This window comes from Populus nigra, chromosome 8 (genome assembly GCF_951802175.1).
Source record: "Populus nigra chromosome 8, ddPopNigr1.1, whole genome shotgun sequence".
NCBI classification, from domain to species: domain Eukaryota; kingdom Viridiplantae; phylum Streptophyta; class Magnoliopsida; order Malpighiales; family Salicaceae; genus Populus; species Populus nigra.
This window is the reverse complement of record NC_084859.1, coordinates 2,257,196-2,329,284: the sequence shown is the minus strand read 5'-3', so window position 1 is coordinate 2,329,284 and position 72,089 is coordinate 2,257,196. Positions and strand designations below refer to the sequence as shown.

General features: G+C 32.4%; 4 protein-coding genes across 5 annotated transcripts; 3 read left to right on the top strand and 1 right to left on the bottom strand.

The window, feature by feature from the left end:
• The first annotated feature begins 7,372 nt into the window (after window positions 1-7,372).
• On the top strand, window positions 7,373-9,025 carry LOC133701511 (putative UPF0481 protein At3g02645). The gene has a single exon (XM_062125447.1). The coding sequence runs from the start codon at window positions 7,373-7,375 to the stop codon at window positions 9,023-9,025; it is 1,653 nt and encodes a 550-aa protein (XP_061981431.1).
• Window positions 9,026-15,615: 6,590 nt separating this feature from the next.
• On the top strand, window positions 15,616-17,268 carry LOC133701510 (putative UPF0481 protein At3g02645). The gene has a single exon (XM_062125446.1). It carries the CDS (start codon window positions 15,616-15,618, stop codon window positions 17,266-17,268), a length of 1,653 nt encoding a protein of 550 aa, XP_061981430.1.
• An 11,237-nt stretch (window positions 17,269-28,505) lies between these two features.
• Window positions 28,506-54,923, top strand: LOC133701803 (copper-transporting ATPase PAA1, chloroplastic-like). 2 transcript variants are annotated; one of them, XM_062125901.1, is made up of 17 exons: window positions 28,506-28,980; window positions 29,109-29,162; window positions 29,389-29,542; window positions 33,356-33,430; window positions 33,543-33,820; window positions 43,003-43,236; window positions 43,540-43,638; window positions 43,817-43,966; window positions 44,403-44,549; window positions 45,306-45,356; window positions 45,454-45,626; window positions 46,658-46,790; window positions 48,150-48,247; window positions 48,897-49,137; window positions 50,006-50,209; window positions 53,238-53,318; window positions 54,257-54,923. In XM_062125901.1, the coding sequence occupies exons 1-17, from the start codon at window positions 28,558-28,560 to the stop codon at window positions 54,509-54,511; spliced, it is 2,850 nt and encodes a 949-aa protein (XP_061981885.1). In that variant the 5' UTR covers window positions 28,506-28,557; the 3' UTR covers window positions 54,512-54,923. The 2 variants fall into 2 exon arrangements, with proteins under 2 accessions (XP_061981885.1, XP_061981884.1); XM_062125900.1 differs by having other exon boundaries at window positions 48,147-48,247.
• Window positions 54,924-56,396: 1,473 nt separating this feature from the next.
• LOC133700562 (potassium transporter 7-like) lies at window positions 56,397-65,740 on the bottom strand. Its single transcript, XM_062124128.1, has 10 exons — window positions 65,216-65,740; window positions 64,892-65,120; window positions 64,548-64,796; window positions 64,320-64,370; window positions 63,035-63,295; window positions 60,643-60,695; window positions 60,371-60,491; window positions 59,893-60,147; window positions 57,536-58,058; window positions 56,397-57,311 (listed from the first exon to the last, which is right to left on the bottom strand). The coding sequence occupies exons 1-10, from the start codon at window positions 65,528-65,530 to the stop codon at window positions 56,777-56,779; spliced, it is 2,592 nt and encodes an 863-aa protein (XP_061980112.1). The 5' UTR covers window positions 65,531-65,740; the 3' UTR covers window positions 56,397-56,776.
• Window positions 65,741-72,089: the final 6,349 nt, after the last annotated feature.

Below are 72,089 nucleotides of genomic sequence, written 5' to 3'. Positions count from 1 at the left end.
ATTATAGGTCAAACCAAAACCAGGAAACTTCTGCTTACCTTATTGGAGACCAAACACAATGTCACCGTACTCTGATACAACATCATGCAATTCTTCACCAAAAAGACGCGGGGGTGCAACATCATTTTCAACTCTACCAACAAAGAAATCTTTTATGTTCTTTATGTACCTGTGATTATGTGGCAAGAAACGACGGTGACAATAAAAAAAAGAAGCTTTACCTCCATTTGTTAGCGTGAATGCCTTGTTATTTTTCATGCAGTATAGACATGCTAGTTTCCCATGCATGCTCCAACCAGAAAGCATTCCATAAGCTGGAAAATCATTGATAGTCCACATCAAAGCCGCCCTCATAAGGAAATTTTGTTTCCTCGATATATCATAAGTCAAAGCTCTAAAAGACCACAACTGCGACAACTCATCAATCAACAGTTGAAGACAAACATCTACATTCTGGACCGGGCTGCTCGGACCTAGTATGATCATAGATAAAAACATGAACTCCGGCCTCATACACATCCCCGGTGGAAAGTTATAAACCATTAGTATGACCGGCCAACAAGAATAAGTAGCAATAAATGGCCCGAATGGGTTGAATCTATCTGTACACAACCCAAGACGCACGTTCCTTGATTCAGCTGAAAAGTGAGGATGCACACTGTTCAAGTGTTTCCACGTTTCATCGTCAGAAAGATGCACCATCACTCTATCAACCGCATCATGTGATTGGTGTCATGTCATGTGCTCAACAATCCTTGGTGACATGAATAACCTCTGCAGTCTAGATGTGATTGGGAAGTATCTAAGTTTTTTATATGCCACTAGAGTCTTTCCTCTACCAGTTCTGGGTTTGTAACGGGAATGCCCGCATGTCATGCACTCAGTCATCTCAGCATTTTCAAGGTAATATAACATGCAAAAGTTAGGGCACATGTCAATTTTTTAGTATCCTAAACTGAGGGGTTTCGTCATGGACTTCACAGCATAGAAGTTCTCTTTCAGCATGTTCCCTTCAGGTAAAATGCTTCTCGCTCATTCAATAATCTTGTCATACCCGACCTCACTCAACCCGTGATCTGACTTGATGGTGAACACTTGTGCTATGGCCAATAATTTACTGTGATTCGTGCAACCATCCCATAATGGTTCATCAGAATCTTTCAACAAATCAAAAAACGTTGTTGCATCTACATTAGGTTCTTCTTTTACAATTGGACATTGACTGACATTACCTTGATTCATTCTCATTGCATCCATAACCATATTCCTGTAAGAATTAGTGTTATCATTTGCCGCTTCATGCACATTGCTAGCACTAGAAGTTGACCCAACCACCGTTTCTCCCATTCTCCTCTTACTAACAAATACTTCTCCGTATACATACCAACACTGGTAATTCTCCATAAACCCTTTTGTAGAGAGATGCATCGTTACAACATCTGGATGCATATACTTTTTATTTTGACACTTCCTGTATGGACACCTAATACCGCCTCCAGTAAAATTTCTAGGAATAGATATTGCAAAATTAATAAAACCCTGAACCCCGTTACAATAATCTATCATTCGCAATCCTTAGGGTGAATCTCGATACATCCATGAACGATCATCCATGACTTATATCGAACCTCTATAAAATTATGATGACAACATGTATTAATTAACTATGTTAGGTTAATAAATTTGCAAAAATATTAGTTTACCTCGAGATTATCCAATAAACCAATTACAACTTCTTATAAATATTAAATATTCATTATCAATTATCAACGTCCATACAAATTAATACATATATATCAATTTACAAAAATTACAACTCCGCAATACCATTGATGATAAAAATTAAAACGGACTCATTAAACAAGCTATTAATTATTTCAAAACAACACATGTAATTCGGTAATTCAATAAAGTTTCAACAATTTACAAGCAAATACAATCTTACAAAATCTAAAACAAACCATAACAAGTATAAAATTATACATTCATATACTACAAGTTTGATTGAGAAATAACAATAAAACATGAACATCTACTAACAAAATATATATACTAAAAAAATAATAAAATTCACATTTAAATATTAAAATTTAAAAAGATAGAATTACTTATAAAAACTGATAAAAATCCGTTTGTAAATCAGAACACGGATGTTATGACGAGAAGACTTCAAGAAATATAATTTGTTGTGCTGAGAAGAGGGAGATTTTTTTTTTTTTTGAGGCTGATTGTTTGCAGTTAGGGAGAGTTGAGATGGGGAAGAAGAAGAAGAAGTAGGGGAGGAGAGGGTCGGTAGAGAGGGGATATATTAACTTTTACTGACGGCTTCACCGACGAACATATTCCGTCTGTGATTCCATCGGCTCGTCAGACGAAAAACAGGGCACGTCACCATACGGAGCTGCCGTTTTGAATCCCTCGGTGATTTTGTCGGTAAAAAATACCCGCAATAACCTCCACGTCAGCAAACCGCCTTTTGTTTTTATATTCTCAACATTCCATCCGTAATTCTGTTAGTAGATACCAACGAACTTACCGACAGAGTAAATTCGGTCGGTAATGGCAACCTCAAATTGCCCATAGAATAATTCCGTTGGTATTAAGCGAATTTCTGGTAGTGAAACAAGAGATGCTTTAGATCTCATTAGCCTTAATAACATTGACCTAACTTTATATTTAAAATATTTGTGTTAAAATATTTTACTTTCATAATATTTTGATATTTTGTTTAAGTTCAATTACTTTAAGTTAAAGATTTATTTAATCTTGATTATTTAGAAATATTTTAAATTTTAAAATTATATTTGTTTGGCATTCTGTTTGTATTGTATAATTTATAATTAATTTATCTTGAATTTGAATTATGTTTGTTGAATATATATATATATATATATATATATATATATATATGAATAGTACAACCCCGAAACGGCGCGCCAAAACACTCCAAAACTGAAACATTCCATTCCAATTAAAAAAAAAATACCTACCAAAACGGAATTGATAACCTTGTTTTAGGTGTTATTTTTTTATTATTATTGTTTACCATTATTCATAATTTAAATATTAATTATTGCTAAAGCTTATTTCAAATCTAGGAGCGCCCCCCTTTCTTGATCTCTGCTGTTGAATCCGATGCGCTCTCTCTTTCTAGTGAATAAATTTTTCACAGAGACATTTCGTCAATTTATCAAAGGCTAAAAAAGTTACAGAGCTATTACTCAAAAGTATTATTTAAAAATGTTTTACTATATATCCACTTTGATAGAAAGTAAAACTGTTGATATTTTTGTAATAATAGTTAGTTTATTTACTTTTTAAATAGCTTAATTTAGGATAATATAATTTTACTATTGTTATTGTAAATTATTGTTTTACATTTAATGAAGCAAGATTATTTTTGAAAATATAGTTGTGGTTGTTTTTTAAAGTATTTTTCATTTTAAAATGTATTAAAATAATATTTTTTTATTTTTAAAAAATTATTTTTGATATTAATGCATCAAAATGATTTTAAAACACCAAAAAAAATATTAATTTTAAACAAAAAAAAAACAAATAGAATCTAAGAAAGAAACCAGCGACAGTTTTTAATTGTTGCTAAGATAAAAGCTTATGTTATATTATATATAAAGATAGAGGATAGGTTATAAAAATAACTTAAGAAAACCTTGATACATGTATTTTTTTTCCACGTCAACTGAGTGTTATATTTTATTATCTTAAATAAGAAGAGACAAATAGTTAGAATAGAGGGAGTTTATATTTTTTTTATTTTAAAAATATAAAAATTTACTTTAAAATTTTTCAAGAAATAGATTTATTTTTATATTTTTCTCCCTCCAATTAAACATATTCTTGTTCACTAGAATGCTATCCAAATACAATTTAAATATTCTTTTTAAATAATTTTAAAAGCACATCCTCTGTATATATATACATTAAAAGAAATTTAAAAAAAATCTATATTATATTATAGAAATTAATATATAATTAAAATTATGAATATTATCAAGACTTTCCTTAATACATCTGCATCATACCATATATTTATCTAAAAAACTCTCATCATATCACAAAATCAAAACTATATTCATATCTTACTCTCAAAATTTCAATTTGTTCCAATTCTATTTTTTTTATTTGAATAGTATAAAAACTCTGATATCATTCTATATATCATAATAAAAAAAAACTTATAAATTAAGTAGCATTAATAATATAATTAAAAAGAATAAAGACCATAAAATAATCTAGTATATTCATATACGGCAGGTTATTGACTTGCTTAAATCTTTGTTATTTTAATCTTGATTTTTATTTTTTTTTATAAGTACGCCAATCTATAAATAATATAAAATAACCTTTCTAAATCTCATAATCCATGTAGTACCCTACTAAAACTTTATTTCACTATCAACACTCTAATAACACTTCAAAAACAAGTCAATAAAAATTAATAAAATAAAAATATAAAAAATATAATTACATTATAATTTATCAAAATATTAAATTGCATCTTCCATTTTGTTTTTTTATATGAGAATTTTAATCATTGTATCATTGGGGTTCTAGTTTAAATATATAAAAAATAAAACTAAAAAATATTAGAATATTTTTATATAAGAATCTCCAATTAATTTCTTTTCTTTTCTTTTCTTGGATGTGCAAGATTTTTTTCTATGATTTTTCTTGAATTTTTATTTTATAAAAGATGATCCCTTTTTATTTTTTTTTCTCATTTATCTGATCTTTCATTAGATTACTTGATCCTTTATTATATTGGTCCTTTTTTTTCTTACCTATCATTTCGCACCTAAAATTTTTTTTCTCTTTATGTTTTTATTTTATTATAAAAACTTGCACAAAATAAATAAAAGTGTCAAAAAAACATGAAATTACTGTAAATTAACAAAAATCATTTGAAAAAGATATTTTTTTAAAAAAATAAAAATACATAAAAAGAAAGGTTAAAAATAAGTTAACAAAATTTTTGTTAGTTTGACATATAAATAAAAAGAACTCTTCCAAATTTTTAAAAAAAAAACATCACATAACATAATGCTTTTGCTTTTTTTCCTTTCTCTTTTCTAATTTAAAACTTAGCGTCTAAAACAATTTATTTTGATTGAAACATAAGTTTGTTTAATACCTTTGGATGCATTAGACTAGTGTAGATGGTACATTATTAAGATCATATGGAAAGAAGAGGGAACTTGATTTTAGTTGATAAATAAGCTAGTATGAGAATATTACTGAAACCTATTTTTCAATTTATTTTGACCCGAACCATTTAGAAAAGACTCTAAACATCTTGATAAACTCATAAGTATCCATAAAAAACCGTAAAAAAAAAAACTTGAAATCAACTCAAAACAAAAACTCAACCCATGATCTGACTTCATGGTGAACACTTGTGCTATGGCCGATAATTTACTGTGATTCGTGCAACCATCCCATAATGGTTCATCAGAATCTTTCAACAAATCAAAAAACCTTGTTGCATCTACATTAGGTTCTTCTTTTATAATTGGACATTGACTGACATTACCTTGATTCATTCTCATTGCATCCATAACCATATTCCTGTAAGAATTAGTGTTATCATTTGCCGCTTCATGCACGTTGCTAGCACTAGAAGTTGACCCAACCACCGTTTCTCCCATTCTCCTCTTACTAACAAATACTTCTCCGTATACATACCAACACTGGTAATTCTCCATAAACCCTTTTGTAGAGATGCATCGTTACAACATTTGGTATTGAATGGAAGGTTGAGGAGAAAATAGTCAGTACAAGTTTTGGTGGAGCTGCAGGCCATTAGGAGCAGGCACCTAGCACTGGCGCTGCCCACGCAAGGACAGTTACACCTTAGGCTGCTCAGTTGGCTATGGCAGCCGAAACACCATGTGGCACTAGAACAAACCCAAGCGCCACATGGTGCATAGGCAGCACTGCCCTTGCATAGGCTAGACCCGAACGCCACCTAGCGCTTAGGTCCTAGTAAAAGACTTGATATCTTTGCAGAGCCGAAGTTGTGCCTGGAGGCGTCCACGCCCATCCCTAGGTGGGGCTGGCCCTAGCCACGCCCAAATCCAAATTGGATCTGGACGCGTCCATGCCCAACCCCAAAATGGGCTTGGACACGTTCACACCCAACTTGGGGCATCCAGCCACACCCACACCCAAGTTGGGGCTGAAAGCGTCCACGCCTAACCCCAAGCTGGGTCTGAATACGTGCTCGCCCAAACCTGAGCGCCCATGCCCAACCCCAAGATGGGCGAGGAGGCGTCCACGCCTAGCCTCAAGTTGGGGCTGAACGCGTTCGTGCCCAACCACATATATTAATATAATAATGTGTTTTATAAGTATTATTTTTTCTCTTATAATTCAAAGTGTTCAGATCAAAAATAATATTATTTATGTTATTATTTTTATTATAATTAATAGTGTGAATGTTAAAAATATTATCATTTGTGTTATTGTTGTTGTTGTTGTTGTTCAATTTGGAAAAACAATTATTATTAATATTAAAAAAATTATTTTTGTTATAATTATTTTTATTTTTATTATGATTAAATGTATTAATATTAAAAATAATATTATTTTTTTATTTTCTTATGATTAAGAGTATTAATATTATAAAGAGTATTATTTGTGTTATAATTTTTTTTATTATGATTAAAAGTATTAATATTAAAAATAGTATCATTTTTTATTTTATTTTTTTTATTATGATTAAAAATATTAATATTAAAAATAGTATTATTTGTGTTATAATTATTTTTATTTTTATTATAATTAAAAGTTTAGACACCTCCATGCCCAACCTGAAATTAAGTCTGAACGCGTCCACGCCCAAACCCAAATTGGATCTGGACGCTTCCACACCCAATCCCAAGTTCACTTTAGATATTTTATTGATGTTAAGTTCATCCCTTTACTCTTGTTTTCTTAGCAGTGAAGTCCCTGCGTCACTAATTAAGATTATATTATTTTCCCTTGATTATTCAATTCGTGTATTTTCATTTAGGGTTTTTCCTGCCAGGGCACCAGCCTTATCATACAAAAGGAGTTTAATTTTAATTAATATAAAATCATTAAGAGAAGACGAATGGAATATATCTGTGTACCACAGATAAACCCATTGCGTGCTGCCGTCGTGGTTGCTTGCCAATAGAAATTGAGGCCATCTTGACTTTCAAAGCCAATGTGGACGTGAGAATTTCCCTTTGACACTCATCTTGTATGAAAATTCAAGGGAACTTGCATAGGCATTGTGATAAGCACAAAATCTGTGGAAGCGGTGCTCATAAACCGTATAAAAACCTAGGCGGTCGTACGTTTCCTGTACATCACAACATCAACAGACATGTCTTCCCAACAACCCACCATGCCATGCACTCGTTCGAATTCGGATTTCGACGAGTATCAATGGGTCATTAACATCGGACGAGCACTCGAGAAAGAGCTTGAAGAGGATGGTGATGAAAGCCCGGTGTGCATTTTTACTGTCCCCAAGACCTTAATGTCTTCCGATCCCGACTCTTATACTCCACAACAACTTTCACTAGGCCCGTACCATTATCGGCGTGCTGGTCTTCATGAGATGGAGAGGTATAAGCTGTCAGCAGCCAAGAAACTGCAGAATCAACTTCAAAGCCACAGATTTGAAAATCTTGTCGAGCAGTTGATAAAGCTTGAACCACAGATTAGGGCATGCTACCACAAGTACTTGGATTTTAAAGCTGAAACGCTAGCGTGGATGATGGCTTTGGATGTTTCGTTCTTGCTTGAGTTTCTTCAAATTTATTCTGTCAGAGAAACTAAGATGTTATCGAGGGCCCCGTCAGGAATGTCTCATTTGCTTGATTATTCGAAGAGGAAATCGGCTCATCATGTTATTCTCAGAGATATGGTGATGCTCGAGAATCAAGTTCCACAATTTATATTGAGAAAGGTGCTAAAGTTTCAATACATGTCGGCTGAATTAGCTGATGAAATGCTGCTGTCCATGGTTATAGGATTAGCTAAAGAGCTCTCCCCTTTCAAGATGATCGAGTTGCCAAAGACTACGGAAGTCTTGGAGCATTCCCACTTGCTAGACTTCTTGTATGACATTATCGTGCCCAAAGTGGAAGGACCGATCGAGATAGTACTTGAAGAAGTTGCAGATCAGATCGAAAGCGATAATCAGCAAGAAGAAGAACGATCTGGGGTAGATTCAAGTTACGTGAAACAACTCCTCACCGTGACTTGGAATATGGTTTCACAACTAAAGATAACCCCAGTACGTTTGCTCAAGAACATTTCATCATCTATGGCGATCAAGTTGAAATTGTCTAGGACAATCCTATCTAAACTCAAAAATCCTGATGACCATGAAAATGAGGACTCCAGTAGAAGCACGAAGAACAAGCCACCACTGGTAGAAGAGATCACAATTCCTTCAGTCACCCAGCTCTCAAAATATGGTGTTTCCTTCATCCCTACAAAGGGTAACATCTCAACCGTTGCTTTCGACAAAGAGAAGGCTGCATTTCACCTGCCCACAATTAGTTTAGATTCAAACAGTGAGGTGATGTTCAGAAACTTGGTAGCATATGAAATATCAAGTGCATCAGGGCCCTTGCTTTTTACTCGATACATAGAACTGATGAATGGGATCGTCGACACGGAGGAGGATGCAAGATTGCTTAGAGAAAGCGGCATTATTTTGAACCGTTTGAAGAGTGATGAAGAAGTGGCCAATATGCTGAATGGGATGAGCAACTGCAAGTGCATTAGATTGACGAAAGTTCCATTCTTAGATAAGGTGATTGAAGACGTGAACAAGTACTATGATAGCCTATGGATGGTGAGGATGAAAAGATTCATGAAGCGGTCTGTGTTCTCTTCATGGCAATATCTCACCATGTTGGCCGCCATTTTGCTCTTTCTCTTAATGGCCATGGAAGTGTTCTGCTCATTTTATCAATGCGCTCGCATCTTTCACATTGATATTTTTAACACTAGCTCATCATGATGATGATGCTCTAGATCTCCCTTTCTGCATATCTTATGTACATTATTTTTGTTTCCATGTTGTTAACTAATTATTTCATTTGTATATTCATTTATTTATTTTGTATTATTGCAACGTCAAATCAATTTAATGTTGATAATTGTAATTAATTGAATTCTTCCCTTTTTAGGTGTTTTTTTTCTTATTGTTTATCATTATTCATAATTTAAATATTAATTATTGCTAAAGCTTATTTCAAATTTATAAGCCTATTTTTTTAATATATTGTTTATTTTTGGATTTTAAAAATATTTTTAAATAAATTTAAATTTTTTTATTTTTTCTTCATTTCAAATTAATATATTTTTTGTGTTTTTAGATTATTTTAATGCGTTAATATTAAAAATAATTTTTTAAAAATAAAAAATATATTATTTTAACATATTTTTAAATAAAAATTATTTTAAAAAACAATCACAACCACACTTTCAAATAACACTAAATCCAATTCACTCTCTCTTTCCAGTGAATAAAGTTTTCATAGACATTTCGTCAATTTATCAAAGGCTAAAAAAGTTACAGAGCTATTACTCAAAAGTATTATTTAAGAATGTTTTACTATATATCCACTTTGATAGAAAGTAAAACTGTTGATATTTTTGTAATAATAGTTGGTTTATTTACTTTTTAAATAGCTCAATTTAGGATAATATAATTTTATTGTTGTTGTTGTAAATTATTGTTTTACATTTGATGAAAAAGTTTATTTTTGAAAATATAGTTGTGATTATTTTTTAAAATATTTTTTACTTTAAAATATATTAAAATAATATTTTTTTTTATTTTTTAAAAATCATTTTTGAGATCAGCATATCAATTTAAAAATATTAAAAATATATTAATTTTAAACAAAAAATCAATAAATAGAACCTCAAAAAAAAACCAGCGACAGTTTTTAATTGTTGCTAAGATAAAGCTTATGTTATTTTCTATATAAAGATAGAGGATAGGTTATAAAAATAACTTATGAAAACCTTGATACATGTATTTTTTTTTCCACGTCAACTTAGTGTTGTATTTTATTATCTTAAATAAGAAGAGACAAATAGTTGGAATAGAGGGAATTTATATTTTTTTTATTTCAAAAATATAAAAATTTACTTCAAAATCTTTTAAGAAATAGATTTATTTTTATATTTTTCTCCCTCCAATTAAACATATTCTTGTTCACTAGAACGCTATCCAAATACAATTTAAATATTCTTTTTAAATAATTTTAAAAGCACATCCTCTGTATATACATTAAAAGAAATTAAAAAAAATCTATATTATATTATAGAAATTAATATATAATTAAAATTATGAATATTATCAAGACTTTCCTTACTACATCTGCATCATACCATATATTTATCTAAAAAAACTCTCATCATATCACAAAATCAAAACTATATTCATATCTTACTCTCAAAATTTCAATTTGTTCCAATTCTATTTTTTTTATTTGAATAGTATAAAAACTCTGATATCATTCTATATATCATAATAAAAAAAAACTTATAAATTAAGCAGCATTAATAATAACTTATAAATTAAGCAGCATTAATAATATAATTAAAAAGAATAAAGACCATAAAATAATCTAGTATATTCATATACGGCAGGTTATTGACTTGCTTAAATCTGAAACCATTTAATTGACTAGCCCATCATACCTTAATATAAGGCTAACCTTATAACAATATCCCAATGCTAATATATATAAATCCCATCTCACCTATACTTAATAAATAAAAAATACCAACATTAATGAAATTATTTAAATTCTTCGTTATTTTAATCTTGATTTTTATTCTTTTTTATAAGTATGTAAATCTATAAATAATATAAAATAACCTTTCTAAATCTCATAACCCATGTAGTACCCTACTAAAACTTTATTTCACTATCAACACTCTAATAACACTTCAAAAACAAGTCAATAAAAATTAATAAAATGAAAATATAAAAAATATAATTACATTATAATTTATCAAAATATTAAATTGCATCTTCCATTTTGTTTTTTTATATGAGAATTTTAATCATTGTGCTGCATTACTTTTCAACTCCTTTGAATCAAACGATTTGTCAGAAACACATTATTTATTTTGACAAACTTTACTAATACTTAAAAAAATATATAAGAAAAAGGATTAAGAAAATTTTAGTTCATTATTGTTATTCATCTTTGTTGCAGGGGATATTCTGGTGAAGTGATTAGGATTGGTGGGGTAAAATTAGAAAATGAGCACTATCTAGTTTTTTAAAGGTTCTAGATAAAGGTATGATTATGTTAAAAAAAATAAAAATCATCCTAAAATACCCTTTTTAAGGTGATGCCAACACGATAAATATAAAAATTCAAAAACCCACAAGTAATTAAGATCGACACAATCCTGAAAAACCAAAAATCAAATTTGAAATGGAACCTTAACCTAGAGATAATCTTATATCTAATAACCAAAGGTATTGGAAAAGAATTTGGACTCGTTGTTTATAGCAAAACAAAAACTCAAAGTATACGAAGACATCAGTCACAATGTCAGTTATATCTTAATAAGTCAGTTGGTGATCTTTGTTCCAACAAAAAACATGATTTGTACCAAGTAAAACCTGAATGATTCAATAATAAGATGCTGTCAAAATTTGACAACTATGGATCGAGTCCTCCTAAATAATCATTATGGACCTATATTTGGTTACAAATCAATGGGCCTAGGCTAATAATTAGCTAACACAAGTTTAATATCTAAAACAGTTTTAAAACATTGATTTTAAACCAAAACAAACCCAAACTAAAACACAAGATTTAAACCGAATGTATTTATCTAAATAATAAAATTAAACAACAAATAAAATCTTTAAATAATTCAGATTAATACAAAGAAATAATTCAGCCTAAAAATCATCGATTTTTCCTAGAAGTTCTTTGTAGCCAAAATCTAAATTTAGGGTTGTCTTAGTCGTCCCTTAAATTCCTTTCTCTACACGGAAGATTTTGAATTAATTAGTTGATATTATTTTTTTGTTTACAGCCCCTGAGCCTCTGAAATTTAAGAAAAAATAAGGCTGGCTTGATCTCTTTAAATAGCTTTTCATAAGAATCCTTCTAGATTAGAAAATCCATGCAAAATAAGAAAAAATAATGACAAGGAATTCATCCCTCTTGTAGTCGTCTCTTACTTTCCAAGTTATACTTGGAGTCTTTACAAATATTGGAAACATAACAATTCCCTATCAATTCAATTTTTGTTGCCACAAACAGAATCTCTTTTAAGCATTATCGAAGTTATTTAATATTTTTAAATTGAATATGTTATAATATTGTCTGGAAAATGTTTGTAAATAAATTGAAAAGGGATGTATTCACACAAAAGTATAAAAAGAAATTGTATACCAGTATATTTCTTAATGAAATTATTAAATGTTCAATTAAGGTAGTTCTTGAGGTCGGTTGTGTAAAAAACAATACCCCTAATTTTCACGTGAAGAGCAATTAGAAAGATGAAAATTGCACTTAAATTATAGGGTGATACATATAGGTTGTGTTTGTTTCTCGAAAACTGGTTTTGGAAAATCACTTTTAAAACTTTCATGTGTTTGTTTGCTATTAGAAAAGTTGGTCAACGAAAAACACTTTTCGATCAAAGAAAAATTTGGCTTAGTTTCCAAAAAAGTGTTTTCCTTTGAATGGAAAACACTTTCTGGAAGTTGTGAAAAAATTACAAATGTTATATTATTTGTTCATTATATCAAATTTGATCCTTAAACTTTTGATTGCTATGTATATTTTGTTTTGAATATTTATTTTTCAATTTCATCCATTAGAATTTAATTTTTATATTAATTTTGGTCCTTATTTTTATAATTGTTATTTGCTTTTTCTTTATCATTTTTTAATTAAAATTTTTTATCTGTCAAATTTGGTCCTCATTCTTTTGATTGTTATTTATTTTATTTGAAATAATTTATGAAATGTTAATTATTATTATTATTTTAATTTCTTCACCTTTTAATTTTTTTTATTTTTTAGATTTGATCTCTATTATTTTGATTATTATTTATTTTATTTGAGATAATTTATGAAATTATATTTTTTTTCAATTTCAATCTCATTCAACTTTTTAATTTGTAAGATTTGTTCCTCATTATTTTAATAAACTTAAAAAAATAAAACATTAATAAGTTATTTTCCGTGACATAACCAAATACTGGAAAATATTTTCCAACTTATTTTCTATTACACTACCAAACATCGAAAAATAATTCACTTTTTCAGAATTCATTTTCCAAAAAAAAAACTGCATTCTAGCAAACAAACAAGGCCATAATCCTTGTATCATTGGGGTTCTTGTTTAAATAGATAAAAAATAAAACTAAAAAAATATTAGAATATTTTTATATAAGAATCTCCAATTGATTTCTTTTGTTTTCTTTTCTTTTCTTTTCTTGGATGTGCAAGATTTTTTTCTATGATTTTTCTTGAATTTTTATTTTATAAAAGATGATCCCTTTTTATTTTTTTTTTCTCATTTATCTGATCTTTCATTAGATTACTTGATCATTTATTATATTGGTCCTTTTTTTTTCTTACCTATCATTTCGCACCTTAAATTTGGAACCATCTAGAAAAAACTCTAAACATCTTGATAAACTCATAAGTATTCATAAAAAACCGTAAAAAAAAAAACTTGAAATCAACACGAAACAAAAACTCTTCCTGAGTTTATATCTGGTTTTGTTAGGCTCTTAAAAACACTTAAATGGAACTCCTCTACCCGAATGCAAAACATTAAGTAATATACTAAAAGAGCTCAATGCCCCTGTTACTATTTACATAGACACAAAGCACTGTGTATTGGAGCAGTGTAATGACAGTCAAGCTTTTGACATAAAGAGTTGCAAGGGCAGCAGGTGAGGGATGAAGTTGTCTTTTCGCTAGGGTGCATTTGGCATTAAATGGAAGGTTGAGGAGAAAATGATCAGCACAAGTTTTGGTAGAGCTGCAGGTCATTGGGAGCGGGCACCTAGCGCTGGCGCTGCCCACACAAGGACAGTTAGCGCTTAGGCTGCTCAGTTGGCTATGGCAGCCCAAACACCATGTGGCACTAGAGCAAACCCAAGTGCCACATGGGGCATAGGCAGCCCTGCCCTTGCATAGGCTAAACCTGAATGTCACTTGGCGCTTGGGTCCTGGCAAAAGACTTGATTGTCTTTGCAGAGCCGAAGTTGTGCCTGGAGGCGTCCACGCCTATCCCCAGGTGGGTCTGGCCCTAGCCACGCCCAAATCCAAATTGAGTCTGGACACGTCCATGCCCAACCCCAAAGTGGGCTTCGACACGTCCACACCCAACTTGGGGCATCCAGCCACGCCCACACCCAAGTTGGGGCTAGATGCATCCACGCTCAACCCCAAGCTGGGTCTGGATACGTGCTCGCCCAAACCCGAGCACCCATGCCCAACCCCAAGGTGGGCGAGGAGGCGTCCACACATCACCTCAAGTTGGGTCTGAACACGTTCGTGCCCAACCACATGTATTAATATAATAATGTGTTTTATAAGTATTATTTTTTCTCTTATAATTCAAAGTGTTCAGTCAAAAATAGTATTATTTATGTTATTATTTTTATTATAATTAATAGTGTGAATATTAAAAATATTATCATTTGTGTTGTTGTTGTTGTTAAATTTGAAAAAAATTATTATTATTAATATTAAAAAATTTTATTTTTGTTATAATTATTTTTATTTTTATAATGATTAAATGTATTAATATTAAAAATAATATTTTTATTTTTATTTTTCTTATGATTAAGAGTATTAATATTATAAAGAGTATTATTTGTGTTATAATTTTTTTTTATTATGATTAAAAGTATTAATATTAAAAATAGTATCATTTTTTCATTTTATTTTATTTTATTTTTATTATGATTAAAAGTATTAATATTAAAAATAGTATTATTTGTGCTATAATTATTTTTATTTTTATTTTAATTAAAAGTTTAGGCACCTTCATGGCCAATCTAAAATTGAATCTAGACGCGTTCTCGTCCAAACCCAAGTTGGGTCTAGACGCTTCCACACCCAACCCCAAGTTCACTCTAGATATTTTATTGATGTTAAGTTCATCCCTTTACTCTTGTTTTCTTAGCAGTGAAGTCCCTGCGTCACTAATTAAGATTATATTATTTTCCCTTGATTATTCAATTCGTGTATTTTCATTTAGGGTTTTTCCTGCCAGGGCACCTGCAGCCTTATCATACAAAAGGGGTTTGATTTTAATTAATATAAAATCATTAAGAGGAGAGGAATGGAATATATCTGTGTACCACAGATAAACCCATTGCGTGCTGCCGTCGTGGTTGCTTGCCAATAGAAATTGAGGCCATCTTGACTTTCAAAGCCAATGTGGACTTGAGAATTTCCTTTTGACACTCATCTTGTATGAAACTTCGAAGGAACTTGCATGGGCATCGTGATAAGAACAAAATCAGTGGCGGTGGTGCTCATAAAACCGTATAAAAACCTAGGCAATCGTTCCCTCTATATCACAACATCAACAGACATGGCTTCCCACCAGTCCACCATGCCATACAGTACTCGTTCGAATTCGGATTTCGACGAGTATCAATGGGTCATTAACATTGGACGAGCACTCGAAAAAGAGCTTGAAGAGGATGATGATGAAAGCCCGGTGTGCATTTTTACTGTCCCCAAGACCTTAATGTCTTCCGATCCCGACTCTTATACTCCACAACAACTTTCACTAGGCCCTTACCATTATCGGCGTGCTGGTCTTCACGAGATGGAGAGGTATAAGCTGTCAGCAGCCAAGAAACTGCAGAACCAACTTCAAAGCCACAGATTTGAAAATCTTGTCGAGCAGTTGATAAAGCTTGAACCACAGATTAGGGCATGCTACCACAAGTACTTGGATTTTAATGCTGAAACGCTAGCGTGGATGATGGCTTTGGATGTTTCGTTCTTGCTTGAGTTTCTTCAAATTTATTCTGTCAGAGAAACTAAGATGTTATCGAGGGCCCCGTCAGGAATGTCTCATTTGCTTGATTATTCGAAGAGGAAATCGGCTCATCATGTTATTCTCAGAGATATGGTGATGCTCGAGAATCAAGTTCCACAATTTATATTGAGAAAGGTGCTAGAGTTTCAATACATGTCGGCTGAATTAGCTGATGAAATGCTGCTGTCCATGGTTATAGGATTAGCTAAAGAGCTCTCCCCTTTCAAGATGATCGAGTTGCCAAAGACTACGGAAGTCTTGGAGCATTCCCACTTGCTAGACTTCTTGTATGACATTATCGTGCCCAAAGTGGAAGGACCGATCGAGATAGTACTTGAAGAAGTTGCAGATCAGATCGAAAGCGATAATCAGCAAGAAGAAGAACGATCTGGGGTAGATTCAAGTTACGTGAAACAACTCCTCAACGTGACTTGGAATATGGTTTCACAACTAAAGATAGCCCCAGTACGTTTGCTCAAGAACATTTCATCATCTATGGCGATCAAGTTGAAATTGTCTAGGACAATCCTATCTAAACTCAAAAATCCTGATGACCGTGAAAATGAGGACTCCAGTACAAGCACGAACAAGCCACCACTGGTAGAAGAGATCACAATTCCTTCGGTCACCCAGCTCTCAAAATATGGTGTTTCCTTCATCCCTACAAAGGGTAACATCTCAACCATTGCTTTCGACAAAGAGAAGGCTGCATTTCACCTGCCCACGATTAGTTTAGATTTAAACAGTGAGGTGATGTTCAGAAACTTGGTAGCATATGAAATATCAAGTGCATCAGGGCCCTTGCTTTTTACTCGATACATAGAACTGATGAATGGGATCGTCGACACGGAGGAGGATGCAAGATTGCTTAGAGAAAGCGGCATTATTTTGAACCGTTTGAAGAGTGATGAAGAAGTGGCCAATATGCTGAATGGGATGAGCAACTGCAAGTGCATTAGATTGACGAAAGCTCCATTCTTAGATAAGGTGATTGAAGACGTGAACAAGTATTATGATAGCCTATGGATGGTGAAGATGAAAAGATTCATGAAGCGGTTTGTGTTCTCTTCATGGCAATATCTCACCATGTTGGCCGCCATTTTGCTCTTTCTCTTAATGGCCATGGAAGTGTTCTGCTCATTTTATCAATGCGCCCGCATCTTTCACGTTGATATTTTCAACACTACCTCATCATGATGATGATGATCCAGTTGCTCTAGATCTCCCTTTCTGCATATCTTATGTACATTATATATTTTTGTTTCCATGTTGTTATTAATTAATTGTTTCATTTGTATATTCATTTATTTAATTTGTATTATTGCAACATCAAATCAATTTAATGTTGATAATTGTAATTATTTGAACTCTCCCCTCTATTAGGTGTTATTTTTTATTATTATTATTTACCATTATTCATAATTTAAATATTAATTGTTGCTAAAGCTTATTTCAAATTTACGAGCCCCCCTTTCTTGATCTCTGCTGTTGAATCCGATGCGCTCTCTCTTTCTATTGAATAAATTTTTCACAGAGCCTTTATAAAAAAGAAAAAAATAATAATTCGTCAATTTATCAAAGGCTAAAAAAGTTACAGAGCTATTACTCAAAAGTATTACTAGTTTTTAAACTAAAATTCTTTCATAAATGTTCCCTGAACAAATTATTTGATTTAATTTATATTATCATTAAATAAATTAATCTAGGTTTGCCATCAGCCACCACCGACAACCTCCACTACATCATGAACCATCAGCCATAACCTCGCCGTTCCATCATCCGAAAATCATGACCACCATGCTTCCATCTACACGTGCCAATACCACCAGCATCAAAAGCTCTATTACTTTAACCATCATCAATGATTTTGTTGGGTTTGATTGAATGAAAGATTCATGGGTTTTTTTAAGATTTTGAAATTAAAAGAGGATTTGGAATGAAGTGGGTCTAAAATTGATGTAATTAGGTTTCTAGTGTTTTTTTTCTCTATCCCTCAAAACCCTCAGCAATTTTATTTTTTTATATAAACTTGGATTAAACAACAGAATTTTGGATGAATTTGTATTTTTTTATTTAAATCATTTTTTTAAAAAAAAAATTTAATAAATGAGTGTGGCTTGCATGTTCCAATTATATTTTTCCATCGACGGTACTTTGAAAAATTAATTACTATTGCTTTACTAAAAATAATTATGGGGATGGTTTTTTTAATTTTATTTTTTAATATTTTATTAATATTAATTTTAAATTAATTATTGAAATTTATTTTGACTTGTTTTATATGATGTTATCGCAATTTTAAAAAAATATCTCATTATTTTGTTGGTGCTTAGTTTTCTAAGTATATTTTTCTTTATTATATCATTAAATAAAAAAATAGTTTAAAAAAATTTTAACTTAATGCAATCCATAATTCAGGTCATGGGTTTTGCGAATCAAGTTACGAAGTCTGGATTGATCTAATATGTTGTCTTCTCAATAATAATAAAAAATATCATCTTGAAAAATAAAAGTCAAACCACTCTTTTATAGGTTGTTTGTGTTGTTTTTTAATCTGCCAAGTCAATTGAGTTATCTAAAATCAAGTTTCATGCAAATTAATTTTAAACATAGGCTAAGTAAGAAGTCAAGTCAAAAGGTTTCAAGGTACCTATTGAACTAGTTTAATAACAATGCCAAATATTTTTTTAAAAATCCATCTTTCCATTTTTTTTATTGCTTTTTAAAATATTATCACAGTCTCAAACAAACGTTCTGATATTTAGTTGGTGTTTAATTTTATGAATGTCTATTTTTGTTATTATATTATTAAGTAAAAATAGTTTTAAAAAATAAAATTGTTGCCCATTGGAGTTCATGATCAGAATTGTGGGTTTGGCAGATTAAGTCGTAAAACTCGGGTTGTTCTAATATATTATCATCCCAATATTAAAAAGAAAGATGTCATCTTGAAAAAAAGTCTAAGCCAAACCACACTTTTTAATAATTATCCGGGTTGTTTTTGAATCCACCAAGTCAATTGAATCACAATAAAATAATTTTCATACAATTTAGTTTAATACATAAACCAAATAAAAAATAGAATTAAGAGTTTTTAAAGTTAATCCATTAAATCAGTAATAATGCCAAGAAATTCCTCCAAGCATGACTATTTATATATATAAAAAAATTGTTGGTGCAACCCAATATTTTAGTCATTTATCAATATAAAAACCACTAGGCATACGCCATTTTCTATCTATGCTCGCCTCCTCCACGTAATTTTTTTTTTCTCAAAACAGGTTTGTTAAAACACAAAGTGCTTGATGGAGGAACTTGAAGTTATTATAATTGTAATAATTTTAAGCATATTTAACGATTAATTAGATAAAATGAGAAAAATGATGGACCTTAAAATAACAAATAAGTAATTAAATTGTTAGAAAATAAGAAAAGATTGTAACTGAACTAATAAATAAGACATCTATAGCTAACATTATAAAAATTTAATTGCATTAAATACTTCTGTTTGTATCTAAATAGATACATGTAGTGTCTTAATTATAAAGCTCCGTACTCATAATTAAATAACTATGAATAACAATATTTAAGTTTTATGTTAAACAATTATATATATATAACAATACTCAATAAATACTTAGTATCATTATCTTTTTCTCTCTTTTTTTCTTTAAAAGATATATAGTGTCTTTCGATACTTACAATATCTTTCAATATTCACAAATAAAATTATAATTATATAATTTTTCATTTTTATATATAATAAATTTAGAATAATAAACGAAAAAAAATAAAATAATCAAAGTATGATTTTTCATTTTTATACATTTTCTATGCATAAGATTCCTCTTTTATCTTTGAAAGTAAAAAATCATGCTATAAAAATCAAATAATATTATTTCTTTCTTCCCTTTTTATGGCTATTTTTGTAGAGACCTCAACAAAGACATTTTCCTTTGTCATTGTATCCGCAAACTCATAATATTTCCTTTTTTTGTGAATTTTATATCTAATTTTCATATGAAAAACATATCTACCTAATTTAATATCACCTCTTAATAAAGTGTCATAAAAATTAAATAAAAGCCAGTTTGCATCGAATTCTAATTAAAAAAGACCTGTTGCATCTAATTTTCTATATTTTTAAGCTTCAATATATATATATATATATATATATATATACTCAATAAATACTTGTAGCCTAATTTAGTTACAAGTGGAAACCTAATTATTCTTTATACCTTTATATTAGTAGGTTTTTTTATATAGTTTTTGATGAAAAAATATTAAATTAATTTTTTTTATTGTTTTAATATGTTAATGTTAAAAAAAATTACTTTAATATCTTATAAAGCTATTAAATACTTCTGTTGGTATCTAAATAGATACATGTAGCCTAATTTAGTTACGAGTGGAAACCTAATTATACAAGATCGGCTCGGATGAAATGAAGGCAATTTTTTTATTTATTTTACTAATCAATATTAAGTTTTCTCAAAAGATACTCTAGGATTTAGAAGTTTGGCCATAGTAAAATTAATTGGTACATGCAATATTTTGAAGACTCAATAGTTATACTGTACATAAGAAAATAATTAATAAATACTTGTAATATCTTTTTGCAAGACAGTAGTACTTGTAATGTATTTCAATATTCAACTGCACTTATTTATTTATTTTTTAAAAAAGAATAAAATATGCAATAAAAAAAATAAACCAATATAAATTATTATTTTTAGTTCGCATTTAAACACCAGATAAATATAAATTCTTATTTTAAATTCTTATTCCATCACACATTATAATGCTAGAATGGTGGTAACAATTAATGGAGTGGTATTAAAGTAATCAAAGAAAATTATTTTTGTTTTATCTAATACTTGCACAACCTTTTCTATTAGGTACATAACATAATATTCATGAATGTTTTACTATATATCCACTTTGATAGAAGTAAAACTGTTGACATTTTGTAATAATAGTTAGTTTATTTACTTTTTAAATAGCTCAATTTAGGATAATTTTATTATAGTTGTTGTAAATTATTGTTTTATATTTAATTAAGCAAGATTATTTTCTGAATGTAAATCAACAAATTATTCTTTATACCTTTATACTAGTAGGTTTTTTTTATATAGTTTCTGAAAAAACATTAAATTAATTTTTTCCGATTGTTTTAATGTGTTAATGTTAAAAATAAAATAAAATAAAATAAAATAAAATCTAAAAAAAAATATTTTGATATATTTTTAATTGTAAGATTTTTTTTTGCAAAAGCACCATATAATACGAACCCGGAAGATAAGAACCCTAAAATTCACATGCAAGAAAGAGGAAATCTAAGAAAACTAAAACCAAATTTTGTTGATAAATACTCGACATAACAATTACTTAAACGAGGGTACTGAAATTATTAAAATAAAAATTTTATCTAATAATTATAAAAAATCACAAACAAAAAATATAATTAAGAAAAACATCACAAAGATAATAGTTATTCTTTGAGAGCTAGGATTATTGTTGCCGCCTCTAAGATTCCTAGTATCACTAGGAAAAGTTGCTGAATTTATTTCCACTCCAAATATAAAAATTGTTAAGTTGTATGAATATTTTGCTACCATAAATATTATCCTTGTAGAAAATAATTCTTTACTAAATAAAAAGTTCGGAAGTCATAAAAAAAAACAATTAACAAAACTTGCATAACAACTTTTAATATGTATCATAATGTTTTTTAAAATATTGATTAAGATGAAATTTTAATTTAATATAAAAGAATCTTTAAAAATTTCTAGTAAGTTTTCAGCTCAATTCAACAGTTGAATTAAATATTATATATCAACATAAAACTATATATTATAAAATATTAAAAAAATATTGAATTTAATTATCTGATTTTTATATGTATCGTATTATGAAACACACATTTAGTCCGTCTAAGTGGTAGACATTTTCAAAATCTCTCCAGATGTTGTATATAATTTTAAATAAGTTCTATGAAATGGTCCCTCTAAATGAAAAATTATATAATCTTGCCCCCCTGAGTGCCACATCATGGATTCATCCCTGGATGAAACAGTGTTCCTTTTAGGAGGATAATAACGAGTACGACGAGAGCCCGATCACGAGTCAGGATAGACATAGAGGCTCGCTGTTATTTTCAGATGTGGTCGTTGGAATTTGCTTAAATTAATTGCATGAGTTGAAAATATATGCGTAAGTTGACTTTCTTTGGTAGTTGTATCGATCGCTCTAGATGCCTTCACCACTAGTCAAAATTCTTATGGAAGTTAGGGCCAGAGAATTGCATGTTTGTTTTTATATTTTAAAAAAATAATTTTTTTATTTTAAATTAATAATTTTTTGATATTTTTAAATTATTTTGATGTATTGATGTCAAAAATAATTTTTAAAAAATAAAAAAACTTTATTTTAATATATTTTCAAGATAAAAATACTTTGAAAAGCAACCGCTACCACAATCTAAAACATACTCGACTCTTCAACTTATTAGAAACCAGACAACGAGCACAACTGTAATTGAATACTATCTTGCTAATATACTAAGAGAAAAATTCTAACAAAAAGGTAACGTAACCTAAGGGATATTTTTTAACTCTAAGTTTTTACGTTCAATTGAGTTTGAGGATGGCAAATGAAATCTTGAGTTAATTTATCAAATTAAATCGGGTTTAATAATTGTAATTGTAATGTTAATAGTTGATGGAATATTGTTAGAGTTCACTAATTTAACTAATTCTTTATAATATCTGTTGAATTCTTGTCTAAAAGGAATAGTATGCATTGAAATGTCAAAGAAAATAATACGAAGGTTACAAGTCAGAAGCATAGCACCTTCTAATAAATTCAAAAACAACTATCCGGGGACGATTTTGTCAAATGTCACCTGGACAAGAAAAGAAAAGAAGAATAAAAAATTAAAAATATAATATTTAGGAGAACATTAGAAGCAAAATTGCTAGACGTGAAGAGGGCTTGATTTTGAAAATTCTTAGTCTCCTCTTCCGGAGGTAGTTTGTTTATTTGTCTCTCTTTTTTAATTTATTATTAAATCTGCAACTTATATTTTACATTATATAAATTAAATTATTTTTATAGATTTAAGTGCGACACGTTTTTTTTGTTTTGAAATTCAAACGAGGAGATAACGTGAAGACGACAATGACATTGCAAATTATAGGGATGTGTGACGTGTCATTGTTGATGGAAAAGGCGAGTCTAGGTCTGTTAGCGACTTCGCAACTTAGCATTGCAGTCGGACTACTGATTTGTAATTTGTAATTTTTTATTATTTCTGAATTGTTTTGATATAATAATGTTAAAATTAGATTTTAAAAATATAAAAATATATTATTTTAATATATTTTTAAATAAAAAATAATTTAAAATTCAACATCTACTGTATTCTGAAACATGCACAGAGAGGATTTGTTTAGCAGCCGGAGAAGAATGCTTAAAGATAAAAAATAAAAAAGTAAAGATACGCTGGTGTTTTAAGGGGGAGAGAGAGAAAACTGCCAACATAATTTTAAAATTCGGTTCAGTTCCGTCAGATATGTTGATCTAAACTTGGCTGATTCAAAATTAAAATCACATCAGATTAAAAAAAAAAAACTTGATATAATTTGATTAAAAACTCGGTTGTAACTCGTTAAATTTTTTTTTTATTTTTTATTAAAACAATATCATTTTAATTAAAAATAATATCCGATCAAAATCCGAAATACAGGTCCAAAACTATGATTGTTAAGGTGATTTGCTATTTTTTTATTGGAAAAAAAAACAAAAAGGAATAAGGAAATGGCTCTTTAGAGGGTTTTAAGGGAGAAGGGGAATTGTTTTGATTAGTTACTAGTGGGCAGATGACATTACGTGTCTCAAGGAATAACATTATGCTCGAAGGTTATTTTTCTTAATTTTCCATGACGCTATCCTAACGAGGAATTGCTATAGAACAAAACCATGGAAATTAGAGCACTAAAAATAAACGCTGATCTCAGTAGCATTTTCTAGCTTCGCTAGTTGGACCAGCAAAAAAAAATTAACAATGCTCTCGTTTGGTTTTTTTTTTCCTGATATTAATCTTTTTTAAAATTCGTTTTTTATACTATTTTTTCAAAAAGATTTAAAAAAAAGTGCTCCGAAGATGGCCAGTGAAAATTTTGAAACACGTTTTTTTTTTTAAAAAAAAAAGAAGCTGATGCCCAACAAGCGTTAAGCATTTCTAATATCTTATCATTTAAGGTGCTATTATAGTTACATAACTAGGTTATTTATTTGTGTTGTGTTATGGATTGAATCAATTTTTAAAAAGAATATTAGAAAAAATATTTAAACATTATTAACATGTTCTTAAAAAGAAAAAAATTTAAATTGTGTAATAATTAGCTCGAAGTGACTCGGTCAACTTAAGAAGTCCATAAACAACCTATATAATAAAAAAACATAATTTGATTAAAAAAATCTCAAGATAATATTTTTTTTAAAAAAACTACTAAAATAACAACATATTAGATCGACTCAAGTCATCCTATGTTAACACGTAAAATTCACGATCCATATCATGAGACCACGATAACCTCATAAAAAACATGTTGAAGTCTAATTCTTAATCAATTCGATGTTAAATAATGAATTTGAAAAAATCAATTAAAAATGACTAAAACAAATTCGAGTTAACCTAGTTAACTTGTCAAACCTAGATCATAAAACTGGGATAACTCAATAGAAAGTAAATTAATACAAATTATAAAGTATAATTTACAATTAATACATTATTGAATGATAAAATTTTAAAAAAAATCAACGAAAAAAGAAGAGCCTAAAAAAACTCAAATCAACTTGGCTAACTCGTCAAACCCTTAACTAGGATCATGAGACTAGAATAACCTCTTAAAAAGCAAATCAGAATAAAGTATAAAAATTAATTATGAAATAACCTAAATATTAAAGGAAAAAATTAATAAAAAAAACTTAATCAACTGAGTTAACTCACAAAACTTATGATCTCGGATCATGAGATTAAAATGAATTCATAAAAAGCAAATTGAAATAAATTATAAGGGTTAATTCTTAATAAATCTAATGTTAAAAATAAAATTAAAAGAAAAAAAACTTAATTTATTTTTAAAAAAGTATTGTACAAATAAACAGTAACTCAAACTTCATCCAGTTTTGTTAATTAATTATCAGTTCCACTTTATCTAAGTTATCCTTCTATCTTATGTTTTAAATATCAATAACTCTAAATAAAATATTTTAATAATTAGCTTTTATAAATAAATATTGTGGGTTAAATGTGTAGATATCAAATGTAATACCTTCCCTTTTCCGTCATTTTCTTTAATACTATAGTTGTTCTTTTTTTTTTCAATTATTTCATGAATAATTTTTGTATAAAAAATTCTTTTAAATACTTAAAATTAAACCTATCACGAACCAGTAAGTTCATTAAAAAAAAATAATCAAGAGAGCATGAGTTTAATGATAATTAAATTTGAATATTTTCATTTTAATGGTTATGTTTGTTATTTTTTTTATCACATTGATAAAAAAAAATATTTAATTGATGAACAAGAAAACAATTTACAACAAAACTTAAATGATGTGTAAAATCATTGTTTCTCTACACTCTCGTTAACACTGTGGATCATAACATTAATTCACGATGTTATGTGATTTTTATTATTTTTTATGTTTTGATTTTTTTTTATCATTGATTTTTTTATTTTTAATTAGTCATTATACTATGTGTTTATTATGATTTAAAGTTGGTAATTTATTAAAATTTTTCTTTTATATAATTATCGTTGTATCAAAAAATTATCATGATATAGGGTTGATATCCAAAAACAATATCATGACATTGTGGTATTGTCTATTTTACTTGATATTTAGTTATATAAAAAAGTATTTTGAAAAAAAAACTCCAGGTTATTAAACTTTGCGGAGTCAATACATTGGATTATGAATTTGATAAGATAACTCATGTTGCCATAATTCACGGGTTTGGCAATGTACTTTTTTATTTTTATTTTTTTAATTAAACTTAATTTTATAATTGTCTATTTTTTATTTATCATATAGCTAACAAAATTATATTAAAAAAAAACCATATTATTAAGCTTTAGAAAGTTTATAGACTTGTTCATAGGTTGACCCGATTCAGAAGTTTGGTGGGTTTAACTTTTTTTTTTATTTCATGTTTTGATATTAGATTAATTGAGAATTAAATTTTATTATTTATTTCGTTTCACTTATTATGAGGTTATTGTGGTCTAAAAAAAGTCATGGTATTGGGTTGATGTTTGATTTTACAATTATCTATTTTTGTTATAATATAGTTAAATAGAAAATAGTTTTTTTTTTTAAATTATTAATCTCAATGGAGTTTGTGTCCTAGTTTATGGGTTTAGCATATTGACTCTAGTTATTCAAATTATGGGTTTGATGGATTTATCCACTTATAATTTTTTTGTTTTTTATTATTTTAATTGATTATTTTAATTTCATTTTTAAATATTAAATTAAATAAAAAAATTAACTTTATAATTTATTTTTATTCGGTTTTTACAGTGGAATCACATTCTCAAATAAATATCAATTCCAATGTAGGATTGATGCTTTAATTAATGAACATCTATCTTTTATATGTGCATTCGATAGGTACAGCTTTTGGCTTCCTTTTAATTGTTCGGAGAAGACAAAAGGACGGGCACCAACATGAGAAAGTAACGTCTCCACATTACTTCTAGCGGGGCCCTTTCGCCTTTCAATTCCTCAACGTGTTTAATAATTTAATTACTCGGGTCCCTCCCCGTCCTCCTTTTTATCATGAGCACATTGGGATGCAATTTGTAATGTATTGTTAGAGAATAAGGGTAATAATTTTGGTTTAAAGTTTTTTTTTATTTAAAAATATATTAAATAATATTTTTTTTTATTTTTAAAAATTATTTTTAAAATTAATACATTAAAATAATTTAAAAATCTAAAAAAATTAATTTTAAATTTGTAAGTGCAATGTGGCAGTTCAAATACACCTTGTTCTTTTAATTTTTCTTTAAAAATCATCTTAAAGTACTTTTAAAAGTTAAATTATATTTTTATTAATTATTCATATTATCTTTAGACCCTTAACATGATTTTAAAAAATATGTTATTTTTAGTCAAATTAGCTTTTATATGATTTAATTAAAAACTCGAATTAGATAATAATTTGATTTAAGAGATTTTAAAACTGATTCACCTGATCAGGTTTAATAATATCATCAAAAAATTATATGTTTTAGATATTTTTTTTACATTAAAAAAAACAAATTTAACTTGTGACGACTGCATGCATATGGATTTGTCGAATCTAAATTGTGCATGCAAAAATCATTTCCAAAACTCGTTAATGTTCAAATCATTTAAGAAAATGAAGTAGAACTCAACGAATTGGCTGGAAAGATAAGAAATAGCTTAAAAGCATAGGCAGCCTTGGGGCTAAAATTATTGGTTTCGTGCACTAGTCACCGCATGTTTCAAATGTGGATGTCGTGCTGGCACTCATCATGAAATGTATGGTTGGTTTTTTTCACTTTGTATTTATTCTTTTCAGAATTATCAATTCTAAATTTAAAATAAAATAAAAAGAATATAACTCAAAATACATATCAATTTCTTTTATCAATATCTTCCCTTTCCTTCTTTTTCTTCATTTTTTTCAATCAAACCATAAATTTAGAAAACTAAATCAAATAATTTTTGACATAAACTTCTATCAAACAATTTTTGATCTCAATATTTTTTTTATCTAGATCAACTCAAGTTGGTTTAAATAGGCACCATTTGAGAACGCGGTGCAAATCACGTTTCACAAAAATTTAATTTTTTTATATGTTTTGAATCGTTTTGATGTCCTAATATTAAAAATAATTTTTAAAAAATAAAAATATATCATTTTAATATATTTTAGTATGGAAAATACTTTAAAAAACAATCACAATTACACTCCCAAACAAACTTCTAATAATATCAATGAGAGAATGGAACAACAAATTCAATTATAAAAATGATTTTGTATTAAAAGTTTTAACTCTTTATAATTTTTAATAAATTTTCAATATTAGTTTGATAAAAGAGTAGTAATTATATATTTAATGATAAAATTATTATATTTGCAAGGAATTTTTATTTATAAAATAAAATATAATAAAAATCTTATAAATAATGTGATTTTTTTTATTGATTTTTTTTTTTGTGACGGTGAAGATGTAAAATATTATCAAAACGGAGTTAAAGTGGCAAAGTGAAAAAAAATAATAAAAAGGAGTAAATTAGAGGTTTTGTATGTAATTAATCCAAAATAATAATAAGAAAAATGCGGAGATGAACTATATTGTAATTTATAATTTATATACATATATAAATACAGATACACAAAGACAAGAGAAGATTAGAGAGGATTTGTTAAAAAAAAAAATGGAGTCTGCGTTGGCTATCTCGGCGACGACAGTGCCTCTCTTCATTCTATCTAAAGCCCTTAACCGTCATTTCACCACCAACACCACCCGTTCCTTACTCCGCATCTCCTCGACTCAACTCGTCACTCGCCGACTCAGCTCCATCTACTCCCGCAACAACGACTTACTTCCTTCTTCTCCTTCTTTGAAAGGCTTGAGGGCGGGTGTGCCACTGGTACGCCTCCGTTTGGAGTGCGTTTCCAGCTCTGCGGCGTCTTTCGGTACCACGTCCGGCGGCGGAGGTGGCGGCGGCGAGTTTGGCGGCGGTGGCGGAGGTGGTGGATCGAATGGCGGAGATGCGGAATCGAATTCGGTTGCGGAAGCGGTCGGCGCGGAGGAGGCTCCGGTGCTGGCGCAGGATGTTATAGTACTCGATGTTGGGGTAAGAAGTCTAAAACAGGCTCTGGCTTTTTTGTTTTTTAATTGTAAATTATTATTTCAATTATCATTAAATAATTTTAGAAATTATCTATAAAAAAAGGAAGCTAAAACGCCACGGCTGTGATGCAGGGAATGACATGCGGGGGATGTGCAGCTAGTGTGAAGAGAATTCTTGAAAGCCAAGTAAGATATCATTTTCTTTTATTTAATTTATTTGACAATGAAATTATTTTTTGGTGCTTCATTTGCTTGCCGCAAACCTAAGAATGTGACTAATAATTGTTCCTTGTTTTTGAAATATCTGAGAAACAAAGCGCAAAAGAATCAATGAATTCCTTTTCTGCTTTTAATTTGTTCTGTAGCTTGTGCTCTGATTATGTAATCACCATCTATGTTGTTTGATGAACAGTCACAAGTATTTTCTGCTAGTGTCAATCTTGCTACGGAGACTGCAATAGTGCGGCCAGTATCTGAAGCAAAAGTTGTGCCCAACTGGCAGAAACAACTGGGTGAGGCACTTGCAAAGCATCTGACCAGTTGTGGTTTCATATCGAACCTCCGAGGTAAACCTTCTCACAACCATCATTGTTGTTGTTGTGATTACACTCCTCCCTCTAGTTGAAATGTGAAAGAGCTATTGAATATGTGTACTTTGCCCTGTTCGTGCATTTTATGATTGTTAATAATTAGTCAGTGTTGTAACTTAACTATTAGATTACCCACTATACTTTAATTTTGCCATATTGCTCATAAGCTTGTGTATGGTGTTTGAGATTCTGACAGTGGTATAATGTATGAAAATATGTTCTATGTTTTGGTATCACCCAAGTGCTCAAGATGACAAAAGAGAGTTTGCCTTTGGCAGGAATAACAAGAGTGCAATTTTTTTTTTCTTAAAAAAAAATCAAAGAAAATTGTGAGGAATCAAGAAACATGACAAGAAGTAAAGGATATTAAATTATTTTTTCTTCCTAGTGTTAAAGCTGCAAAAAAGTGTATGCTGAACATTCCTCTCTTTGAAACAATCAACTATCCATTTCTACGATAAAAACCAAACCAAGGACTATAAAGTAGCTTCCCAAACTGATGTAGGACTAAACTTAGCATACCAGCTAGAGGATGCTTGAATAGTGCAGGAAGACCTCTAAGGGGTGTTTGGGAGTGAGTTTCAACCTACTTTTCATCAAAATTTGAAATAATTTTTTGCTTTAAATTAATTTCTTTTTAGTGTTTTTGGATCGTTTTGACGTGTTGATATCAAATTTTTTTTTAAAAAAACATTATTTTAATGTTTTTCCGAGTGAAAAACACTTTGAAAAGCAATTGCTACCACACTCCCAAACACCCTCTTAACCAGCGTGACACTCCCCATACATCCCGAGTTTCAATGTGATTCATGTGAAGTTTGGTGGGCTAGTGGCAGGTCAGGAAGCTACTGAAGGAGATATTTCATCGTAGAAAAGCTAAAGATTTCTTGTGAGGAGCGACCATAATTCTTTATGGTATGTCCCTAACTCATTGAGTTTTCAATTTCGTGGTGACTTGCTTGCTTGAGAAGAATCTTACAGAAATCTTCTCCACTATAGTGGATGAGAAAGGACACGCGTAAAAGTGTTTATTAATATTATGATTTCTCCCTTCAATAGGTGAGTCTTGACAGCTTGTGGTGGATTTTTGAAGAGAGAAAAACACTGGTGCTGGAGAGCCATTTGTCTTGGAGGATTTGCTATTGCACAATCTGAATTTGTCACTGCTTTAACTAACCTCAGGAAACTAGGATATTCATTTATAAAGGTTGATTGTATTCATGTTTAAGAGAAAGTGACATTGCAGTGGTCATGTGTGTTATTCTGGGAACATATCATCTTGGTATATTAATATATTTTACCCAGAATCAGAGGGAAAGCTCACTGCCTTGTATCTTTGTTACTTTGCAAAGTCTGACAGAGTTCTTATATCTTGCAAAGGATTAGTTGTGTATCTGGAAACTGCATTCCTGTTCAATATATGATTTCTACTTTGTCAGAAAGTTAGTCTGCCTGATTTTATTTGTTCTCACAACTTGTAGACATATCTTGTACAGAATAATGTGGTAATGTTTTGTTCTATTTTCAGTTTTTTGTATTCATAATCATGCTAATGAAACGCAAAACAATCTGTAGAGTAATTGTTTTCTCCCCTTTGCCTTTAAAAACTTCTTTTTTATTATTTTTCCTTGTGGAAACAGCCTTTGGAGTCACTGGAAAGTGGAAACGACATTTTACACTGGGTTGTTTAGAATATAATTTTACCAACACCTGTATTAAGACTCAGTAGGCAAGCATTTCATCTTTGTTCAGATTACCTTTTTAAGAACATTTAACAGATTTTCAGAAATGCGGACAGCTTCTATATGTTTGTAGTTTGTGAATATGCTGTTTTTTTAGCTATTCTGCTTTGTTAAATGTCAGGTGTTAGCCTCTCATTCACCTATTTAATTGTTTTAGGTTATGAAAATGCTGTTTTACATTATAGCCAATGAAAGTATTACTTTGAAATTTAGTTTAGCCTTGTAAAGAGCTCCTTGAATTCCCCTTCATCATTTGTTTTTGAGCATGTGATCTAGATTGCTGGGTTAGTGGAGAGTTTTCCTTGCACTAATTCTACTGTGTATAGTAGTAAAATTTCTGAGTGCATCATCTCATTTTATCATACTTTGTAATACAATTATGACTGATAATAAATACAAATAATTTGTTCATGGTTGTTGATGCTGAATGCGGTAAAAATTTTGGTTTAAGGAATTGAATCTTTCATTCCACTTTCACTGTTGTTGATTTAGAGATGGCACAGCAGGGAATTGCGGATTACTTGACAGAGGATTTTTGTAACCATGACCAGAAAACGAGATCTCGAATATTATTTGCTTACAGTTGCTAGACAAACTTTGTAAGCAAATAAATGGATACCTAGAGTTGTTAGAACATAAATTTGTTACAACTACTAATCATAATTTCTATATATTCCTCCCCCCATGTTCAATTTAGTTTTAAACAGCTTGTAATCTTCAACTTCTAATTTTTAGATGTTTTTGATCTAGGATTTCTCTTAATCAACACGACAGTTTCATCTTAAGATTACACCTTCTTGTTGATTGCTATGTTAATGTGGTTTTAGTTGATTGCATCTTCTTAACTCGAGATTAGGATGCTAAGTATTTCTTCTCTATCATTTCAGATACTATATGATTTTTTAGAGACCCTTTAATTTGTTGGTTTATACTTTAAGAATTCAATAGACACTGTGCCACATCCACTCTCTTGCTAAAAATACATAAACATACCATGTAAAAATACTTGAAATACTTGGAAAATCAATATCCTTGCCAAATTTATCTAGGGTAATGAGACAATATTATACCTCACAGTATAGTATGTCTTGCGTAATGGCTCTGGTGGATGCTTCCATTGCCATTTATAACTGTGGTGCTGCCTTAGGGAAGATATGCTATATTAGTGGCTGAACAGAAAATGGTTGCTTTGAGGTTAAACCTTCTGTGTATTGTAGTTATGAAGGCAGCATGTTCCATTGGAAGATCTGCGTGGCAGACTGCTTTTCCCATTTCCTCGTTTGGTGTGGACAAAGGTCATTGTAATATGTTTACAACTCTGCAGAATGAGTTGTGCAGTTACTCAGTCGTTGTTTGGTGGCTCTATGGGAGACTTTTTCTATCATCAATTGATCTGGTTCATTTTGTGCAAGTTTATTTGAGAGGGGTGTCTGGTTTGGGTTGTAAAATTGCTAGATGTTCTTTATTCTTTGAGCCTGTAGTTAGAGAGAAATGCAAGATCTTCTGAAGGGAAATATCCTTATAAGGAAGTACCAGTAAACTATAATATGATTCTATTGAGTAAATTGTTCTGTGGGTTTGTAGATCCAGTAATGTGATTTTTAGGGGTTTTTTTCAACTGTCATTTGATGCTTGAGGATAAGAATCTGCTTCTTTAACATATTTTTACTTCAGTTTAGGTGCTCTGTTTTGTTCTTCACTTGTGCAGGGTGCACTAGTCCTTTTCTGGGCTTCTGTTTTTCTTCTGGTTCTAAGTTTATTAATCTTTTTCATATTGATTAGCAATGAATTCTACATTTTCTACCTTGTTTGTCTCTTAGGTCCAATTTGATGAAACCTGTTCCAGGTTCCATACTTTGCTACTATTTTTCAAGTGACCAAATTTTTATACCAACTCAGAGCTTCATTTATCATACTCAATTAATTTCAATAGCCTTCAATCTCTACTATGAGGATTAGTTTTGTTATTCATTTTCTCAACGTGTTTCTACCCTTGTTGTGGAATATGCTTAACATCCTCGTGGCTTTGATGGTTGCTTCTGTACAGATGAAGGAAGGGATAATGTCTTCAAAGTTTTTGAAAAGAAAATGGATGAAAAGCGTGATCGCCTAAAAGAAAGTGGTACACATCCTCATACACCTTACTGGTTAGATTAAATAATTATGTTAAAAGCTTTATATAGTGATTATTCATCTATGCAGAAATCTTTCTAAATGCTCGTGTATTTTTGTAGGTCATCAGCTTGCTGTCTCTTGGGCTCTCTGTGCTGTATGCCTCCTTGGCCATGTTTCTCATATTTTTGCCACTAAGGCTTCATGGATCCATGTATTTCATTCTGTAGGATTCCATCTATCTCTGTCTTTGTTTACATTGCTTGGTCCTGGACGGCAACTTATTCAAGATGGTGTCAAAAGCCTTTTTAAGGGGGCTCCAAATATGAACACTTTAGTAGGTCTTGGGGCATTATCGTCATTTGCTGTTAGCTCGTTTGCTGCATTAGTACCAAAGCTGGTAAGTCATATTCCCTATTCTTATACAGTTCTAGTTTCATTTGGGATTCAATGGTTGTCTTTATTTTTCTAATGGGAAAGCCATGCGGGTTACTCATTAAGTTTTTGACTTTATGTGCTTCATGACATATGACTTGTTGCGTGTCTGGTTTTATCTAGAACTATGTTGCAGTGTTAAGTAGGTGGCTTGGAAGGTAGTGAAAAACTTTCATTCTAGTGTAAAGAGTATATGCAGTTTAGTTTCTTTTTTCTTTTTGCCTTCTCAGATATCTCCTTTTGTTTTAAACTTTTCTTGAAATTGAGATATGACTTATAGAAGTTTGGTGATGCTAAATATTTCTCTCCATGGATGTAGTGCTAAGCTAATGAATGAATAGCATTATCCACAAATCAAAACCCTAGAGTTCTTGGATCCATAAGTAAGTTATCAGGAAAGCATTTTAAATTATTTTATTGAAAGAAACATTGCCTCCCTTTTATTTTCGAAGCCTAAACTATGTGTAGGCTTGAGGTGTCTTGAAATGTCTGCTTACCTAGTAAAGTAATGAAGAGTCAAGTTTGACTTCTAAAAAAGGACTGTAAAATTATTACTAGCTGTCCACAAGTAGTGCAGGACACTTTTACTCAGACGGTGATAGATAGGTGGAGAAAGAGTTTGTGAAAGGCTTGCAATTGGGAGTGGAGGAAGCAAATATTTCGCACTTGCAATTTATAGATAATACCATCCTTATCTTGGAGGATGTTTTGAGGATGTGCTGATGATTTTGCACGTTTTTTATCCTTTTTTAAAAAGAATACTTAACATGTTTAAGAGCAGAGTGGCAAGATTATATTTGGCACAGTTTTGTGTGTGAGTTTGCTAGCCATGCCAGGTGTGGATTTTGGAGTGGCCACTGGAGCATTTTGGGATTCCTTTTGGAGGGTTCCTTGGGTGAGTTTGCTAGCTGCACCTGTTTCTTTTCAGGATCTGATTATTGAGTCAATAAGAGATTGGACTGGTGGGAAGGTGATTCTGTCACTGGGGGTTGGATTACTTTTATTCAGTCACGATTATCTAATATCGTTTTGTATTATTTGTCACTGTTTAAGATTCCAGTCTTTATGGCTATTTGATAAAGAGAATTAGGAGGAATTTTGTATGGCATAGGAGAAAGCTAAATGATCACCAGATGAGTTGGGAGGCTTAAGTAATCCCAGGAGTGAAGGGTGCTTGAGGCTTCACTCAACTCAAAAGCAATGCTGTGGTGGGAAAATCGTTGTTTCATTATCCATAGAATATGATTCTGTGGCACAAGGGTACTTGGACTATTCAAAGTCATCATTTGAATGGATGGGATGCCATGGCATCAACTATCACACACTTGAGCCCTGGGAGTTTTATTTTAAAAGCTATATTCACAGTTCTTCCCTCTGAATTTTAAGGTGGGCAATTGAACCAATGATAATTGAGAATGAAATTTGAATAATATGTCCTCAATATATAGCTTCCTTATAGATAATCTGCCCACTATAAATAAGAGATTTAGGGTTTTTCTTTTGCACTGGGAATGAAATTGGTAAATTTTGAGAAGAAAATAATGGCTATTTAGTAGCTGAGATAATTGTCTTGCTGGCACAGAATCAGGTATGTAATATGCTTTTGGTTTGCCAAGGAGACAAGGCTCGAAAAAATATACATGGTTAGGGTGTGTAATGTTATTGGATTGTGATCACAATAAAATTGCATAGGCAAGGGTTTGCTAGATCACCGAAAGTAAATCTAAGACTAGCTTGAACCCACAGAAAATACCATTTGGTTTGAGGTTATATAACAGGGGGCATCATGCTACAGAAATATATATTAAGGGAGTGAATTTCGTGGACTAAAGTTGTGAAAGATAATTGAGAGTGCTAAACGCATGAAATGTTTTAGCATGAAGCTATGGTTGTATGGTGTTGAATTGACAGCAGTACTACTGTGGTGGAAGCAGTGATGGCACTACTGGTGGAAGTGATGTTGAAAGTGACAGCACTGAGTTGGTGATGGTAGCCTTATCCCTCGTTAATCTAACCGCCCTATGTTTGGGGTTAAGCTTTAACAACCAGTCCAAATATTTTTGATATTTGAGTAACATTTAATCCTAGTTAAACCCCTATCCAACAAGGAGTTAGAAACTACTCTCTTAGAGGCCCTAGACTTGACTTGAAGTATGCATCTGACCTTGCCTACAAAAGCATCCAAATCTAACAAAATGAAATTTTCTAATTAAAAAAGAGCACTTAATTTTAAAGCAATTATTTTATGGTATAAACTAAAAGAGATGGTGCTTTTACAGTGCACCACGTCACAAAACACTATTCATCTTAATAGTTTTTTTTTGTCTGTCTTTGTTTTTGTTTTTGTTTTTTTTTCTGAATCTATATTTCTTTTTCTAATTTCAAGCTTTAATATTTAATTTATTGAAAATTAGGCTTTATAATTTATTGTGGTTTGCTTTATACGTGGTTAGCTCGATCTCATAACCCATATCACGAGTTTGACAGGTTGACTAGTTTTTTTAATTGACAATTTTTTTTTTCAATTTCATCCTAACATCAGGTTGATTGAAAATTAGGCTTCATGATTTATTTGAGTTTGCATTCTGAGGTTATCTTAGTCTCATGACTTGAGACATGGATTTGACGGGTTAACCTAGGTGACTCAAGTTGTTTTTTTTTAATTTGAAAATTTTCAATTTCATCATTCAATATTAGATTGATTATAAATTAGGTTTCATAATTTATTTTAGTTTGCTTTCTATGAGGTTATCCCGGTTTTATGACTCTGGTCATGTGTTTTGTAGGTTAACCCGAGTAGACTCAGATCGTTTTATTGTGTCTTGTTTTTAGATTGATTTTTTTTTTCATTTTCAACTTTTAACAATGAATATTGAAAATTGAACTTTATAATTTTTTTTATTTGTTTTTTATGAGGTTATTGCAGTCTCATGATCTTGGCCACGGGTTTGGCAGATTATGACAAGATAATACAAGAGAATTTTTGAAATGTTTTGTGTATCTTTCACGAAGAGAGTTACAATATATATACACACACACAATGATCAAATCCCTTGATTCTAGGGTCTAATAAACATAATCAGATCCCTTAATCCTAGGCCTATTATAGGAAGAATTACAGTAAAAATATATAGAACAATAATGAAAATCTTAGAGAGATATTCAAAGGACATACAACCATGAAAGAAACTAAATAAGAAAAGAAGAATATATTGACATCCCCCCTCAAATTGATGTGGGTAAGTCTATCAGCATCAATTTGCTACTGAGAAACTTGTGTTGTTGGCGTGTCAAAACTTTTGTAAAGACATCAGCTATTTGAAGATCAGTAGTAAGATGAGGAAGAGTGATAATACCTCGAGTAAAGGCCGCCCTAATATAATGACAGTCCACCCCTATGTGCTTTGCGCGTTCATGATATACTGGATTCGCAGCTAATTGAATGGTACTAGTATTATCATCATGAATTGGAGTAGGATCAGTTGGAGGAAATCCAAGTTCAAAAATAAGACCACATAACCACACAATTTCAGAACAAGCTATAGACATGGCTGTATACTCGGCCTCTGTAGAAGATTTAAAGACACGGTCTTGTTTCTTACACTTCCAAGAAATCAAGGCATCTCCAAGAAAAATGCACCAGCCTGTGGTAGACTTCCTAGTATCCGGGCTGCCAGCCCAATTTGCATCACTATATGCAATCAAATTAAGAGTAGATTGTGTAGGAAAAAACAACCCACGAGTAGGTGACATAATTAAGTATCTAACAATACGACGAACTGCAGCAAGATGAAGATGTCGAGGTGATTGCATAAATTTGCTAACTATATGGACAATATAGGAGATATCAAGCCTTGTAAGACTACCAACGAGTTGCCTATATAAAAAAGGATCAAGCAAAAGCTTGCCTTCATCTCTTCGGAATTTCACATTCACCTCCATTGGCGTATCAACAACAGTAGTATCTTTTAAACCAACTAGCTCAATGAGATCTTGGACATATTTATGTTGATTTAAGAACCATGATCTCTAGAGTGAACTTCCAGCCCCAAAAAAATATATGAGATGCCCAAGATCTTTCATTTGAAATGTAATATGCAACATATGTTGAAACTTAGTGATCATCCCATTGTTATTACTGTTGATGATAATATCATCAACATAGACTAAGAGAAAGACCATACCAGTGGTGGTCTTGTAAAAGAAGAATGATGAATCATATTGACTTTGTGTGAAGGAGAAGGTGAGAAGAGTGTTGCGAAACTTCTCAAACTAGGCTCTAGGTGCTTATTTCAACCCATACAAAGAGCGTCTTAGCTTGCAAACTTAATCAAAAGCCGTTGTGGACATACTAGGTGGAAGTTTCATGTAAATCTCTTTCTTAAGATCCCCATGTAAGAAGGCATTTTTTACATCCATTTGATGTAAAGGCCAAGCTTTAAAGGCTGTAATAGCAAGAATTGTTCTCACTGTGGTAATCTTAGCAACTGGTGTGAACGTTTCTTCATAGTCAAAGTCATATTCTTGTTGATTGCCAAGAGCAACCAATCAAGCTTTGTATTTATCTAAAGAGCCATTAGACTTGAGTTTCACAGTATAGACCCACTTACTACCAATGAGCTTAACATGTGGAGGACAAGATATAATGTCCCTATGATTTGGCTCAAGTGCTTGAAGTTCTACCTTCATTGCTTGTTGCCAACACTCATGTCTTATAGCCTGTTTATAACAAGTGGGAATGGAAATAGAAGACAAAGTAGTAGACGTAGCTACAAGAGTTGGAAAAACCATACCTTTCAAGAGGTTTGTGAGGTCTAGAGCTTCTACGAAGAGGAGGTGGATCATAGGAAATGGGTAGAACCGGATCAGATGCCGCACGAAGATTTGGAGGGACCTCAGTGAGATTTGTAGAAGGATCAGATGCAGGAGGAGTGCGTTTATGATAAACATAACCAGGTGTAAACCTTTGTATTGGTGTTGGCGACTCAGGAAAATGTGGTAAAACAGATAGAGAAGGAAATTCTGAAGTCTATTGTGTATGAAAGAAGGGCTGATTTTAAAAAAAAATGACATTCCTAGAGACACGAGTTCAACATGCATGTGGATCATAGCAAAGAAATCCTTTTTGGGTTCTAGCATATCCTAAGAAAGCACACTTGACAGATTGGGCAGTAAGTTTATTTCTTTCATGTGAAGGAAGGTGAACAAAACAAACACATCCAAAAATATGAATATTGGAATAATGAATATTGGAATAATTTGGTGCATGTCCAAACAAACGAAAGCAAGGAGAATCATTGTTCAAGTTGGGAGATGGTAATTTATTAATCAAATAAACAACAGTAGACAAAGCTTCACATAAAAAATGAGAAGGAGCACAAGACTCAATTAGAAGAGTTCGAACAACATCAAGAAGATGACGATTCTTTCTTTCAGCCACACTGTTTTGTTGTGGGGTGAAAGGACAAGAACGTTGTGATATAATTCCATGAGTTTGAAGAAAAAATTGAAATTCATTTGACATATATTCACCACCTGAATCAGATTGCAGAATTTTGATTTTGGTCGAAAATTGTGTTTCAACTAATGCAAGAAGGGCTTTAAACATAGAGAAGACCTCACTTTTAGACCGAAAAAAATATACCCAAGTAAAGCGAGTGAATTCATCTATAAATGTAACGGAGTATCTGTAATGTTCATGAGAAATTACAGGTGTAATACCCCATGCATCAGTGTGTACGAGTTCAAAAGGTTTGCTGGTGCGGGTTTTATGCAATGGAAAAGGAAGCGTTTTGCTTTTACCAAGTTTGCAAGATGCACAATCAACAATATCATTATTAGAAGAAGTTGAATTTTTATTTCCAAGTAAACCAGATTTAAGCAAGACTCGAAGTACATGAGAATTAGGGTGTCCTAAACGTTTATGCCACGCCTGATTATCACATTGAACAACATTACAGGCAACATAATTTGACACAGGAGAGGGAGATAGAAGCAAAGGAAATAGACGTCCCCCTTTAGGTCCCTTCATGATCATCTTCCCGGACACTAGATCCTGCACAAGATAACCAGATTTTGAAAAATGAACATCACAACGGTTGTCAACTAATTGGCCAACAAATATAAGATTAGTAGACAGCTTAGAAGACACAAAAACAGTATTCAAAAGGGCCGAAACATCACCAACAGCTGTGATAGGCAAGGGATTACCATCGGCAGTATGAATCTGAAGATCTCCTCTATGTTTTTTAACATTATTTAAAGGTAAGGTAGTGTTGGTCATGTGATTAGAAGCAGCAGAATCAAAATACCAAGGCTTAGGAATAGAATTCTGTTACCTGAAAGGCCTAAAGCAGAAAGGGCATAAACTATCATTTGTTGGACCATTTCAGGAGTAATAGAAGACTAACCAGGACTAGGAGCATTTGAGGAACCAACCGAGACATTATAGGCAGTTTCAGATTTCTTTGGAGGCCGGATGGAACAATCTTTGATGATATGCCCTGTTTTCTTACAATAATTGTAGAATGTTTTAATACAATTTATGGCAACGTGCCCAAATCCTTTGCAACTATAGCACTGGACATTAGACATTAGACATTAGACATTAGATATATCTCTGCCTCCTTTAGATCTCCCTTGAGCAGTGACAACAAGAATTGGAGTAGAATTTTGAGTTTTCTGCTTCAAGACAGCCTGTGTAATGATCCGTTGTTCTTTCCTGAGAAGCTCTCTTACACAAATATCCAATAAAGAAACTGGTTCTCTATTCATCAGGTTGGACCTGATTGCTTCAAAATCCCCCCTTTAACTTCATTGAAAACTGATCACACTTGCTAGTCTCATTCACACTTTGGATAGCAATGAGTCCTTCAGGAGGTACACTTGCATACACAATATCTGTGTACTTAGTCCAAAGATTTGCAAAGGAAGAATAAAACTTTTGTATTGACATACTGCCTTAGCTGAGTCGACCCAACTCAAGTTCCAATTGGAACCTTCGTGCTGTATTGCTTTGGTTGTAAACTTTCTTCAGGTAATCCCACATTTCTCTAGAGGATTTGTAAGGCTTGAGATTGAGAAGCATGGAGGGTTCCATACTTCCAAGGATCCAAGACATAATTTGAGCATCCTTCACCTCCCATTTCACATATTTCTGCTTCTCCTTCTCGCTGTTAGGTGCAAGAATTGTCCCGGCAATATGACCTCATAATTCCTTTCCCTCGACAAAAATCTAAAATTGGAATGCCCAAGTAGAATAGTTCTTACCATTAAATCGAACAAGAAAATGTTCAGATTGTTCCAAAGAACTAAGAGATCAGGTCCAAGAAAAACAGAATAGAAAAACCAGACAAGGAACCAGACACAAGATGAATTGATTTTAGAGTTTTGGCTCTGATACCATGACAATATAATACAAGAGAATTTCTGAAATGTTTTGTGTATCTTTCACTAAGAGAGTTACAATATATATATACATCAAGAATGATCAAATCCCTTAATTATAGGGTCTAATAAACATAATCAGATCCCTTAATCCTAGGCATATTATAGGAAGGATTACAGTAAGAATATATAGAACAATAATGAAAATTTTAAAGAGATAATCAAGGGATATACAACTATGAAAGAAACTAAATAAGGAAAGAAGAATATATTGACAGATTAATCCAGGTTGACTTAGTTTTTTTTTTTGTTTTCTTTTTATGAGGTTATCCTAATCTCATAACTCGGGTCACGATTTTAGCAGGTTAACTCTGGTAAAAAAAATTCATTTTTTTTTTCAATTCCATTCTTCAATATTATATTGATTAAGAATTAAGTTTCATAATTTGTTTTTATTTGCTTTATATGGGGGTATCATGGTCTTATGATCCGAGTGATGGATTTGACAGGTTAACCTGAGTTGACCTGGATCAATCCGATATGCTTCTTTTTCAATATTATTTAAAAAAAAAAGATTCTTGAATTTTTGTGAATCAAACTACGTATTTACCGGTTGTCTAGATTATCTTTGGACCCATCAGGTCATATCAAGTCACTCTCCATACGGTTTAAATATATTTTTTTACTAGAAAAATGTTGGCAATACCTGGATTTTTTTTGTATGTTTAAAATTTTTTTGATAGGGTCATAGTTTTTTCTAAAACTCTATAATGAACCTGATGACATTAGGACTTGATGTGCCTTGAGTGAGGTAATTAATTAAATTTTTGGACATATTACATTCGGGGATCCAGTTCTAGAACATATTGATTAAGAAATTTTATACAAATATAAAAAGTTCTGACATCATTGGCGAGCTTGTTCATCATTTCCACTTCTCAGTGCAATGTTGCTTCTCTCTGCACACTCTCGGTTTCAATGGAGAAAAAGGGGGGTCTTTTGCAACTAGACAGCATTCTTCACTACATTTCTTCTCTAGAAGTTTAATAAGGGATAACAAAGCATATCATAACAATGTAGGGTTGCAGACTATCTAGAAAGCCTTAATAATGGGATAGCTCAGTTTTCACATATCCCTACATGATCGCAAAGGGTTGCTGAGGTTCTTTTGCGTATTGCATCTCAAATAGAGTGTAATATATGTGCAAAACAAGTTCTTGCTATATTTTGTTTTCCTTACCAAATGGTGAACTTGTGACCGAAATGTAGGGCATTTTTCAAACTCAAATTCACAGTTAGTTGCTCTGCATTATATTCTCTTCAAATTGCTGGTTGATTGTTCTTGAATTAATTTACTACTATCTTGCATTTTGTTCTCAAACATGTACATTCTGATATTCTCATTCTGGATCAACACACAAGTCAACAGAAACCTGATTTATATATGTAAACAAACAGTAAGAAATGATTTTAGATGCATGGTCCAGTTGAACATCTAAATCATGTTTTAAGATATACTTTTAAGAGGCATATGCACTGAACTTGTGTAGATGCTAGATACTACTACAAGTCATGGGATCTGTTTATTAAATGAGTCCTCTGTCAAGCTTTTGATTTTTCTATTCCTGGGCATAACTGAAGTCCATATTATTTATTTTATTTTCTAAGAAACAGCATACTTGTATTTAAAATGGATGATTAGTCTATTAAGAAACTATCTGCTGACACTTTAATCATGTTAATGGTTTCTTTGATAAACAGGGTTGGAAGGCATTCTTTGAGGAACCAATTATGTTAATAGCATTTGTCTTGCTAGGAAGGAATCTTGAAGAGAGAGCTAAAATTAAAGCAGCCAGTGATATGACTGGACTTCTAAGTGTTTTACCTACAAAAGCTCGTCTTGTGGTCAATGGTGATGCAACAGATCTGGGCTCAATTGTTGAAGTTCCTTGCAGCAGCCTTTCTGTTGGAGACCAAATTGTTGTCCTACCTGGTGTAAGTAAAGGCTCCATTTTTGTTCATGTATCACCTGCAGCTTTAATATTAATAATAATTGTCTTATTTAATGAGTTACCACATTAAAAGTCTTGTTTAATAACCTGCTCTTTCATAGATTTGGCCTCGCTAGATACTATTTCTATGACACGTCTTGCTTTTCATTAATCTTTTTTTCCTTTTCTTTTTCCCTCCATTTCCCCTGGCTTCTCAATGGTGGTGCAAAGTTTGAGTTACTTGTTACTTGTGGTCACATATTTGCTATATGTGATCCCCCTGACATGCATTCTTCTGTTGTTTTAGGATCGTGTTCCAGCAGATGGAACAGTCAGAGCTGGCAGAAGCACCATTGATGAGTCAAGTTTCACAGGGGAGCCATTGCCAGTTACCAAACTACCTGGGGTATTATTCTCCAGTTATATGCAATAATGTGTATTCTCTGACAGTGTCATGTAGCAGGGCTGCACATTTGCAAGATGATTCGTTTCAGAAATGCACCCACCCTTCCTGTGCTACATTAATTATAGCAGTGGCACCTGCTTTGATATTACTAATAACAGAGTATTTTTGTATGCTCTAGAATCACGTATCAGCTGGAAGTATAAATCTCAATGGAACTCTTACAATTGAAGTGAAAAGACCAGGGGGTGAGACTGCCATGGGAGACATTGTCCGTTTAGTAGAAGAAGCACAGAGCAGGGAAGCTCCAGTACAACGGTTGGCTGACAAGGTTTCTTTTCTGCATCTTAAGTTACTCTTGTTATATTTTGCTATGATGGCATTCACTGTTTCTGGGTAAGCTGACACTCACGCTTATGCGTACATGGTTTGCAAATTTTGGAGGGAAGTTCATCTTTATGGCCAACTGATGTCAGAAACAAATTTGGTTTTTGATACATGCATGCACATGTCAGATTAATTAATATGATTATTTTTAAGCTTGATACCAGGTCCCATGTGTTCTTTTTATTAACCATCCTCTATTATCCAATTCTAAGATTATTGTTGGTAGTGATGCTTTTTCTTTACCCCCGCCCCCGCCCCCCTTTCCCCTAATCCTTGCCTTACTTTTTGTACCGAAAGCATACAGGAGTTTGAGATGTGTTTGTGTGCATGTTGGCATTCACGGGAACTTCACTCTCCTTTTATTTTCTTCATTTCATCAGGTGTCTGGCCACTTTACTTATGGAGTAATGGCAATTTCAGCAGCTACATTTATGTTCTGGAGCATGTTTGGGACACATATTCTACCTGCAGCTTTGAACCAAGGAAATCCAGTTTCTCTAGCTCTACAGCTGTCTTGCAGTGTTTTGGTAAGCAATAAACCCTTTATAAGAGCTCTACATTCTTCTCATGGCTATCACGTAACATACTTACCCATGTTTGGCCCATTTGTATTATAATTATTTTTTGTTTGGTTGAACAAATTCTGTTTCGCTTCTCTTGGGGTTTCCACTGGTTTCAATTTCCTCTCAAGTCACGTCCTTGCATTTTATTATGGCTTTGGTTAGTAAGGTTTAAATGGGCATTTGTCCAGACATATACATAACAAACTCTATCAAAGAAAATGCTTGGAGTCTGAATTTTTTATCCTGAGTTTTACAACAATCTTCCTCAAATAAAAAACAATGATTTATGCCATGGAGAATGAGCAAACTATTTTACCCAATGAAAACTGAGAAGACATTGCTCATAATGTGTTCCTTGTTTCGCTGATGGAGACATTATTTATCATGATGCCAAGGATGGTGACAAGATCCAAAGATTTGATTTCAAAAAGATCAAAGGACCGTGCTTTCAATGCTTACATAAAATAAAACTATGGATATGATGATTGTGCACTATGGATACTCAATAAAGGCATAGCACAACTTTTGTCAACATCTTGACTGCCAACCTTATCTTTCATTTCAACGTGCAATCCAGGAGCTTCCATAGAAAAATCTTTTTGATTATTTCTTTAAAATAGAAAGAGTTTTTAATCTCTTATTGATTCCATGGTGTTGGAATGCTTCGCTCTTCTGCCTGTTCTTTTCCATGCAATAGTGACATGCGTATCCTGAATGCAGGTTGTTGCTTGTCCATGTGCACTTGGCTTGGCCACACCCACTGCTGTACTGGTATCTTCCTTGAAGTACCCCAGTTTCATCATGTTTTCACATTTAATTGTTGGACTTTGATTGACCATGGACTTCAATATTTTTTCATTCTTTCCAGGTTGGAACTTCATTGGGAGCAACAAGAGGACTGCTTTTACGTGGAGGAAATGTTCTGGAGAAGTTCTCAATGGTGAATTCTGTTGTGTTTGACAAAACAGGGACCTTAACAATTGGCAGACCTGTTGTAACGAAGGTTGTTTCTCTTGGAGGCATGGAAATTACAGATTCACAGTAAGTGGTGGCAGAGGTTTTCTTTATATTGAGGGATTATCTGATCTTTTTTATCAATATTTTTTCTGCTCGTGATGCTAATTTAACAAATTCACATTTATGAGAGATTTTTTTTCTGATTCACAGCTAGTATGTTAGAGTTCCATCATGAAAAATCTGTAGTAGATTATCTGTTCTATTTATTTTTTTAACTTTGATCATATTCATTGTTTCAACCTCCAGGTTGTGTTTATGTATATTGATAAATGTGTTTGAGCAGTTTTGACCTTACAATCATGAACAGTTTTTTGTGCTTAAATACTCTTATTCATGTCAATGTAGGAATATAATGAACCAAATTCAGGGTTTTCTTTTCTTTCTTCTTTTTTTTAACAATTACTGGTGTAATCCACTTTTGGTCTTGGTATCAGTTGTAGCAGACTGCATATTTATTTTTGTGATCCCATTCTAAGTAGTTGTTGTTATGCATTTTCAACCGTTTCATTAAAAAATCAAATATCATGCGGAAGTTGTTTGTTCCTTGGTGAATCAAATGCATCTGCTTGACTGCAGCCAGTCTCCCAGCTGTCAAACTCAGTGATCTTGGAAATACTACTTATCTTTCAATTCTGTGCACATTTTAAGAAATTTTTCCTGTTGAATTCTGCTATAGCCAATTGAAGTGTTAATGGTCATGCTTCGAGTATTCCAAGAATCTTTTTTTTGTCACTTAAGCAACTCTTTATTGATGTACTATAGAAAGAGTGAGCGATTTCAACTTCCTCCTTTGGTTATCTTTGATTTGACCATATTAACCAATTCAAAGACTAAATCTCAAATTTTTTAATTTTGATCCTTTAACAGTTTTTGGCTATAAGAATCTAGAAGATACAGATAAATTCTAATTGTGTGAAACTTGAGTGATTAGAAACTTCTGTGGAAGGTGATACATGCAAAGTGTATGGCTAACCCAATAATGAAAGTTTCATAAATTATGCTAAATTTGATTGCTTTAGTGCATTTGAAGTTCAAAATTTCATGCTTTGATGCAGACTAAAGCCAAATGCTACGTGGTCTGAAGTTGAAGTTTTGAAGTTAGCTGCAGGTGTGGAATCAAATACCATTCATCCAGTTGGAAAAGCTATAGTAGAAGCTGCACAGGCTGCTAGCTGTACGAGTGTGAAGGTATATATGCATCTCGTGGAAGTTTTTCACGTTATTATTCTTGGAAAGCATGGAAACAAATAAGAGATGTGCGTGTTAGAGCAATATGGATACATCAAGAATGACAGTTCTGAAAACTATAGGTGATGTGGGACAAGAAAGGAGATATAGAAATTAGGGATGAGAAGGGGATTAAAGGGGCAGGGGAATATATACAGGAAGAGAGAGTAAAAAGAGAAGATGACTTGTTAGTCAACAATCTTTTAGCCTATTGAACATAATAATACATGCCCCTATATAGGCACCAAAACACTAACGAAACTCTATAACACAACAAGAAATGAACAAATTCATAGACCATGTGAAAAGACTTATCAACGCTAAAAATCATGACTAGATTTTCCAAATAAGAGACAATTAAAGATAATGTAATACCTATCATTCCCATGACATATATTTTGAAAATCTTCCACTTATTTTCCATTATTCTTCCCATATTAGACCACAATTTCTTAGGATTGCATAGTAAGAAGTGTTCCATTCTTCATTCCTCAACTTGAAATAACCTACCGGGTCTTCATGCGATTTGAATTGCCAAGTCTCAAGTCCATCCAACAATTTTAATGGGATGCTGAAACTGACTTCTTGAATGCAATGCTTTTACGAACAATGAAATCAAGATGATGAGCCTAATGCTCCAAATTTGTGTGCAAGAATTCCACCCGATGAACTTCTTTACCAAAACTTTTATCAATTTCTACTTCCTACCATTCAAATTGTTCTTATATGTTTTCTATTTGTTTTACACCAGGCTCTTTATCACAAATTCAAAGATAAGAGATTTCTTGCTCTAAAGATGGTTGGTTGCTGGTAAAATTAGTTCCAAGTTTCATGAGATCTTAACTCCTTTTCTTCTTTAACTTCTTGGGAATTAGACCTTGGGAACCTCCTGTAAAAATTTGAGCTCGATCTAACGGTCAGATTTTCTGTTATGACCTCTTTTAGCCATTACTCAAGTTTGGTGCAATCAAGCCTGCTATTAGGCTTGGATCTATCTTGTAAGTCCATAAAAGCATTTGTTATGCTATTCACAGTCTATTTGTGGCAGATCTCTATTTGAATGTTCAGAACTTTCAGTTTCCACAAGTCCGGTAGCATCAATTTCATATGTATTGCCTTTCACAAGTCTCCATTGAAAAGTTTAATCTTCTCTGGATCCCTAAAATGTTGTCTTCCTGTTTTTGGCCTAACATTGCATATCCAATAAATGACCCTGTGCAGCCAGGGCATATGGATACAAGATTGAATTTGTGGTGGTGTATGATGTATTTTGCTTCACAGGTATTTCAAAATTTCTCATGGAAAAGCTATTTGTAGCAGGTGACTGATGGAACATTCATGGAGGAACCTGGGTCTGGTGCTGTAGCGACCATTGAGAATAAGGTGGTTTCTGTTGGAACACTGGATTGGATTCAAAGGTATTCCACTCATTCCTTGCTTTGTATAAAGTACCATAGCCTGTAAGTTAAGATAAGTCTATGATTCTAAATAGTGTGTTGTGCTAAATAGAAGCGATCTTGATTTTTATCTCTCGCTTTGAAAATTGTCGTATCAGTGTCAGTTCCATATGCTGTCCACATTGCATATCTGTTTATTAGTTGTACTTCATAAAATTTCAAGAATGGCAAAAACAATATTTGTGATAGGAAAAGGCTGTTTGTGGTATTCTGGACAGTTTTACTGATGCAACAAACTGTGGTAGCACCTCTGCCATGATTTCAATTTAAATACCAGTAACACGCATATGGTATATTCAAATGACCTTGACCCAGGATTCTGAACTTGACCATGACTACTTCAATGAGCTAGCAAACGGGCATAATGCCATTTTACGTCCTTATCCCTTGCTACATGATAATTCATATAACATTTTTCTCAAAAGATAAACCCTCTATTACATGTGAGAAGCTTCTTCTAAAGTTCACCTGGTTAAAAGCAAATGAGGCGTGAATAGCCATTGGAGTACTTAATTAAATCTAGCATGCTTGCGCTTCCTATAGAGGGATATACATTTCTGATATTTTTGACAAATTACAATTATAATTATGAGACATTTTGCTTCTGCAGGCATGGTGTTTGTGAGAATCCATTTCAAGAAGCGGAGGATATTAAGAATCAGTCTGTTGTCTATGTTGGAGTAGATAATACACTTGCTGGACTTATATACTTCGAAGATCAGATTAGAGAAGATGCTCGCCATGTTGTTGAGTCTTTGTCCTGTCAGGGAATAAATGTGTACATGTTGTCTGGTGACAGAAAGAAAAATGCTGAGTATGTTGCTTCACTTGTTGGCATTCCAAAAGAGAAGGTAAGAAAACTTTAATTTTCTCTCATATGCTAAAATAAAGGGTGAGAGTTTGCACCCCAAATTGTCTTGAACAACTACTGAATAGAATTTGCCACTTTCACTTGTTTGATATAAATCAAAAGGTGTTAGAACTTAGTTGGTTATTCACTATCCTACTAAAAAAAGGAAAAAAAGAAAAAAAAGGATGGCTTCTGCTTTGGAAGATTATGTCCAAATCATCTAATAATTTGACACTAGTTTTTCATATTTGAATCTTGTTTCTTGAAGTTTTTTGTAGTTCTTTCCATTAGGAAATTGTAATGACTGAGACATGAAACACTTGTGCCTCAAATTGTGCTTTTGCTTCAAGGAGACAGGACAATGTGATGCCAGTCATAATTTACCTTGGGAATGCCTTTGCTTTAGACATATGCCAATTTAAAATTGATATAAGCATGCATGCTGTGAGCAGGAGATTTGTTACCACATGAATGCTAACACTCACATATGTAGCTCAAAAATCCTTTTACAGAAACCAGCATCTCCACTACCCATGATGGAAGCATGAGATTCTTTATGTTTCATGTGTTATACATGCTTCATTTTTAAGCAACCACATTAGGAATTTAGGACACTTGAGCATCATGAGATGGAGATGCAAGCATTCAAATGTCAAACTATGGCTGTTTTAGTTTCAAGCATTCGAATACGAAACCAAAGACTGGAGGTTCCTGGAAGAGGATAAACTAAAAACCAACAGACCAGGCTTGAAGAACTGATCATATGGCTGTCTATTTGATTTGATAGGATGTTAAAAAACTGGTAGTATGAATAATAATACATCATGCATCCCTACTTGCTGATTTTGAAAACATGCTGTGGATGGCAGGTGCTTTCTGGAGTTAAGCCAGATGAAAAGAAGAAGTTCATCAGTGAACTTCAGAAGGATCAGAATATAGTAGCCATGGTTGGTGATGGAATAAATGATGCAGCTGCCTTGGCTGAGTCACATGTTGGAGTAGCCATGGGAGAAGGTGTTGGAGCTGCCAGTGAGGTATCCTCCATTGTGCTGATGGGCAACAGGTTATCACAGGTAATTTGAAAGAAGTAGATAATCTTAAACCTTGGTTGTGAAGTAAATGTTGTCTCTTCTGCTTGTCCCACAAGGAGAGAAGGGGGCAGTTTTTTTTTTAAGCATAGACTCATAGCGATATGGAACCCAAGTGCTTTGCTTTGCCTTCTCTCATGATGCCCCATCCATCTTCGTAGCTGCCAAAATTATAGCTTTGTCCTTGATGTAGTAGTTCTTCTGCATAACACTCCTTTTAATTATGATTCTCCTTTACCATATCAACTTTGAAATTCTGGACAGTTTTAAGTTTTTCTAATGCATATAAATGGTAGAAGACATACCAAAAGTTCCTTCTGATAGTCAAAATGAGAGGTTTAATTAGATAGTGATGGAGAATAAATGGAAGACTTGCAATATAATTATTATAGGAAGTTAGAGAAAGTTCTGTAATAATAGTGAATTATTAGATAAACACCATATCCTTTGTACAGAGGAATTGGGGATGAGAAGAGGTAAGCAAGGGGCAGAGGAGTAGAGTTAAGACAGGATTAGAGTTAAGACAGGAGAAGAGATAGGGAGAGAAAGAGAGGAGAAAAACAACTGCAGGAAAGAAGTTTCAATTCTGAATAATAATTCAGCTATCCTTAAACATGATGATAGGTATACCTTGTGTATTCAAGTCCTAAATAAAATAACAAATATAATAAAATACTAAACATAATAAAACCCCTAATACTCTTAAAGATTATAACAGCCTAAAATAAGTAGATTGTATAATTAAGATAGACTATAAAATAAAATATAGCCTCTAATTTTCCTGTTATATTTATTGTCATTGTGTGACAGCGTTATATTGCAAATTTTCCAGTTATTCTCCATCAAATAGCCTCAAACAAAGCATTCTCTTTTCTTAAGTCAGAGCTGTAAGACTTTTGTTACCATTTGAAATTTAACCCAGCATACAGTTTTTCATGGCTCTACCATCTCTATTTCCTATAGCCTACACATCTTTCGTTCTCAAGCACTGTAGAGCTGACATGTGAACTCTTCATTTCTCTTTAATGCCTAAAGAAAGAATATATGCCTGTGATTGAAATTCACATTACAGCACAGTTTTTTGTAGCTCTACTCCTCTACCATCCCTGTTTCAGATAGCCTTTGAATTTTTGGGTCTCAAGCACAACTGCAGTCACAGAGTTGTGACATGCGAATCCATTATTCTTATTTTACACACAAAGAAAGAAAATATGTGGTTGCAAGTGAAGCACATCTTTTCTTTTGTAATGTCAGAGTATCCTGCTGATGCTCACTGTTTATTGCAAATTACTCTGCTAGAATTACAATTAAAGATATTTGCTCTAACGAAATATAGTTTCTTGGTTTTTCTCCCTAAATGAGCTGATGGGAGGGACAGAATGGGACAACCATAGTTTAAAATTGCAACAGGGTGTAAAATAGCTGTTGTGGCTACTGTACATGTTGCCGATCATTTAGCAATTTTATAATAATTTGTGTATTTTTAATAATTTTGCTAAATTAACATCATGATAACACTTGCTCGTTGTTCAATCAAAATAACAAGATTCTTATCTAGTAAAGGTGGTTGAAAGCATTCAAAACTCAAATTAACATAAATTTCTATATATTAACAACACAAAAAATATTCGCAATGCACCTGGACTAATGTAGCAAATAACAACCATAAATTCATATAACTTTAAAGAATTTTGCTAAATACAATTTTTCAATAATGTTTACAAAATAAATGTAAAAGAGTTGAGATATTACATTGATTATTGAAACATAAGGTGATCTTCCCTTAAAAATAAAAACTCTAATTTTAAATTTTATTTATGTCCAAGACCATGATATCCTGGAAGAATTTGATATGTGTAAGTGGAAAAAGTAAAGAGAGTTGAAAAGATATGATAAAATGAAAAAAAGAAAGTACATCAAAAGAACATCGAGAGTAATGCCTAGCGTTTCCGTCCTATATTATGAACTTTAAGGTGTATGAAGTTTAACTTGGGTTGATGTTCATTTAACTTAGGTTGATCTAAACCAAAAGCAAACCTCACCTAAAGCAAATTGTGTTTTGATATTGAGAACCATTTCTGGATTAATGCCTAATTCTTAGAATGTACTGAGAAAGTACCTTGGCTTTCCAAGTGAAATTGGGCAAATAGAAACTGAATCTTGGGAATATGAGCCATATATGAAAGGAAAAATTACAAGTTATCAGACACATCTGGACCTTGCGCCTTTTTATTGAGGCATTGTTGGGAAGTGGCATGATTTGACAATAGAAAGTTAGAAATGAAGATCATGAGCTTCATGGTCATTTAAGTTTATTACAAGTGGGAGTTCCAAGACATATTAATTTCCAGGGAGATGTAAAATGGGGAGGATGGGAGCATCATGCTAAGTGAAAAGGTGATATAGATGAGGGAATGATCTTGAGAAAGGATGCCGTAGCATTATAACATGAAAATATATTTACCATTTCAGTATATTGAAATAGAAAAGTTTTATTTTTGGACACAACTTCATGTTCTGATTGGTTGTGTTGTGTTCAGCTTAACAGAGCATGCAATCCAATTTTTGTGCCTTGCCTTGTCTCATATTAATTGACAGAATGAATGTCTCTGTTAGTTGCATGTCCTTGCCTTGTTCAGTCTGTATCCAACATTTATTGTTCAACTATGCCATCTTGTGCTGGTGGACTACTTTACATGATATTACAATTTCAATCTTAGATCTCTTACAGCATTCTCAGAAGACCCTGTAGGACTGAGAAGACTAGAAACAGCCTTAGCAGTAACTTCTTTACCTTGGTCTGGATCAAAGCAGTAGTCATGTGATCTATATTGAATTTCATCTTTCTTTTCCATGCTATATTGTCTTCATGCACTGCTTTGACTAACCAATATTACAATTTGATTTTCTAAGCTGATGCTGGAAAAGATTTTGACTTAGCTGGTCTGACCTCGGTATATATATAAGCCTATTGGTGCTGCTGTGTTATTGACTAGTATCATTTTTTATGCAGGTGCTTGATGCACTGGAGCTGAGCAGGCTAACAATGAAAACTGTGAAGCAAAATCTTTGGTGGGCTTTTGCATATAACATCGTAAGTTTTGTTCTTTATCCAAGCAATGGCCATATGTTTCAGTACTAAAAATATATAATAATAGCAGTTCTGGGGAGAAGGGGCCATATGGCAGATCCTGGAAGCATGCACCTTGAAAGAGAAATCAGTAATTCTCAAGTTTATCAGTGTTGTATAAGTGTGCTGATTTCAGCCTAATAATTTAGTATGGTATAAAAAGCCAAGCAGTTGCATGTTTATGCCTGTTGCTGGTTGTTGTGATTATCATAGCCACACAAGGTCCAGGTTAGGGATTTTCAAGTTGCTTGTCTCTGTGAATGTGCTATTAAATCATGTCAGAGTTTTCTTTTTTGTTTTTAATTCCTTTCCTTTCCTTTCAATTTCCTTTTCCCCCCTGTTTTTGAATGAGTGTAAAAACACTAGATATCTGCATCTGCATCGTTTCGAATTAAACTTTCACCCCCACCTACTACGTACTATATATTTCTTTCTTATCCTGATCCCAGAATTCTACTCAGATGCAATTAAAAATCTTCTGTTGCTTTTCAAACTAAACTCCAAGACCTAGTTCATACCTGCAAATATCTATTTGCTTGCTCAATTCGGTGTGATTGCATCTGTGGAATTCCTTGCTAACCTCTTAAAACTCCGCTGAAGCTCCTTTCCACTCACCAGGTTGAGGACAACATACTCTTTTGCTCAACTCTTTCTCAGCCTACTGTCTGCACACACCATCACCTTTTCTTTTTTGCATTTTGATTCCTTCAAAATTATAGAATCAATTGATTGTGAGGTAAATTTATTTCCAAGGTCTTGTAGCTCAGATTGGCAATTTTTCCCATCATTAAACAAGCTTAGCAAATCTCTATGCATCTCCTATGACTTCAATAGGATCAAGCAGCTTTCACGTTGCTCTTCTTGAATGTTTTTTTCTGATGCAGCCTGTATACTACATGCAGGTAGGAATTCCGATTGCAGCTGGAGTGTTACTGCCAATAACCGGGACCATTCTGACACCGTCAATTGCTGGAGCCCTCATGGGTTTCAGTTCTATTGGAGTGATGATGAATTCATTGCTTCTGAGATTGAAATTCTCCTCCAAACAGAAAAAGGTCCACGGAGCATTTCCAGACCCCAAGATTTATTTGGATTCTGTTCTCTTGGACCAGAAGGAGAAAATTAAACCACCTTGGTCAGATTCTCGATGGAGGTAGGCATGATAGAAGTGCAGAGACTCAAACCATGGTAATTCTTCATACTCTACACGAGCATTGGCATTTTGAGTTGGTAGATTGCAATACTAGAAGAAAAAAGGAATTGGGAGAGATTAAGACATTTTTTTGGTGACCAAATGATGAAAAGATGTGAGAAAAGCAACTAGAAAATGTCCATTAATGTGAAACTTGAAAGATGAAGTTGAGCTGAATAGAAGCACTTTCGGTGACATTGAAATGTTGCAGTGACAACGATACTTCTCCTGGGTTTAAAAGCTGCATCCTTCGATTTCCAGTAATGGCTCTTGGTCCAAACCGTCTGCAGTTACTTCCAACAGCTATGGAAATTGAAAACATTATATTTAAAACATATTTAAACAGCCAAATCATTCTTTCCCTTTTTTTTTTTTAATCTTTTATCGTCATCCTTATTATTGACTAACAACATCCTTAATCCTTTTTCATTATTTCTCTAATAAATTCAGCTCTTGAGTTTAAATTACGAAAGTAGTGTTTGGTTACTGTTTTAAATCAAAAGGGATATAGGTAATGGAAATAAAAATATGTTTTGTTAAAGAGATAGAAACATAATAATAAGTTTGTTTTTGAGATAATTTTAGAGTGAATTTCTGTACTTTTAAAATATAAAGTTTAAACTATTTATTATATTTTATCCCTAAAATATTTATGGTAAAAACATTCAATTTTTAAATTGTTTATTTAAGATATATAAGAATAAAAATTGTTATTATTATAGTTTTAAAATCAATCTCAAGAGTTGATTCAGTGCAACGCTCAAATCCTGAATTAGGTTGATTTAATTTAATGTAAGAAGCTCAAATCTTGAATTAGGTTGATTTAATTTAATGTAAGAATAAAAGTAGTTATTGTTGTAGTTTTAAAACTTGATTTAGTAATGGATTTGGGGCAAGATTAAGGTTACAAGTAAGGTTAGTTATTGACTTAGGTCAATGTAATGAAAAAAATAGTTATTATTATAATGTTAAAACCCAACTTGAAACAAGGTTCAAGTCACATGTCCAAGTTGACTTGAATGAATATAAAATAAAAGTAGTTATTATAATAGTCTTACAACTTGATTTGGAGATCAATCTAGGACAAGACTCGGGTTATGGATTAGTAGATCAATAGAGGTTAACTTAGGTTGAAGAAAGTATAAAAGTTATTTAAAACTCGACTCAGGGGTCAATCAAGGCAAGGCTTAGGTCAAGAGGTCAAGACGGGTTGATCCAAGTCAATGTATAGATAAAAATAATTATTATCACGGTTTTAAAACCTGACTCGAGAATCGACTTGAGACATGATTTAGGTCACATGTTAACCCGTCATTCAGTCCTAGTTTTATAAGTATAGTTATTATAATATTATTAATTTCAATATTCAATGTAAATTAAAGTAAAAAAAAATACTTGTTTTTTAAAATATATAAGTTTAATAATAATACACTAAGGATAAAATATATATTTTTTAATAGTTTGTTTTGTCTAGTCTATCATAACCAAATAGAATATAAAAATAATCATTTTATTTTTTACTTTATTATTAAACATAATTTTATCTTCTTTTTTTTTTTAACTACTTGTATATTTTTTTTTTCTTGGAATAATAATCAAACAGTATCGATAGCTTTGGTTGTGAATCCTCATCGAGGACAAAATAATACTTGAAAAGATAATAACATGATAGTTTCCCGTAACATGCATTTTCTATATTAAAATAAGAGGCAAACAAGTGAAATCCACCCTGTTTTGGGAATTTTTCCAACGATGGTTCTGTTTAAAGTCTGGTGCTCGTTTTGAAACCGTCGAAAAGCCACTAAGGATGGAGTAAATGAGAGAGTAACACTAACACCAAAGCAGTATCGTATGAAAATCATCGAACTTAATAAGAACTGAATCAGGTAATCAATTCTTTTAGGGACACTTAAAAAAGGAATTTCTGCACCAAATCAGATTCACATCACTTTAATGGTAATTCATCTCTCAGTTTAGTAAAAAAATCAATTACATTGAACAAAGCAGAAACTATCAACACTACAAAATTTCCCAATTAAAGATCTCTGCGGGTTGGAGATCCTATCCAAACAGCTGGACATGGTCAGGAAGATGATGAAGTATGTAAGAACGCATGGATGTATCTCACTACGAGGAATTGCCCTAACCATGTGTGAACCAGAGTGTTCAGCTTCCAATCAACAGCAGTGGCGTGGTATCAGAATTACAGCACTGGTATCAAGATTAACTGTCAAACCATGTAAGTCATGCCAACCTGCATGAGGTGCGAGTGGGGCACGCTCAAATTTGCGGTTCCTCTTCTACAGTTTTTTCTCAGAAAAGCATAGAAGTAGTTTATGACCAACTTCTTGATAAACCAGGAGTCTTTCCTTGCCCTAATGTCTCCATGGCCAAGAAGATATACAACCCCAGATTCTTTAGCCTTGTGAATAAAAGACAGTTCCCTTTCAAGACTCTGTTCTGCATCAGAAGCAGAATCTGTGGGATACCCTATCTTTGCCTCCTCAGATGTGCTTGCTTCAGAAATGGACTTGCTTGTGTCCTTGTACTCACCTAGTAGAGGCACGCCAAGTGAGTAGACACTTCCATTCGGAGCTATTAAAACTCTTGTACTAGAGTAATCGTCATCATAGTCTGTATCATCATCCCCATCACTCTCTAACGAACGTTCCTGGGCTTCCCGACGAATGAACTTCTCAAGGCTCTCAATTAACAGCTGTTCAAATGCCTGGTGATTCTCTTTCCGAACATCCTTGTAGCCATACCTGTTTCAGCAATAAAATTAGAAGGGTGAGAAGGTAAAAAGAAAAACAGAACATTGATTAATACAAGAAGATTAATGCCCATGAAAATCCCACACTAAACAATCAAGAAAAAATGACAAGTAGCAATAAAATTATCATCATGGAAGTTGCCAGGTCATCTAACTGAAAGTCACATGTTTCCATGCATCAAACATCTTCCCACTTGCAAGAATCGAGCTCATTACCTCGCAATACAACGAAATATGTGGTAGCTTTTTGGGCAGACTCGTCGGAAAAGGAACCTTTCGCCCTGAGGCACTACTGGAACTGGAACATACTTTATACACACAAATATAATCATTGAATGGATAGCCGGAAGAGTGGTAAGAAAATGGCCAAAAATAGCTGGTATTCCTTTGACCAGTTCATTGTATATCAAACCAATGCCTGGGGCTCTAATTGTTCCAAGATTGGGTCCCAATTCACGCACCAAATCCATTGACAGTTTTTTCTTAACTTCAGTTTCATACTTGAGCTTGCTCCCGTAGTTCCAGACTAACATTACAAAAAACATAACTACAGCAAAGACCAATATGATCCAACTTCCATCTCCCACGCCTCCTAGAACTGATGAGAAGAAGACCAATTCTATTCCTAGGAAAATAACCAAAAAACTCAGGACAATAATTATGTTTATCTGCCATATGAGAAGCATAACAATCGTTACTAAAATTGTTGTTGTCATCATCACCCCCAGCTCAGCAATTCCTGTAATAACAAATTACCATTGGAATAATTAAACATTCACATTAATAAGTACAAATAAAAAGCATATAATTTGATATAAAACTTTGAAGTGACTAGACTCTTTCAACACAGAGCAGATTATTGCATCAACATGTTGCATAAACACCAAAATAATTGAAGCAAAACACGGGTTCACTATCTGCACAATGTTCAATGTAACAGTTTATAAATGGAATCGGCTGCTCAAGAATAGCAGTAGTGTAACAGCTTTTCAGCTAGGATGAAAGATAAGCCAAAAGATAAATGGAAGAAGCTCAATAGTCAATTCATTTCCTAGATATTCACAGTATGATTCAGAAGTGATAAACTATCACCAAAACATTGACTAGCGATCAACAGTCACAACATTGTAGCTGCCACATACCGTGCACAAGAAAAACCCAACCACTGAAACTTCAGCAAATAATCAACTACATGAGTAATATTAAGATACGATTCATTTCCTTGTGAAGCTTCCACTCCTGTCTCCCTGAAGTTTAAATTTTTCTTCAACCAAACTGATAGGCAGGAATTTATCCAAGGCAAAAGAACTATTTCATTTATTGATCGGGGACTTTAGAGTCAGTTTTTGAAGATTGTGAGAATCCAGGCTTAACATTACTTACTCATTTTTTTGCTTAGGGGGTGTTTGGGAGTATGATAGCCATTGTTTTTCAAAGTGTTTTTTGCTTGTAAATGCATCAAAATAATATTATTATTTTTTTAAAAGATCATTTTTAATACCAGCACATCAAAACGATTTAAGAACACCAAAAAAAAATTAATTTGAAGCAAATAAAAAAAAAACAATTTCAAATTTTTTCAAAAGCACTTTTGAAATGCAAAAACAAACGGGCTCTAGTTACGAAAGAAGATACTCGAGTATCAGTGGACAAAAAAGTATTAGTTCCCAGGCAAAGATAGCAATTGGTATGGTATTCAACACAATGATTAGGAATTGAGTAGCAGGCCACAAAAATTTAATTCAAATGATGACAAACAGTAAAACAGGGGGGAGAAACAGTAAAACAGGGGGGAAGAAACAGCTAATAAGAGATACAGAACTGCTGCATTGAAAGCTGGCTTATTACTTTTATCACAATTCAGGATGGGCAATCACAGTTATGAGAAACGTTGCTCAATGGTGCAAGCATACACAATTCATGTGAATACCAAGGGTATTATGTCAAAAGACTTGCTAAAAGTAGACACTTCAAGACAAAATATTTTTTGAAAAGTTGTACAATTCACCAGTTATGTTATATCTATGGAAGTAGAAACTGGAAGTTTGCACCAGCATTTCCATTTAGTGTTGGTGGAAGCATTATGACATGCCTTCTTGGTCGTTAATTCCATCCAATTGATTCTTTTCCTTTTCTTTTCTGCTGAAGTAAAGGTGACAATACTTCATTTGGTGTTCACTGGGTTATATCTAGGACAGTGCTTAGTAGATACCTGGTGGGAATTGTCAAAGACATGCAGTAGCATGATTGCATGCCAGAAGGTTCCACTCAAGTCTTTTTAAGTCCAGAGCATTTGAAGCGACAGGCATGCTGATGGTGAAATTAAAACTGGGACATTGTGTTATTGGACCTCTACGATCTCTACTTGCTAGAATGTAAGATATAAACACTTCCTATTTCTTTCATTGGTGGTGCTTTATTCTATACTCCTAGGTATCCTTTACTTTTTTTCTTCAACACATTCATTATGTCATTAAAAAGAATGGAAACAAAAAGCAAACTCAATAATTGATGAACAGTTGAGATCAGAATGCTAGGAAAAAATCCAACTCAAACTAGGAAACAAGTATTACCATATGCATTTCCTATCTCAGTAATGCTTGAGATAGAGCAGACGAGCACCAGGCAAACTACCAGCAAAAACCAGTTTATGACAGGAATATAAATTTGACCCATGAATTTCCGCGAGGTATGAATGATTTTAAGACGGGGGAAACAACCAAGCGCTGTTGATTGTTTTATACACGAAAATGTGGCAGTAGTCATAGCCCGGCTAGCAATTAATGCCGCTAAATTAGCAACGAGGAAGACAGGCCAGAAAAAACCACCTGCAAGACACACAGCAAAAATTGTTGCAACACAAATGAACTAACAGTTTCCAAATGTTAGACAGGACTAAATTCAACTTTATACCACAATAAATAATTTTTTTCCCAATACACGATGCAAAGTAAGAAGAACAAATGTCACAAGGCTGTGCAAGTTGCAGTTAGATTCTATTTTAAGAAATTACATAAGACTGTATCAATACAGATAAAAAGTGAAGCTTACTTGGAACTGAAGAATAGAAAGCATGCTCAGCCAGATCATCAGAGTAATGTTCCATTAGGTATGCAGCTTGACCCAAATAACCCAATAAAAGGCAAGGTAAAACGAGAAATACAAAGGTAAGCTGCAAATGATCACTATTAAATAAATCAGAATCGTAGCAATCATAACCTAACAAAGAATATAAAAACAGAAAGGCTTCATGACACTTGACATCAGAGAAACTTGAGATTCAACATCTGATACATTAAACAGGTATTTTCTTGCTTCTTTACCTGCACTGATCTCACAGAAAAGTAGCAAAGATCCGCAAACATTGCCTCAGATCCTTAAAAAAACAGCGAAGGAAGAAGCCATCAGCAGCAATCATAAAAGAGCAGTGCAGCTGCAAACATCACCTTCCAAGTTCATCATTTAATTAAGACTAGGACATTCTTTAAATTGGTGTGAATTATTTACAAGTTCCACATTACACAATTTGTGCCATTGATTGAGAACAATTGCTTTAAGAGAGCTCTGCTAAACTGCAAAAAACTTATATAGACAAAACTGGTATTGGAATTTATTCTGTCTTTGCTAGGAACACCTCAAGTCAAGATCTCTCAATCCCTGCCAGCACCAGATAACCATGCAAAGGCCCTATTTTTCTCATGAAGGCTACATTTGCTACTAATTTTCCAATCAAAGAGGACAATTCATTAAGAATTAAACTTCCTTTCTTTTTGTCAAATTTGGAATTGGAGGTATGGCCCATACCTCCCATGCAACAGTAGACATTATGTCATTCATATTATGCAAATTACTCCCCATCTCAACCTTTTCTTTTCTTTTTTAAATTAGAGAAAACCATACTAACATAAAAGGGATTTACAAAAGCTTGATGGAGAATAAATCATCCTCTCAAAAAAGAAAGTAAATGGAAAAAAAAAAAAACTAGCCCGATCCTGCTGAATATCAGCCAGGGAAAGTCCCTAAAAGAACCAGAAGCATGACACCATAAAGAAGAGAGGCAAAGTATCCTATCCCAAAAAAGAATTGTCTTAAATGTACTGGTTTTAAAAAATTCTAGCATTCTGATCCAACCTAGTACAGCATGGAACAACACATACACCACAAAACCATATCATCATACTATCTTTCTTCCTCCAGAAACAAAAGTGATTAACATGAAATCTGACACTATCACATGAAACCCAAGAATCCCCACCATTATAAACAATCTGCACCACATATCCTCACAAGTGGGCAATTTAAAAATAAGTTACTGTGATGCTCATCAATTTGTTGCCACAACATAAATATCAAGAGATAAGACCTTGTGAGGCCTTCCTATTTGCAACAAATCATCAACAACAAGGCCCTTACTTTAGAGACTTTAGAGGGTACCTTCCAAGAAACGGTGAGATAAAGAAGAGGGTAAAGAGTTAGCAGAATGGGGAAAATGACAAAGAAAAGACTTATACGAGAAAACACCAGACTTTCCAAAGAACATCATCTGTGATCAGATCACTTGCCAAACAAAAGAATTAAGAATAGGAAGTAGAGAACCTCCAATTCTCTATCATTTAGATTCCTAAAGAAACTGAAATTCCAGTTTATATTATCCCCATCCCCCTCCATTTAAAAAAAAAACACAAGAAATAGAAGCATTATGCAAACTGTATAGGTGATAAAAACATGGAAAAACAATAGAAAAGGGGAGTTTCGCCTAACCCTCCAAAACAAATCACCTCCATCTCTATTTTCATTGCCGCCAGTTTCCTCTCCATACAAGTTACAAGCCATCTCCAGACCAAAGCAATGGCAATAGGAAGAAAGAATTCATTCCACAAAGTCCCATTCCTCTAGTTGAAATAGAAGTTCATCAAACCCTGTAATGAGGTAGTTTTTTTATAGTTCATAGATATTTAACCTTACTTTTTCTTTTTCCAGTTTACTTTAAGAAAAAGGTTTCTGGAGTAGTGGTACGTGCCATCAACTTCAAATAAGGTTATCATCTTAGAGGAAGTAAGCATTCCAAGCAAACCTGAGGAGCTAAGACAGTAAGACGGTTGCTATTAATCTCTTTCTTTCTCCTTCCTTGGTATATGTACAAGCCTGTCTCTTTATAGAAATTCCTTTCTTTATTTGTCAAAAGTATGCTGCTTAGTGAGGTTTGGGGATCTATCCTCTGTTTCTCAGTAGTTTAAGTGACTCCACTCTTTGGCAACATAACTCCACTCCATCATACTTTCAAGATTATTCCAAATGCAATCTCCATTCAACAAGAGAAATGGCAAGGCTATCCAGCACTCTCCTAAATTAGTTGATGAAAATTAACCCATCTGTATTGTCACTAACTCCCAAAAGATCACTCTTTTTAGGTCAATCAAATCCAGTTATCCTCTAACAACCACCATTTATCGATGAACTTTATAATTCCTGCTACATTAACCTAAATTTTTTCATGGGCTTCATACACCAATTATCCAACATTATTCAGCTTAGATGAACTTCATAACAGCTAGTGTGAGTATTATCCAACCACAAACAAGAAAATGATTTGGTGAACTAAATAGAGAGCCAACCAAATTTACATGTGGAATCAATAAGAATGTAGTACCACTAAACAAAAAAGGCAAGCACCATCTCATTCAAGCACCCAAAAATCCTACTTTAATGTGTTACCTGTTGCACATAGCAAGCAACCTCCAAGTGCACGCCAGCCCTTAGTTGAGTTCCTCTTGAAGAAGAAATAAATGTGAACAGGATTAAATGCCCTCAAGACGCTGCTATCATATTTAACAAGGTTATAAACCCCAATGGCTGCAAGAGAACAAAACCATATGAATAAAGCAGGGCCTACGGCAAGTCCGACTTTACTGGTCCCAAACTTCTGTACACTGAATAAAATTACAAGAAGAGCAACCGAAATCATCACCACTTGCTCTGCACAAAACAAAACAAAATAATTAACTCAATATTATAGCTAGTTTTCCACAACAAAAAGAATACAAAAGGCAAGGGCATTTAAATTTGCCAGTGTAGTAGAAGGCATGCAAGGTTTGCTAATTTGATTGCAGTCAAACTAATTTCAAAAAGGAAGTATTTTCAATCATTTTCCAACAAAATATTTTCCAAAACCTGGAACATGCAAGAAATTTCTTTCGTTTTTTTTTTTTGGCAGTGAGGAGGGGGGCTAGGCGTAAACTGTTGCCCAACAATATTCATCCACGGTGTAAATTCAAATTGATGATCTATTAGGAAAGTTCACCCATGCCCAAACTGAACCAGTGTCTTGATTCATGCCCAAGCTGAGCACTACAATCATTAAGTTGCAGAGGGCATTAGTATAGAGAAAAACTCATTCTCCTAGTTGCTACTAGGTACTAAGACAAGTGCAAAATTCAGAGTATAAATCAGCTCCAGTAGTATTGAGCGCTTTCTGAACCATATAACCAGCAACTGATCTCGCACAATTTTGCTATATAAACTATCCACACAACAACAGCTTATTCCTGCACCATCTTTTGATGCTGGGTTGGCATTTATTCCAAAGACATTCTATGTTCGTATAATTTACAAAATGACCAAAAAAAATCTTCTTCCCAGTCTACTTTTTCTGGCATTCAAACACTAAATATACAACCCAAGCTTCTATCATTCAGTGGACAATCTGATTACAAACCCCACCTAGGATTACCCTATCTTAGATCTCCTATAAATTACACAACAAACAAGTTTTTAGGTTATCAAAGTTACGATTATTTATTAATTAATTAATTTGACAGTGGTCCAGGTTACAATAACCTGCTGTCCAGATCCAGAACCCAACTTCCAAAACAAAAGAAAGAAGGAAAGGAAATGATTTGATCTGAATGTCCGGTCATCAAAAGAATAATTCATGAATAAAAAGTTAGGAAGAAACCCTATCTCTAATGAAAAAAAATTGGTTAACAGAATGTTAGATCACCTTCCTTAATTGAAGCTACTCCAACCTTTAGGCCACCAACAGCAGACATTACTGCATTAAGACAGACAAAGATACCTGGGTAAATCACAAGGTACTAGCTACTAGGAACCAAAGAAAAATACAGCAAACATGGTCTACAAAAAAAAAAATCAGTAGATGAAAAAATCTAAAATAGCTTTTTTGCTCATATAAACCATGACTTAATTATAATAAACTCCAAAAACAGACCTGACATAGCAGGGGTAACAACCCCATCAGCAATCAACATAGAGGTACCAGCAAGCACTAGCATGAGAAGCATTCTTTTGAGATGGGGTGATGTCTCGAGTCTCTCCTTTATTTTCAAGGATCTCTCAAGTTCTGCTGAGGGCACCTTGAGCCTGAAGCTAGATATACGAGCATCGGAAGGAAGCTGATTAGGGAGAAGATTGACCTTAGCATGGCGACAAATCAAAGAGTACAGCGCAAAAGTGCCACCTGCAATGCAGTAAATATAACATGCAGTACAATGGTTACAAGCCATAATCAGTAACTAACTAGAGAGGCAAGCAATAATAACTAATAACCAGTACCTTCGCCGTCATCATTGGCCCAAAGAACAACAAGTACATACTTAACAAGGGGAATCAATATCAAAGTATACAAAACCAAAGACAATGCACCGATGACATCTTCTTCCCCATTAACAGGTGCTTTGTTAAACATAACATGGAAGGTATACAAAGGACTTGTCCCAACATCACCAAATACAACTCCCAGCGTTTGAAATGCAAGTATTATTCTCCTTCCCACGCCCAATTCCTGCCACGCATTTTCCATTTCCAGATCAATTTTTTTTCTTTTTTCACTTGTCAAATTCAATCAAAGGATAAATAAATAAATGTTTTCACTTTCACCTCGTAGAAGTAGTCGTTGCGGTGGGCGCTGGGGATCTCTAGGGCTTCGACATCGAAGGAGTCGATGCGGGGACCAGTTCGGATCAGCCGCTGCTCGGCTGTGTCCTCCTCGTCTTCCTCCTCAGAGTCTAATCCACCACCGCGCCGCAGTCGACTATGTTCTTCGTCGTCGTCGTCCATCAGTGAATCATCCTCGTCATCGTCGTCCATCAGTGAATCATCCTCGTCGTCGTCTTGAAACACCCACCGTGACTCCACCGAGTCCATCGACGCTAGTCGACTCTCGGATCTGCCAATGCCGTTCTCGTCTGCCATTACAATTCGGATTCTGCTAGGGTTTCAGAATCCGATCGATTGAGTGAGGAATATTTTGGTCTGTGCGTCTTTTTTGTTTTCTAGTTTTTTTCTTTCTTTTTTTCCGATGGTTTTTCTATATCGCCCGAGGATCCATCAGTCGGTTTGAATTAAAAATCTGGTCATCCGGGTCAAAATGGACCCTGATGAATCCAAGCGATCTAATCTGGCATGAGTTTTCCTACACGTGATGTAAAATTTGCATAAGATAACCCATTTCTTAGAAAAATAGCATAAAATATTTAAGATAAATAATATAAGATTGTTAAATATTTTATAATAGTGACAGAAAATAAATAACCTGTCATTTTTTTTATTTTAGTTGAAAAAATTAAAATACATAAAGTAAAAATCTTTAAATAAAAAACAATAAGAATTCAAAAAATAAGAATGAAATTTGACAAAAACACTTGTATTTTTTGTTGTTTTAAATATACAAAATGAGCATAAGATATTTTAGATAAACAGTGCTAGATTGTTAAATATTTTATAAGGGTGACAGAGAATCTCATAACCTGTCACTTTCCTTCTTTCAGTTGAAAAAAATAAAATACGTGAAGTAGAAACTCTTAAATAATAAAACAGTAACAATTTAAAAGACAGACAATAACAAATGAAATTTGACAATAACACATGTATTTTTCCTTGTATTAGTTACACAAACTGAGCATAAAATATTTTAGATAAAAAATGTCACATTGCTAAATATTTTATAAGAGTGTCAGAGAACCCCGTAACCTGTTGTTGTTTTTTTTTTAGTTGAAAAATATAACAGTTTAAAAGATAGATAGTAATATTTGAAATTTGACAATAATACTTGTATTTTTTTTATTTTTAAAAATAAATTTATGTAAATATTTATTTAGATTTCAAAATTAGTTTTATTATTTTTAAATTTTTAGTGCTTACTTCATTACTGCAAATGATTGATGTAGTGTGGTTTATACTCATAATAATTCTGCAGTTTTATTATTCTACTCATTAATTTGCATGTTAATATTTATACAAAATATTTTGATCCCATTGAATTATACACTAAACCATTCTTATTTTCTTCAACATGGCTTCCTCTCGTATGATTCGATAAATTTTTCTATCCAAAGCAGCAAAATTTGTTATCATGACTAGAAAGTTCAATGAAAAACCGAATGGCAGAAACTAACTAGTAGGTAGTTCAGTGATAAAAGTTTAGAATTAAAAGATTTGTTTTTTTATCTTAGATTCGAGTCCTATAATTGCTAATATGATGGCTATTTGAGGCTTACATGGTCGTTAATTTCAGGACCCGTCGGATTAGTCGAGGTGCGTACAATTTAGTCCTGACACCCATATTAATTAAAAAAAAATTGAATGGTGGCATATTTTTATTTTTATTAATATGAGTGTTTGAAAAATCAGCTTACATATATCTCGAATAATCCTATAAATTTTAAAATTAATAATGATATAAACCTTTTATAAATAAAAATTATTGCATCATGAGTTGAGAGAAGTTTCTGAACTTATTGCCAAGGCAAAAACTTTTTTAACGGTCGGGGACGATTAGAACTTCAGTTTTTTTAAAACAAGACAACTCAACAGAAGCATATAAAACTCACATGCTTGGACACTAAATTTCTCATATAACTGGGAAAGAAACTTTAGAAAATTAAATATTGAGCTTCGTTTCAATCACAGCATGAACATTCATTCATATAACGCGTGCAGCAGCAAGGTCTTAGGAAAAGTAGAAAACCATCATGCTTATCATGTTCTATAAAATTAAATATGTTTTTACCAGTAGCACATACTTAACCAGCTCTAAGAATAATATAACTGCACCTTGAGGGTTGTAGATCAACTGGTTAGATTTTAAGTTTACTTCCTAGAAGTCACCAGTTCGAGTCCCACAAATCTCAGGGCTATTAGAAGCTTACATGATCATTAACTTCAGGACCCGTGATTAGTCGAGGTACATGCAATTTGACCGAACACCCACGTTAATATATATATATATATATATCTCTGAAAATGGGAATTCTAAGCATGACCTGAAAACCAAATGTAGTCTCATCAAAGCTTGCCACTGCCCTGAAAAACACCGTAAATCCAAAGTATCAGATGATGCTCAGTATCTGTTTCTAATAAAAGAAACCTACACAAAAATGCTTGACAACCAGCCATATCTCAAAAACTTGTCAATTTAAATAAGAAATGTGTGAAAACAAGCAACTACATATACATGGCAAGCCTCTGACAGCCATACCTTATAGCAAGAGCTAACATATGCACGGTTTTGAATAATGAATGTGTCCATCAACAAGAACATACATTTCGTCCATATCAAAATGTTTAGAGAATAATATAAATTATATCCTGATATCTTATCTAATAGTTTAAGTTTTTGGATTAAATTAGTTCTTTGACATAGTATTAGAGTTTTAATGACCAAGCAGTCACGAGTTCGAATTTCATCATCCCCATTAATTTGATAAAATATAAGCACAAGGTAATGTAGACACGTGTAAGTTTCACGACCAAAAGACTTTCACTTAAAGAGGTATGTTAGAGAATAATATAAATCATATCTTGGAATCTCACCTAACAGCTTAAGCTATTAGGTTGATATGGTTCTTTGACATGGTATTAGAATTTTGATGACCAAGCGATCACGAGTTTAAATCTTACCATCCTCATCTATTTGATAAAAATTAAGCACAATGTAATATGGGTCTGTACAAGTTTCAAGTCTAAAGAGATTTCATTTAAAAAGATATGTTAGAAAATAATATAAATTATATCTTGAGATACCATACGATTAAGTTTCTGGACACATGTTCATCGACTAAACTCCATCAAGCAACTAAATATATCGCAGGCAGTAGGGCCAGGGCTTGTTAAAGTCACCTCAATCAATATAAGACATAATGAAGTGAAATAAAAACAGACTTCCTCCACCTCCAAATGAAGGAGAAAATTGAAGTGATCCAAAGAACGTACTTTTGTGATGTTAAGATGCAGTTTGCAAACACAGCAGGCAAACACAATTCCTACCAAAAGTAATTAGATAGAAAGGATTGGAAAGTATATTTCACTAATAATGACTAATTTAAATACTCCCAAGAACAAAATATTGAAGATCACCGCTACTAAATTGACAAGGAATCCAATTCAGTTGTAGAGTAACAGCAGGTTCATGCATAAGCCACTGCCATGCTTGAAGTTGAAGACAAAACTAATGTCAACTGAACTCCTATAAATATAAAAACTTCCTTGTTTTAGTTGAAAAAAAATGAAGACAAAACTAATTACTTGTTTTGACTAATTTAAATACTCCCAAGAACAAAATATTAATAATCTATTTGTGCTCAATAGGCTCCATTTATCACCTCCATAGGCTTCATCTCATCACCTCTGCAGCTTTTCTATTTTTCAATTGTTGGTGTCTCCCAACTTTTCTCTTAACCCAATAAATTTCATATATTATTTTCTATTTTTTTTTATAATGACTAAGCAACACAACTACTATGGTAAGAGCTTAGGACTAAGGGGTTTGCTCCCTCTTAAATCTCAGGTTCGAACCTTGTGGTTGCTCATATGATGGCCACTGGAAGCTTACATGGTCGTTAACTTCAGGGCCCGTGGGATTAGTCGAGGTGCGCGTAAGCTGGCCCGGACACCCACGATAATAAAAAAAAAAAAAAACACAGTCAGTAAATCTAGGACGACGGGCAATAAATTAAAAAAAAAATTTGAACTAAAGAAAAAGAAATGTTGAAGTTTTAATAAGTCGAGTATCTTTACCACAGTTAGTGTCGATGGTAACTCAAGCAATAATTTTAAAAAATTATCTTGATTGAAGTTAAAAATGACATTGAAGTTTGAAAAAAATTGACTGTGAAGTTTGAAAAAAATTGACTGTCAAAAGAAACACCTTTGTAAGCAAAGAATCTGGACTAGTGTAAGAAATCATATGTTGAAGTTTGCTAAGTCAAACATATCACTTTTACTATCAACTTTGTAGGCATAAAATCTTTACCAGTGTGTTTTTACTTTTTTTAATAAATTACTATCAAGAAGCATGTCCAACAATATCACTTTCACTTATTTTTTATAAAAAATTCACGTATTTTTATTATCGTTAAATTAAATAAAAAAATTATTTTAATTAATAAATTTAATAAATACAACCGTATAAATCTTTTATCCAACAAAATTAAATATCTTGATTTACATTTATATCTTAATTTTTCAAGTTCTATTTTTAGTTATTGTTTAAGATTTTTTTTCACTTATTAACACACATAGTTCTCGATTTATTTGATTACATGTATGCATAATTTTTTTCGTATAAAAAAAGCTTGTGTGTAAAGTTTTTTTGTTAAGAAAAAAATATCTAACTCACGACAAAACACGGATCAAGTATCTAGTAATAACTAATCAATAACCTACGTATGCTAATGGCATAATAACTTGCCTGTGCCAATAACATCTCTACGTGTTCCCTCCATCACCTTCATTCCATTGCAACTTCCTTCCATCACCTCTACAGCTCATATTTTTCAATAGTCGGCATCTTCAATTTTTTCCCTTGACCCAATAAATTTCATATATTATTTCTCATTTTTTTCTTCACAATGACTAATCAATAAAACAATAATAATAAAAAATCACAATCAGTGATAGTCATAAGAAATCTGGGACGACGAGCAAGGTAATTTTTTTTATATCACTGTATGTATAAAGGTGTCATAGAAAGAGTCGTGAAGTTTTGTTTTGTCTTGTGAAACTTTTTTTCTGGATGTTATTGATTGTGTTTCTCTCTGTGTGCCTGCAAATATTAACAATGTATGATCATTTACCTTTATCTAGATATATAATCGCATTGTTTTAACACATTCTAAAGTTTTTATGGCTTATATATTTTATTCAGTTGTGTTAAGACCTTAACAGAGAGCAAGAGCTAATACTAAGAAAAACTCCAGCTAAATTTCTGAACAAAAACTTCCTTGATTTTGTTAGTGTTAGAACCCTAACGTTATTGATCTTCTAATTCCTTAATTTTTCTTAGCTGAAATCCAAGAACAAATTCTTAGCAAGTTGGGCTGCTTCTGGGTAAACTATTTTTTTTTCTTTTTTAGTGGGTTATTTTATTGTTGCACAGTTTAGGGAAAATGTTTTTTTTTTATCTCAATCTAAGTTACGTCGCGACATAGTGATGTCTTTTCTAATTTCATCTCATTCGGGTTCAGATTATTTTCAAATAGAAGAATCTACTCCTAGTTTTTCTACCGCTTTTAAGTGTAGCTGTGGTTATTTTTCAAAGTGTTTTTCACTCAACAATACATCAAAATAATATTTTTTTATTTTTTAAAAATTATTTTTGATATCGGCGCATCAAAATGATCTAAAAACACCAAAAAAAATTAATTTGAGGCAAAGAAAAAAATAAAAAAAATTAATTTTTTTAAAAGCGCTTTTAAAACGTAAAAACAAACAGGGCTTTACAAGAAAATGTACAATTTGTTTTCATGATGTTGAGCATAATGTAACCGATGAAAAATATTTGATAAAAGGACATGTGGGTGTCCTACTCGAGAGATGTTTTAGGGACATGTCATTACAGACATTCTCGGAATAAGAGTAAGTTGCTTTTATTTCTCTTTTATTAGCAAGTTGTTTATGTTGCTGTAATTTTGCTTCTATTAATGGATAAATTTGTTTTTATTGTTAAATCCAAACTTTACATATAATCCAGATAAAACAATATTTTTTTTTTATTTTTTGAAATCTCATTTGAATTTGATAGTATTAGATGAAATTTGTTTTCAAATGGTTAGATATAATATCATCAAATTTGTTTAGGTATAAATAGACAGATAGTAAATTAAGTATAAAAATATGTCTTAGGGTCAATTATATAAATTCGAGTAATTTTATTAGCCAGTAACAGTTGACAAGAGAAGAGAGACAATAACATATGAAATTTGACAGCCAAGCTTGTGTTTTTTTCTTGTTTTAGTTATATATAAAACAAACTAAGCATAAGAAATCTGACCATGAAAATTGATTTCAGTTTGGTGGTTACGCTATTACATAAATTCAGAATAAAACTAAATTCGAATTGGCAATGAAGAAGAGCCCTAACTCTAAATAACATTTCAACTATTATTTTAACCAAATATTTTAAATATATTTTTTTTGTTAAACAATAACTTTAACTATAATTTTAACCAAATATATATTTTAATTAAAACAATTATAATTAAAAATAGTTTTTTTAAATCTATTTTTTTTATATTACCATCATAAAAGCTACCGCAAAACCAAAATACAGCCTACACCCATCACTAAAAGTTGCTTGACCCTCCATCTTCGTTATCATTTATTCCAAAATCCGGCAGAATCTGAAAAATATTATGACTTCAAGGTGTGATCTATACCAAACACTGATTAAAACGCAACCAGAAACTCCCTGGATTAACATCAATTTCTTTACAAATCATAAAGGAAATTGCATATCAGCGGCATGCAATCAAGA

Coding starts and splice junctions, on each gene's coding strand:
- LOC133701511 (XM_062125447.1), top strand. CDS start 7,373: ATGTCTTCCCAACAACCCACCATGCCATGCACTCGTTCGAATTCGGAT.
- LOC133701510 (XM_062125446.1), top strand. CDS start 15,616: ATGGCTTCCCACCAGTCCACCATGCCATACAGTACTCGTTCGAATTCG.
- LOC133700562 (XM_062124128.1), bottom strand. CDS start 65,530: ATGGCAGACGAGAACGGCATTGGCAGATCCGAGAGTCGACTAGCGTCG. Junction 64,371..64,547: donor TGTTACCCCTGCTATGTCAG/GTCTGTTTTTGG, acceptor GTCTTAATGCAG/TAATGTCTGCTGTTGGTGGC. Junction 60,696..63,034: donor TTGCTTGCTATGTGCAACAG/GTAACACATTAA, acceptor TGTTTTTTTAAG/GATCTGAGGCAATGTTTGCG.
- LOC133701803 (XM_062125900.1), top strand. CDS start 28,558: ATGGAGTCTGCGTTGGCTATCTCGGCGACGACAGTGCCTCTCTTCATT. Junction 33,821..43,002: donor CTGCATTAGTACCAAAGCTG/GTAAGTCATATT, acceptor TTTGATAAACAG/GGTTGGAAGGCATTCTTTGA. Junction 50,210..53,237: donor TGGGCAACAGGTTATCACAG/GTAATTTGAAAG, acceptor TTTTTTATGCAG/GTGCTTGATGCACTGGAGCT.